Below are 72,089 nucleotides of genomic sequence, written 5' to 3'. Positions count from 1 at the left end.
TGCTGCAGTCTGCTAAACATTCACAACTCACTTGTTCCACAAAAGTTCTTATAAGGACTGGTAACTTGGTATAGGGTGCTACGGTACATAGGCTTGAGTGCGGTACAGTCTGCTGTTCTGTAAGGACCGCTATCGGTCCACAATAGATAGGGTTGACGTGCACCACTGCTGACCGCTGCCCTATACTGCAGCAGTCCTTCAGCGGTATAGGGACTGACGTACAGTCTGCTAATCACTAACACACAACCTGCTTGTTCCACAAAAGTTCTTATAAGGACTGGTAACTTGGTATAGGGTGCTACGGTACATAGGCTTGAGTGCGGTACAGTCTGCTGTTCTGTAAGGACCGCTATCGGTCCACAATAGATAGGGTTGACGTGCACCACTGCTGACCGCTGCCCTATACTGCAGCAGTCCTTCAGCGGTATAGGGACTGACGTACAGTCTGCTAAACACTAATACACAACCTGCTTGGTCCACAAAAGTTCTTATAAGGACTGGTAACTTGGTATAGGGTGCTACGGTACATAGGCTTGAGTGCGGTACAGTCTGCTGTTCTGTAAGGACCGCTATCGGTCCACAATAGATAGGGTTGACGTGCACCACTGCTGACCGCTGCCCTATACTGCAGCAGTCCTTCAGCGGTATAGGGACTGACGTACAGTCTGCTAAACACTAATACACAACCTGCTTGGTCCACAAAAGTTCTTATAAGGACTGGTAACTTGGTATAGGGTGCTACGGTACATAGGCTTGAGTGCGGTACAGTCTGCTGTTCTGTAAGGACCGCTATCGGTCCACAATAGATAGGGTTGACGTGCACCACTGCTGACCGCTGCCCTATACTGCAGCAGTCCTTCAGCGGTATAGGGACTGACGTACAGTCTGCTAATCACTAACACACAACCTGCTTGTTCCACAAAAGTTCTTATAAGGACTGGTAACTTGGTATAGGGTGCTACGGTACATAGGCTTGAGTGCGGTACAGTCTGCTGTTCTGTAAGGACCGCTATCGGTCCACAATAGATAGGGTTGACGTGCACCACTGCTGACCGCTGCCCTATACTGCAGCAGTCCTTCAGCGGTATAGGGACTGACGTACAGTCTGCTAAACACTAATACACAACCTGCTTGGTCCACAAAAGTTCTTATAAGGACTGGTAACTTGGTATAGGGTGCTACGGTACATAGGCTTGAGTGCGGTACAGTCTGCTGTTCTGTAAGGACCGCTATCGGTCCACAATAGATAGGGTTGACGTGCACCACTGCTGACCGCTGCCCTATACTGCAGCAGTCCTTCAGCGGTATAGGGACTGACGTACAGTCTGCTAAACACTAATACACAACCTGCTTGGTCCACAAAAGTTCTTATAAGGACTGGTAACTTGGTATAGGGTGCTACGGTACATAGGCTTGAGTGCGGTACAGTCTGCTGTTCTGTAAGGACCGCTATCGGTCCACAATAGATAGGGTTGACGTGCACCACTGCTGACCGCTGCCCTATACTGCAGCAGTCCTTCAGCGGTATAGGGACTGACGTACAGTCTGCTCACTTCCTTGACCCAAAAAAGCACACCGTACTATATGCCCCTACCCTCCTCTTTGAAGAGGTTGAGCGGTGTCATATTTCTACTGGGGCTGCTTATGATATCCCTGTGCTGTGCTGACTTCCTCCTGGGGGTTCTTATTATGAAGGGATCACACTATCCCTGTGCTGTGCTGACTTCCTCCTGGGGGTTCTTATTATGAGGGGATCACACCATCCCTGTGCTGTGCTGACTTCCTCCTGGGGCTGCTTACGGTGCTGCTGTCAGTGCTGTATGTCACGGTGCTGCTGTCAGCGCTGTATGTCACGGTGCTGCTGTCAGCGCTGTATGTCACGGTGCTGCTGTCAGCGCTGTATGTCACGGTGCTGCTGTCAGCGCTGTATGTCACGGTGCTGCTGTCAGCGCTGTATGTCACGGTGCTGCTGTCAGCGCTGTATGTCACGGTGCTGCTGTCAGCGCTGTATGTCACGGTGCTGCTGTCAGCGCTGTATGTCACGGTGCTGCTGTCAGCGCTGTATGTCACGGTGCTGCTGTCAGCGCTGTATGTCACGGTGCTGCTGTCAGCGCTGTATGTCACGGTGCTGCTGTCAGTGCTGTATGTCACGGTGCTGCTGTCAGTGCTCTGTATTACGGTGCTGCTGTCAGCGCTGTATGTCACGGTGCTGCTGTCAGCGCTGTATGTCACGGTGCTGCTGTCAGCGCTGTATGTCACGGTGCTGCTGTCAGTGCTCTGTATTACGGTGCTGCTGTCAGATGCCTCTATCACGGTGCATGTGTCATTCCGGTATGTCACGCTGCTGGTGATCATCTCCTGCACCCTCTTCTTTGCCTACCCTGGTCCCTGACCTTCCCTCTCCTCCATTGCCTTCATTAGCTCCATAGTCCTGAATTGTTAGAACAATTTCCCAAATAAAATAAAAATGCTTGTAGTTATCGATCCCAAATTCACCTCATACATGTATTATGTCATTGTCCAGATGGTGGGACTACGTTTTACCCCCTAATAATTACCACGTGGCCGCAAATTCGACATGAAGGTTTGCAAAGTTCGCCTCCCATTGAAGTCAATGGGGCCCGCGGCGAACGTTCGGTTTCGCGAACGTTTGGGTCCGTTCGCATTTCGCTTTCGCGAAACGTCCCGTCGGAAGTTCGTCCATCACTACTCAGGATGCCACTTGCCGGTCCTCCTCCGCAGAGTCCTCCCCCGATCACTTCCACGAGCTGTGGTGCCCCCCCAAGCCGAGAGTACACCCGGACAGCCGGACACCTTGAATCCTCCCTCAGTTACTGCGCCTTGGACCAGCCGGTTCCGAGACTCGGGAACAGACGGATCCCTACCCCAGACCAGCCGTTTCTGAGACTCGGGAACAGACGGATCCCTACCCCAGACCAGCCGGTTCTGAGACTCGGGAACAGACGGATCCCTACCCCAGACCAGCCGGTTCCCAGACTCGGCAACAGACGGATCCCTACCCCAGACCAGCCGGTTCCCAGACTCGGCAACAGACGGATCCCTACCCCAGACCAGCCGGTTCCCAGACTTGGCAACAGACGGATCCCTACCCCAGACCAGCCGGTTCCCAGACTCGGCAACAGACGGATCCCTACCCCAGACCAGCCGGTTCCCAGATTCGGCAACAGACGGATCCCTACCCCAGACCAGCCGGTTCCCAGACTCGGCAACAGACGGATCCCTACCCCAGACCAGCCGGTTCTGAGACTCGGGAACAGACGGATCCCTACCCCAGACCAGCCGGTTCTGAGACTCGGGAACAGACGGATCCCTACTCCAGACCAGCCGGTTCTGAGACTCGGGAACAGACGGATCCCTACTCCAGACCAGGCGGGTCTATTGGGGGTAACTGACAGAAGCATGTTGCGGGATGTCGAACACCCCGTGACCGGGACCCCTCGCGGGACTACCCCGGTCCTGGAACCAGACCAGACCACACGGGTCTCACGAACTCCTACTGAACATGTGACCTCAACATCTTAAGTACCCTTCCCAGACCCGGCACACCCACCGATTGGTTCCGAGAAGGCCGATACCCAAAACGTCCAACCAGGCCTGGTTCTGGCCCGTCATGTACCCCTCACCGCTCACATGACCAGGCAGAGCTCTAACACAGCCCGGCCAGACTGATGTCAAGGCCCAACCTACATAATTAACCCTCAGAACCCCACTACTGTTCTGAAGCAAAAAATAAATTTACACATAAATGACACTTTGTCCAAAATGTCATCCGCTACATTCATTATTTTCAACTTTATTCCAGCGTTTTGCCGCGTGACGTCTCTTGGGATATATCGCATCTCCAAACTAAAATCCCAAACTAGTGAGCATCAAGCAGCCAGTGTTTGGCAGCAAATTTCTATTTCGTTTTAATGTCACGTACACGCGACCGGAATTCCGGCCAGAAAAAGACCGGCGGAAAATGCGACCGTGTGTACGCTCCAGAATTCAGCTGTCCGAATTCCCGCCAGCCAAAAATTGAGAGCATGTTCTCAATTTTCCCAACGGGAAAAACGTTCTATCAGTAATTCCGATCGTGTGCACGCAATTCCGACACGCCAAAAAATCACGCATTGCTCAGATTCAACTACGAGACGGAAGCTATTGGCTACTGGCTATTGAACTTCCTTTATCTAGTCCCGTCGTACGTGTTGTACGTCACCGCGTTCTAAACGATCGGAATTTGGTGTGACCCGTGTGTAGGCAAGACAGCTTGAGCCGAATTCCGTCAGGAAAACCATCAGAGCTTTTTCCGATGAGAATTCCGATCGTGTGTACGTGGCATAAGTCTTAGGACTAAAATTGCATTTTCGTTTTAGTCCCATTTTAGTCTTCTGCAATCGTTTTAGATTTAGTCAACTAAATTTCCAGTACATTTTAGACGACTAAAATCATTTTAATCGACAAAAACTAATTTTAGTCGACTAAAATGCATTTTAGTTATCAAAAATCGAATGGGCGTTGTTAAATTATAATTATTTAAGCATTTCTCTACAATTTCCAAACTACTGGAGTGAAAAATGAAATATGTTATTTATGGTGTTGAGGTATGAACATACACTACAGGCCAGTGTAAATTTTGACATCAAATTTTAAGTTAGTTTTAGTCTTAGCCTTTTGACTAAAATGTCATTTTAGTTTTAGTTGTATTTTAGTCCTCTCAATTGTTTTAGATTTAGTCGTATTTTAGTCGACTAAAATGGTAATAAGTTAGTCAACTAAAATGTTTTAGTCGGTTTTAGTCTACGAAATTAACACTGCAAGCAGCCCATACACGGAGCCCGAGTTCATTGTCACATGACCCTGCTAGTGCCTCTTCAGGAGTGAACCATTGCAGTCCAGGAGATACGGTGCCTGGAAAAAGTATTCATACCCCATTTTTGTCATGTTACAACCAAAAACGTAAATGTATTTTATTGGGATTTTCTGTTGTCTAAGAATATAGTACAGTGCCTTGAAAAAGTATTCATACCCCTTAAAAGTTTCCACATTTTGTTACAAACAAAAACGTAAATGTATCTTATTGGGATTTTATGTGATGGACCAACACAAAGTGTCACATAATTGTGAAGTGGAAGGAAAATGATAAATGATACAAATAAATATGTGAAAAGTGTGGGGGGGAGGGGCATTTGTATGGCGCCCCCCGGAGTCAATACTTTGTAGACCCCCCTTTCTCTACAAGTCTTTTTGGGGGTGTCTCTACCAGCTTTGCACATCTAGAGAGGACATTTCTGCCCATTCTTCTTCTTTGTAAAATATCTCAAGCTCTGTCAGATTGGATGGAGAGCGTCTGTGATCAGCAATTTTCAAGTCTTGCCACAGATTCTCAATGGGATTTAGGTCTGGACTGTGACTGGGCCATTCTAACACATGGATATGCTTTGCACCAGAACCATGGCTGGAACCAGACAGGCTGCACTATAGAAGGAAGGATTTCATGGTAGACATTGGCCATTATAACTGCTATAGGGGAATCTTCTTTATTTTCAGCAGAACATCTGTCGGGTCCTTCTTATAAAGGAATACTTTTATTTTGGAGTGCAGTCAGTAATCTGGCGATGAGTCAGCGGTTTTCTTGGTTTGTAGTCTCTATATGTCTAGAAGCTCGTGTGCTGCAGGCGGAATTGCTGGAGATGATAAAGCTATTAGTCTTCCTCCGGATTGTAAAGCGTGTGTAGGCAGATATTGTAAATAACCTGAGAAGAAACATGTCCGATGGCCTCCTCTTCATTGACTCATCTCCCCTTTTATATGTGAAATACAATCCGCTTTTCCTTTGTTCAGGTTGCTGGAGGTGCCTCTCTCTGTGTCAGTTCATCTCTCCAACTGTCAACCGACATCCGGGAGAACTTCAGGAACAATGTGAAGGTTGGTGGACGGCCTTCCCCTCACCCCCTGACTCACCACCAGCCATTGTCCATCGGGATCTGTGCAAATCATCAGCCGTCTGTATGTGGCTGGCGGAAGAGGAGAAGAGAATTGCATCATCTCCCCTCCATGTGAACCTGTAATTACAAGTGAGAGGTGGTGAAGGTATCGGGTCCAGGTGATGGATTGGTGGTCGGGTCCAGGTGATGGATTGGTGGTCGGGTCCAGGTGATGGATTGGTGGTCGGGTCCAGGTGATGGATTGGTGGTCGGGTCCAGGTGATGGATTGGTGGATGGGTCCAGGTGATGGATTGGTGGTCGGGTCCAGGTGATGGATTGGTGGTCGGGTCCAGGTGATGGATTGGTGGATGGGTCCAGGTGATGGATTGGTGGTCGGGTCCAGGTGATGGATTGGTGGATGGGTCCAGGTGATGGATTGGTGGATGGGTCCAGGTGATGGATTGGTGGTCGGGTCCAGGTGATGGATTGGTGGTCGGGTCCAGGTGATGGATTGGTGGATGGGTCCAGGTGATGGATTGGTGGATGGGTCCAGGTGATGGATTGGTGGTCGGGTCCAGGTGATGGATTGGTGGTCGGGTCCAGGTGATGGATTGGTGGTCGGGTCCAGGTGATGGATTGGTGGTCGGGTCCAGGTGATGGATTGGTGGTCGGGTCCAGGTGATGGATTGGTGGATGGGTCCAGGTGATGGATTGGTGGATGGGTCCAGGTGATGGATTGGTGGTCGGGTCCAGGTGATGGATTGGTGGTCGGGTCCAGGTGATGGATTGGTGGTCGGGTCCAGGTGATGGATTGGTGGATGGGTCCAGGTGATGGATTAGTGGATGGGTCCAGGTGATGGATTGGTGGTCGGGTCCAGGTGATGGATTGGTGGTCGGGTCCAGGTGATGGATTGGTGGATGGGTCCAGGTGATGGATTAGTGGATGGGTCCAGGTGATGGATTGGTGGATGGGTCCAGGTGATGGATTGGTGGTCGGGTCCAGGTGATGGATTGGTGGTCGGGTCCAGGTGATGGATTGGTGGATGGGTCCAGGTGATGGATTGGTGGTCAGGTCCAGGTGATGGATTGGTGGTCGGGTCCAGGTGATGGATTGGTGGTCGGGTCCAGGTGATGGATTGGTGGTCGGGTCCAGGTGATGGATTGGTGGTCGGGTCCAGGTGATGGATTGGTGGATGGGTCCAGGTGATGGATTGGTGGATGGGTCCAGGTGATGGATTGGTGGTCGGGTCCAGGTGATGGATTGGTGGTCGGGTCCAGGTGATGGATTGGTGGTCGGGTCCAGGTGATGGATTGGTGGATGGGTCCAGGTGATGGATTAGTGGATGGGTCCAGGTGATGGATTGGTGGTCGGGTCCAGGTGATGGATTGGTGGTCGGGTCCAGGTGATGGATTGGTGGATGGGTCCAGGTGATGGATTGGTGGATGGGTCCAGGTGATGGATTGGTGGTCGGGTCCAGGTGATGGATTGGTGGATGGGTCCAGGTGATGGATTGGTGGATGGGTCCAGGTGATGGATTGGTGGTCGGGTCCAGGTGATGGATTGGTGATCGGGTCCAGGTGATGGATTGGTGGTCGGGTCCAGGTGATGGATTGGTGGTCGGGTCCAGGTGATGGATTGCTGGACGGGTCCAGGTGATGGATTGGTGGTCGGGTCCAGGTGATGGATTGGTGGTCGGGTCCAGGTGATGGATTGGTGGTCGGGTCCAGGTGATGGATTGGTGGTCGGGTCCAGGTGATGGATTGGTGGTCGGGTCCAGGTGATGGATTGGTGGATGCGTCCAGGTGATGGATTGGTGGATGGGTCCAGGTGATGGATTGGTGGTCGGGTCCAGGTGATGGATTGGTGGTCGGGTCCAGGTGATGGATTGGTGGTCGGGTCCAGGTGATGGATTGGTGGTCGGGTCCAGGTGATGGATTGGTGGATGGGTCCAGGTGATGGATTAGTGGATGCGTCCAGGTGATGGATTGGTGGATGGGTCCAGGTGATGGATTGGTGGTCGGGTCCAGGTGATGGATTGGTGGATGGGTCCAGGTGATGGATTGGTGGATGGGTCCAGGTGATGGATTGGTGGTCGGGTCCAGGTGATGGATTGGTGGTCGGGTCCAGGTGATGGATTGGTGGTCGGGTCCAGGTGATGGATTGGTGGTCGGGTCCAGGTGATGGATTGGTGGATGGGTCCAGGTGATGGATTAGTGGATGCGTCCAGGTGATGGATTGGTGGATGGGTCCAGGTGATGGATTGGTGGTCGGGTCCAGGTGATGGATTGGTGGTCGGGTCCAGGTGATGGATTGGTGGTCGGGTCCAGGTGATGGATTGGTGGTCGGGTCCAGGTGATGGATTGGTGGTCGGGTCCAGGTGATGGATTGGTGGATGCGTCCAGGTGATGGATTGGTGGATGGGTCCAGGTGATGGATTGGTGGTCGGGTCCAGGTGATGGATTGGTGGTCGGGTCCAGGTGATGGATTGGTGGTCGGGTCCAGGTGATGGATTGGTGGTCGGGTCCAGGTGATGGATTGGTGGTCGGGTCCAGGTGATGGATTGGTGGATGGGTCCAGGTGATGGATTAGTGGATGGGTCCAGGTGATGGATTGGTGGTCGGGTCCAGGTGATGGATTGGTGGTCGGGTCCAGGTGATGGATTGGTGGATGGGTCCAGGTGATGGATTGGTGGATGGGTCCAGGTGATGGATTGGTGGTCGGGTCCAGGTGATGGATTGGTGGTCGGGTCCAGGTGATGGATTGGTGGTCGGGTTCAGGTGATGGATTGGTGGTCGGGTCCAGGTGATGGATTGCTGGATGGGTCCAGGTGATGGATTGGTGATCGGGTCCAGGTGATGGATTGGTGGTCGGGTCCACTTCATGGGAAGTCTACTGCCTACAACCTCTGTTTCATCGTCTACAGTCACCGGCCTCTTTATTAAAAGAAAACCTGTTAGAGTCGGCAGAAGACTTGAGACCGGGGCGGAGGTTCCCCTTCCAGCAGGACAACGACCCGAAACATCCAGCCAGAGCTACAATGGAATGGTTTACATCAAAGCATATTCATGTGTTAGAATGGCCCAGTCACAGTCCAGACCTAAATCCCATTGAGAATCTGTGGCAAGACTTGAAAATTGCTGATCACAGACGCTCTCCATCCAATCTGACAGAGCGCGAGAGATTTTACAAAGAAGAAGAATGGGCAGAAATGTCCTCTCTAGATGGGCAAAGCTGGTAGAGACACCCCCAAAAAGACTTGTAGAGAAAGGGGGTTCTACAAAGTATTGACTCCGGGGGGCGCCATACAAATGCCCCTCCCCCCATACTTTTCACATATTTATTTGTATCATTTATCATTTTCCTTCCACTTCACAATTATGTGACACTTTGTGTTGGTCCATCACATAAAATCCCAATAAAATACATTTATGGTTTTTGTTTGTAACAAAATGTGGAAACTTTTAAGGGGTATGAATACTTTTTCAAGGCACTGTACTTTATTCTTAGACAACAGAAAATCACACGGGACTGGGTGGACCTGTGTGTGTTTTTCCAACCTTCCTGACTATGTAACAATGGCTTCCGCCATGAATTTTACTCAACAATCTGCAGGTCCATCGAACAAATATTCGGACCCTTAATCAACGTTGGACTCCATCCAATAGGGTTGTATCTCTGGGAAGAGGCGGTGACAGGCAGTTCTCGGACTCCTCGGTTACACATTCACTCACTTTCATGGAATCGGTCAGACGGACTAAACATTGGAACTGTCTGGTCTGCTTTGTGTCAACCACCAGATTTCCAGTTAAAACTCAGCCCGTCATCTAATCTATTAATCTATTAATCAGCCTGAAGCAAGTTATGAAATCTTCTACAATACGGAGGCAGGGACGTTTTTAAGGCAGGGCAAAAGGGGCAGCTGCCCTGGGCCCTGCCATTGTTGTGGGGCCCAAAGCAGATGCCTCATACTTGCCAACTATCCTAGTTTAAATTCCCTCGGCCATTGAGGTTTTCGTCCTGTGCTGTGTCCCAATATCTCAGTATGAAGTGCTGCTACTAATGCTGGCCAGCTCTGCCCTATTGTTGTGTAAAGATGACTCACCTGCAGACCCTGTGTTTACATGTAAATTACTGGCATTAATATGTAAATAGGGGCAGCCGGCGGTATTGATATGTATATCATGCCCCCCTGATGTCATATCCACAGTAATCTCTAGCAACCAATCAACAAGCAGAAATCATGTGCTGTAACCTCTAGCAACTAATCAGTGAGCGGTAATGTGTGCTGTAACCTCTAGCAACCAGTCAGTGAGTGGTAATGATGCACTGTAATCTCTGGCAACCAATCGCAATAGCTGCCTGATCTGATTTTGGGTCTAGCCGCTAATTATTGTATGTCTCAGAGCAGGTGGAGGGTGGAATTGCATGGGGGGGGGCCCCAAGAAAAGTTTTGCCCAGGGTCCAATCAATATTAAAGACGGCCCTGTACGGGGGTTGGGAGGACACCTCTATTCACCTGTCTATAGAGCCCACCGATCTGACGCTCAGCTGAGGATCTCGCCCAAAATGTCCCTTTTTTAGGACACCCCCTCCCCCATTATTATATACCATTCTTCCCTTTACTTTACCAGTCCTTCCTACAAAAAGAATCTTTTCCCTGCCGAAAATGTTAAAGTTCCGCTTCTGCTCTTAGTAATGGGTTCTGCTCCTCGGGGTAAGAAGCGGGGCTTTTTTTTTCAGCGGGCCCCTCCACCCTCCACGACTGTCCGACAACCCAGCCACCATGGAGACGCCTGCTTTGACTGACTGCACTTTCCTTATACAGACTTTACTGGTGCTAAATGTATACAACACGCCAACTTCATCAATGAAACGTGTTCTTTGTATGTCATACATGTTGTATGTAATACGTGTTCTTTGTATGTAATTGTCATCTAATAAGTTGTGCTTTCATATCTAGCCATGACCATCATCTCCTTACCTGATCCTCAGATGGTCCCGAAGAAGATTTCTGAGAAACGCATTGACCTCAGAGGATTCATCATCACACATTTCCTGATATACAGTATCTGACAAAAGTAAGTACACCCCTTCATTTCTTCTCTCTTCTCATGTGACAACACTGAAGAAATGACACTTGTCTACAATGTAAAGTAGTGAGTGTACAGCTTGTATAACAGTGTAAATTTCCTGTCCCCTCAAAATAACTCAACACACAGCCATTGATGTCTAAACCGCTGGCAACAAAAGTCAGTACACCCCTAAGTGAAAATGTCCAAATTGGGCCCAAAGTGTCAATATTTTGTGTGGCCGCCATTATTTTCCAGCACGGCCTTCACCCTCTTGGGCATGGAGGTCACCAGAGCTTCACAGGTCACCACTGGAGTCCTCTTCCCCTCCCCCATGATGACATCACGGAGCTGGTGGATGTTGGAGACCTTCCCCTCCTCCACCTTCCCTCTGAGGATGTCCCACAGATGATCAATAGGGTTTAGGTCTGGAGACATGCTTGGCCAGTCCATCACCTTTACCCTCAGCTTCTTTAGCAAGGCAGTGGTGGTGTTGGAGGTGTGTTTGGGGTGGTTATCATGTTGGAATACTGCCCTGCGGTCCAGTCTCTGAAGGGAGGGGATCATGCTCTGCTTCAGTATGTCACAGTACATGTTGGCATTCATGGTCCCCTCAATGATCTGTAGCCCCCCAGTGCCGGCAGCACTCATGTAGCCCCAGACCATGACACCCCCACCACCATGCCTGACTGTAGACAAGACACACTTGTCTTTGCCTCCTCACCTGGTTGCCCCCACACACGCCTGACACCATCTGACACCAAATACCTTTATCTTGGTCTCATCAGAGCACAGGACATGGTTCCAGTAATCCATCTCCTTAGTCTGCTTGTCTTCAGCAAACTGTTTGTGGTCTTTCTTATGCATCATCTTTAGAAGAGGCTTCCTTCTGGGAGGACAGCCATGCAGACCAATTTGATGCAGTGTGCAGCGTATGGTCTGAGCAATGACAGGCATTATCCCCTCCCTTCAGAGACTGGGGGGCGCAGGGCAGTATTCCAACATGATAACCACCCCAAACACACCACCAAGACCACCACTGCCTTGCTAAAGAAGCTGAGGGTAAAGGTGATGGACTGGCCAAGCATGTCTCCAGACCTAAACCCTATTGATCATCTGTGGGACATCCTCAGAGGGAAGGTGGAGTAGCGCAAGGTCTCCAACACCCACCAGCTCCGTGATGTCATCATGGGGGAGGGGAAGAGGACTCCAGTGACAACCTGTGAAGCTCTGCTGACCTCCATGCCCAAGAGGGTGAAGGCAGTGCTAGAAAATAATGGCGGCCACACAAAATATTGACACTTTGGGCCCAATTTGGAGATTTTCACTTAGGGGTGTACTGACTTTTGTTGCCAGCGGTTTAGACATTAATGGCTGTGTGTTGAGTTATTTTGAGGGGACAGGAAATTTACACTGTTATATATTAAGTATTGAATCGACTGCTAGAGGAATGAGAATTAGGATTTGGATGAAGGGTTAACACTTGAAATGCGTTGTGAAATAAGACAGACAATGAAGCACAAGGCGATTATTAGACGTATTCATTGGGGCAGAAAGAGATAACGAGGAGCCGGTGTCCTCAGGAAACCTCCAGGTTGGTCTCCTCCTCGGGAAATCTTCATGCCGCTCATTTCTGTGAATTGAAATGTAATATAAAGTTACATAGAAGCGTCCTCAGCCCCCGTCCACAGGATCTACACATTGTCATTAATGGAATTAGAATATAAAGCAATCATGTGACCCGATGTCCCAATATTATATAAAAGCTGGGTGGACGTGGGTGACGCTGGGACCCATCAAGGCACGGTTCAATACATACCAGGATCTGCTAATGAAAATATGGTACAGCAAGAATATAAAGCTGTAAAAGTCACAATACGTTATAAAATTAGATACAAATGTGTAACGCAATGACAAGGAAAATGACATCTGATTACAATGTATCTTAAAAACATTTTGTAGCTTTGCATAGATTGGGGAGGGGTTAGACACTTTCTCAGGTTTTTATTGTCCTCCCCATTTAGTGGACCCCCCACTTGTCCCCTCCTCTACTTAATCTCCCAAAGAAAGAATGTGAGGGGTAATCCAAGACTTTAAGAGTTGTCCCCGGGAGGGGAAATCTTTCACTGGGGGCAATTGTCTAGGAAGAGAATTTCCTCTAACTTCCTGGTGTGTCTCTGGGACAGGAAGTCAAAGGAAAATTCCAGACAGGAAATACACTGTCAGGGGTCTTATTGCTTTCCTACTCTAAAAATAACTAAATCAATTCTAAAAAATGTAATAGACGGCTTTAGAATGTAATAAATCTGAATTATTTTAGAACAGCGGTCTCCAAACTGTGGCCCAGGGGCCATATGCGGCCCTTTGCTTTATATGGCCCTTTATTTTATCCACTAATACCAATTCCTCCCACTGACACCAGTGAAGAAGGCACATTTCCTCCCACTGACACAATCAAGGGGCCTGATAACATCAACGATAGGGCCCAATAACATCAGTGATGGGGCACAATTCCTCCAAATGACATCAACGATGGGGCCCAATGACATCAGTGATGGGGCACAATTCCTTTCAATTACATTAACGATGGGGCCCAACAGGGGCGGACTGATAACTCATGGGACCCCCGGGCAATAGGAGATTATGGGGCCCCTGGGCAATAGGAGATTATGGGGCCCCTGGGCAATAGGAGATTATGGGTCCCCTGGGCAATAGAAGATTATGGGGCCCCCGGGCAATAGGAGATTATGGGGCCCCCAGGCAATCTGAGATTATGGGGCCACACAGTATACACACACAGTATACAATCACACAGTATACACTGACATGTTTCTATTGGCTGAGAAGGTACCGGAGAGGCGGGGCAGCTATAATCTCTGGATTTTTAGAACAAAAGGATGTCGGGACATTTCAGAGACAGATGTGAAAAAAAACACAGATTTTTACATCCTGTCCCTGGTTTTACTGAGGCTGGCAACCCTGATGGGGCCCCCTAGTGGCATGGGGCCCTCGGGCAGTGCCCGAGGGGCCCAATGGTCAGTCCGCCCCTGGGGCCCAATAACATCAGTGGTGGGGCACAATTCCTCCCAGTTAGACCAATAATGGGGCGCAATTACTCTCACTGAAATAAACAATGGGGCATTATTTTTCCCACTGATGTCGGGACCTTTTCTTCCCACAGGCCACAGTCCGGCCCTCTTAAAGAGGAAGTAAACCCTGATGAGTTTACTTCCTCTTTCATTCCCTGCAAAGGCAAAGCATAATGGACTACTATGCATCGCATCGCATCGCATCGCATCGCATAGTAGTCCATTATGTGTCACTTACCTGACACAGGAGCCAGCGAAGTCACCGCTGTCCCCTGCAGTCCGCCGCATCCATCTTCTCGGTGGGTCTCGCAGCTCCACCGCTGTCATTCGGCGAAGCCGCGATGACGTCACTCCCGCGCATGCGCACAGGAGCTGACACGCGCGGCAGCTCCGTTGTTGGAAATGCCGCGCTCAGTGTGCCTGCGTGCCGCTGTCTATGGCGCATGCGCCGTAGACAGTGGTGCCTGTCTTCGGGCAAATATCTCCTAAACCGTGTAGGTTTAGGAGATATTTCTTGGACCTACAGGTAAGCCTTAATCTAGGCCTTAATCTAGGCTCACCTGTTGGTCAAAGTGGTTTGTAAGGGTTTACAACCACTTTAAAGTCTGAAGGACAGTAAACGGGCCCTTTGTTTAGAAAGTTTGGAGACCCCTGTTTTAGAAAATCTTCCATATACATGTAATTCTGCTGAGCACTCAGAACACTCCCAATGAAGAATAAAGAGGACCTGTGATGTCACGTGACCGTAGATATCAGACTATAAGGGCATGTATACACAATTTAAAAAAATGGTGGGGGTGGGCTTCAAGGAGGAGGTAGGTACCCAGGCTATTGGGGGAAAAGGGGGTGAATGTGGAAAAGTGGCCTGGTGATCTACCGAAATTAGGTTGAGCCCCTTGTACACACGGTCAGACATTCCGACAACCAAATCCGTCGGGTTTTGTCCGTCGGATTTTGTCCGACAGATTTTGTCCGAAACTGTTGCATACACACGGGTCGGACAAAGTTGTCGGAAAATCTGATTGTGCAGAACGTGATGAAGTTATTTCGTTACGATGGGACTACATTCAGGCTAGTAGCCAATAGCTTTGGTCTAGGAATTTGATCTGAGCATGCGTGGCACTTTGCCCGATCGGAATTCTCTACACATTATCGGAGTATGTCCGATCGGAGCATTTTGTCGGAAAATTTTACTAACAAGTTGGAAAACTTGGTCTGTCGGATACTCCGAAGGAAACAGTCCGATGCAGACCACACACAGTCGGAATATCCGACAAAACGCTCCGATCGGACACATTCCGTCGGAATCTCCGACCGTGTGTACAAGGGCTTAAGTGATGAGAATGTGTGGAGGAAGGGAAGGGAAGGGGGGAAGGGAGGAAGGGAAGGGAAGGAAGGAAGGGAAGGGAAGGGGGGAGGGAGGAAGGGAAGGGAAGGGGGGAAGAGAGGAAGGGAAGGGGGGAAGGGAAGGGAAGGGGGGAGGGAGGAAGGGAAGGGGGGAAGGGGGGAAGGGAGGAAGGGAGGAAGGGAAGGGGGGAAGGGGGGAAGGGAGGAAGGGAGGAAGGGAAGGGGGGAAGGGAGGAAGGGATGAAGGGAAGAGAAGGGGGAGGGAGGAAGGGAAGGGGGGAAGGGGGAAGGGGGAAGGGAGGAAGGGAGGAAGGGAAGGGGGGAAGGGGGGAAGGGAGGAAGGGAAGGGAGGAAGGGAGGAAGGGAAGGGAGGAAGGGAAGGGAGGAAGGGAAGGGAAGGGGGGAAGGGAGGAAGGGAAGGGAGGAAGGGAAGGGAAGGGGGGAAGGGAGGAAGGGAAGGGAAGGGGGGTAGGGGGGAAGGGAGGAAGGGAAGGAAAGGGGGGAAGGGGGGAAAGGAGGAAGGGAAGGGAGGAAGGGAGGAAGGGAGGAAGGGAGGAAGGGAAGGGAGGAAGGGAAGGGGGGAAGGGGGGAAGGGAGGAAGGGAAGGGAAGGGGGGTAGGGAGCGATCAGAGGTCCTCGAAATCCTGGAGCGGTTTCTGCGTAGAATGTCCTTGTAGCCGGATTTATCTGTCGGAATATTTCCTCTCTTCCAGGTTCTGCCGATGAAAGTTCTTCAGTCCTTCCTGTTAGTTTTCGGATCCCGTCTGATCTATTTATATCCTCAGATATGGACTGCAGACCTCAGCAGACTCCAGACATCTGCCTTATGTTTTGCTGAGCCCTTATCTCCTATTTACATATCTTCTGACCTTCCACCGTCCATTTCACAGGAATTTTTCTCAGAGGGCGGAATATTGCAATCGGGTTATTCCTGGGCCTTGGGATTTCTGGTCTCCACTTCTAAAGCAGAACTCCGGGATGAACAATACGTCTCGTTCCCCAAAACCGTCTTCCATTGTGATTGTTACAACCGTGACTATAAAACTTCCACAGTCCTAGGACCCTGTGTGTGTGAGTGATCCCTCCTGGGTGGGTACCTTGTGCGAGGCCCCGCCTACAGGATGATTGTATATACCCTGTTTCCCCCGAAAATAAGACCTAGCCTGATTGTCAGTGATGGCTGCAATATAAGCCTTACCCCCCATATATGCCCTACCATGTTTCCCCCGAAAATAAGCCCTACCCTGAAAATAAAACCTAAAGGACTTTAACTAGGGCTTATTTGGGGGATAGGGCTTATATTGCAGCCATCGCCAACAATCACGCTAGGTCTTATTTTTGGGGAAACAGGGTATCACTACTTCACAAAGTGGGCAATATGGCCCCCCAAGGGGACGGGGAAGGGGGGCGCTGGAACGATCCAGGGGGTGGCAGTAGCCTTGGTTATAATAGGCGTTAAATAAAAAAAAGGGGGCGGTGACAGCATTAATAAAGAAGCCCATCCATTTGAATGGGTTGACCTAATTTGTGTTTGTCGTGCCGAAGAAGCTCAGGGACCAGATTTTGGTGCTCTTTTATACATGAATTTAGCCAAGTGTGTGAATTTTATGGCATTTACGCTTCAATGATCAGAACCAAAACGTAATTCTGAGATGTATAAAGAAAGCAGAGCCCGGCCCATCCCCCGGCCTCTGTCAGTGATCCTGGAACACATCTGCTGGTGACTCTGGAACAGAAATTATTATCTATTTAAAGCGGTAGTAAACCCGCTGAGGTTTTTTTTTTCTGACCTGCAAGGGAAAAGGCATAATGAGCTAGTATGCGCCGCATACTAGCTCATTATGAAATACTTACCTTAGAACGACGTCCCGACATCTCGCCCGATCCACGCAGAGGGAGCTGACATGTTCCCTCGGCTTGTCTTCCTGGTATCGCGGTTCCGGCTCTGTGAGTGGCCGGAGCCGCGATATCGTCACTCCCGCGCATGCGCATGGGAGATTTCTTTCCGGCAGTGTCCGGCGTCTGCCGGACTTTCAGCCGAGAATCCCCTGTGCGCATGCGCCGCTGCAGTCAGCGGTGCGTTGCGAGGGGAATATCTCCTAAATCGTACAGGTTTAGGAGATATTTTTTTTTACCTACAGGTAAGACTTATTATAGGCCTTATTATAGGCTTTCCTGTAGGTAAAAGTTGTAAAAAAGACTTTACAACCACTTTAAGTAAGTTTCTCACAGCTACCAATCAGATTCCACCCTGCCGCGGCACTCTAAATGTGATACAGGGAACAGAGAGGAAGGAAGTTCCACGGCGCAGGCCACAGGAAATACCATCCTACTAACCGTTAGTCAATGACTCTGATGCCATTGGATCAACTTCTTCCCCGTACACACGGGTCGGACATTCCGACGACAAAATCCGTCAGATTTTTTCAGACGGTTTTTTGGCCCAAACTTGTCTTGCGTACACACGGTCACACAAAGTTGTCGGAAAAAAATCTGATCGTTCAGAACGCGGTGACGTACAAAACACGCACGACGGGACTATAAAGAGGGCAGTAGGCAATAGCTTTCGTCTCGTAATTTATTCTGAGCATACGTGGCACTTTGTCCGTCGGAATTGTCTACAGACAATTTAAACGATCGGATTTTGTTGTCAGGAATTCCAATGGAAAAAGTCCGATGGAGCCCACACATGATCAGATTTTCCGACAACAAGATCCGATCGCACATTTTTCCATTGGAAAGTCCTTCGGTGTGTACGGGGCATAACACTTTCAGGAGCACCAATTACTTCCTGCATATTTCCCTCAGTACAGTGTAACACTATGCATTGTTACTGAGAATGCAGAACTTTATTTATCCTGAAGATGGCAGCGTTCAGCCCTTTTACTTGCCATAGCCTCAATACAGGAGTCCAGAGACTTCTGGGAGTTGTAGGCTGAAAGCAGAACTTTCTTCCAAAGTAAGGCTGAAGTTGAACTACAAAGCCCACGCGGGCAATTTATCGGGAAAATGGCTGGCGTTGTCGCTTCAATCATCGCGGCGCCATGGTTGATATGGTGTCAGGATGATTGAAGTGCATTATTTATATTATTACATTGTAATATAAAATGAAATGGTTCAACTCACCATAATCCAGAATCAGTGGGAGCCCTGAGGGTGTCACTTGCCACCGTCGCCTGCCACCAGATATGGCTTGTCACTTGCGACGTCACCTGCTACACCTTGCGGATTGTCACTTGCCACGTCACCTGCCACACCTTGCGGATTGTCACTTGCCACGTCACCTGGCCTTTCCTTCAGACATGCAAACTCCATCCAAAGCGTGCAAACTCCATCCAAAGCCCTTTGCGCCACCGCCCCTCCCCTCACACACTGCTCAGAGGGCGGAGGGGACCCGGAAATTACTCACTGCTTTGTGCTGCGTGGTGTTATAGGTCCAGCGTCGCATGCCTCGTTATCACGTCGGCTCCGTGACTGACTCCAAGACGTCACTCGTTGCTAGACACCAGGCGGCCCAGGCGCTAGCAACGAATGCAGGGTTGCCATGCCAGCACCCCAGCTCCACCCACCTCCAGGCTCCACCTGGTCCCAGCGCCGCATAATTAATCTCTAGAGTCTCTCTCTCTGTGCCGCTGATCGGATGATGAGAGAGAGACTCGGTCAGTGCTGCAGCCTGCAAATGACTGTGACAATCATGTCGGTGTGATATTTTCGGGGGGGGGGCAATTGCCCTGTTGCCTCCCCCCCCCCTGGATCCGCCCCTGGTTCCAGACCGGGTTTATCCGGAGTATGCAGACTAGCCGGGGAAGCTGAGAAGGAGACTTAAGCTGGACACCGTGTGGAGAGGGCCACTCCAGGAGAACGTTCAGCTGCAGGAGTGTGTGAGTCGCAGCCGCCACAGTCACAGACAAATGTACCATTGCCATTTATTGCTGCAAGCCGCCATTCCTTGTCGCCCACCGTGGTCACTGAACTGAGTCAACCCTTTGCTTTCTGCTAGGCGGAACCTTTTCCCTGTAGCTGCATCTACTCCATCCAGCCCAGGCCATTTAAAGAGCTGTCGCCGCTGAAGTTCAAACTCACCTCTTAAAGTAAACCACTCCTAAAATTCCACCCCCTTAAAGTGCCAATAACTGTGAATCTTAAAGTGACTCTTGCCAACAACTCGGTCTCTTGAAGGGAACTATGCTGTTCTTTCCACGTCTTAAAGAGGCAGCACCTTGCGTTGCGCGCCAACATAAGGGCCCCAACTAAGCTGGCAGCAGAACCAACGTTCAGATTCATACTCGGGGTCTATCCATTTAGCAATACTGGTGCACAAGGGCTAAGAGATATTTTTAGGCTTAAACCTAAACTCTCCTGACTGAGGGCCTACATGTGAGCCAGCTAGTTTGACCCCTTTACTATTACACATCTCACTTGGGGGGCAATCTCCCAGTCAGAGAGCGATTGTTTATACCTTTAATCCTGCAGGACATAGGTGGCCACCCTTTAAAGGGCATTTGACTGCACTGTATTGTTATTGTGTTGATTCACTGTGTCTGTCTGTTAACCTCGAAACTGTTGCATTGCTTTACCATTTTCTTGCTACCAATACAACCTGAACATTTCTGTCACAGCTGGTGGGATAGACCTTTCTTGTGTGACCGCTAGGAGACCCCACCGGCCAATGGGTTCTGGTGGTGTCAGCAGGGGCGGAGCTTGGATTAGGATCAAGGAAAGAGCAGAGAACCCAAATCTATCAGCGGCTCCTTTGGGGGTAGCGCTACAACTGGCTTCATTTGTACCCAAGAAATGTAAAACGACTTCCCTCTCCATTTGCCAAGGCGATTTGTTACAGGAAAAACTTCCCCTAAAAAGGGAATTCCTGCTGATTCGCTGCCTCCAACCGCCCTGCAACGGGTTTTTTTTCTGGGGAGGAAGGAGGAGCGAGACATTATTTTTATTGGCACCTGCCAGTGGCGGCTGGTGGTTTTTATTGGGGGGGAGGCAAACACCCACCCCCGGTGCTATTTGCCGGTCGGTCTGGGACTTACCCCATTGGCGGGGGCAGGTGGCATGCAGTGTGGTTCAGTGGCTCCGTGTTCTCTCCTCCATGGCAGCTTCCAGCTCCTCCCCTCCTCCTCCTAGGTGTCCAAAAGGATCGCCTGTCCTTTCGGCCAATTGGGTGATCAAAACTGGCTGGGAGGAGGATCGGTATTACAACAGCTCCCAATAGACATGTGTATGATGAAAAAAATGTGTTTTGTTTCGTTTCGTTTAGATTAGTTATTCCAGTTATTTCGTTTCACTAAATTCGGTTGATACGTTCAGTTCATATTCGGCATTTGTACCGGAATTCATATTCAGAATCCATTTTATGTATTTTTTGAACTTTCTTCAAAAGATTATATCACCTTTGGCAAATCAGCCTTATTTTAGAAATGGTCCTCTAATAACACAGTCTTTGATTTCAGAAATATGTTTACAGTTGGAATTCGATGTAAAATTATTTGAATTTCAATTTGAAAATTTGGACGAATTTTGTTTCGTAATTCAGGGCATTCTGTAAACTTTTATACTATAATTCTCTAAATAACGAAAAATTATGTAAGGAGGAGGCTCTCTGGGGACCCTGATGTAAGGGAGCTCTCTGGGGACCCTGATGTAAGGGGGGCTCTCTGGGGACCCTGATGTAAGAGGGGGCTCTCTGGGGACTCTGATGTAAGGGGGGCTCTCTGGGGACCCTGATGTAAGGGGGGGGGCTCTCTGGGGACTCTGATGTAAGGGGGGCTCTCTGGGGACCCTGATGTAAGGGAGCTCTCTGGGGACCCTGATGTAAGGGGGGCTCTCTGGGGACCCTGATGTAAGAGGGGGCTCTCTGGGGACTCTGATGAAAGGGGGGCTCTCTGGGGACCCTGATGTAAGGGGGGGGCTCTCTGGGGACTCTGATGTAAGGGGGGCTCTCTGGGGACCCTGATGTAAGGGGTGGCTCTCTGGGGACCCTGATGTAAGGGGGGGCTCTCTGAGGACCCTGATGAAAGGGAGGCTCTCTGGGAATCCTTATGTAAGTGGGGGGCTCTCTGGGGACCCTGATGTAAGGGGGGGCTCTCTGGGGACCCCGATGTAAGGGGGCTCTCTGGGGACCCTGACGTAAGGGGGGGGCTCTCTGGGGACCCTGATGTAAGGAGGGGGCTCTCTGGGGACCGTGATGTAAGGGGGGGGCTCTCTGGTTACCCTGATGTAAGGGGGCTCTCTGGGGACCCTGATGTAAGAGGGGGCTCTCTGGAAACCCTGATGTAAGGGGGGCTCCCTGGGGACCTTGATGTAAGGGGGGGCTCTCTGGGAACCCTGATGTACGGGAGGCTCTCTGGGGACCCTGATGTAAGGGGGGCTCTCTGGAAACCCTGATGTAAGGGAGGCTCTCTGGGGACTCTGATGTAAGGGGGGCTCTCTGGAAACCCTGATGTAAGGGGGGCTCTCTGGGGACTCTGATGTAAGGGGGGGCTCTCTGGGGACTCTGATGTAAGAGGGGACTCTCTGGGAACCCTGATGTAAGTGGGGGGCTCTCTGGGGACCCTGATGTAAGTGGGGGGCTCTTTGGGAACACTGATGAAAGTGGGGGGCTCTCTGGGGACCCTGATGTAAGTGGGAGACTCTCTGGTGTTATATACACACATACACGTATATTACTGTATATACATGTGTATGCCCACCCAAGCATATGACTTTCTTTACTACGCTGCTATGGGCTGTAGCCCCAGATCTTTTGTAGACCCAGCAACACCCCTGGTTCCAATTGAACATGCTGGACCTTGTTGTCCCACAGGAGCCTTTGGGGAAGTGTGGGGGAGGGGAGGAGGGGTTGCAGGATGCCAACATGTGATTTACAGTGTGGTGGAGAGGAGAACATCAGCTACATACGTCTGACCACAAGACTTAACACATCTTTAATTACACATCTTTTTATAAACCGCTCGGCTTTCCAGACTACAAATACACGACACGCGGCCTCCGCTTAAAGGGGACACGCCTTCTTTTGTACAGATTGGATTCCAGTTATACGCCTGCCCAGATCCCTTTTATTATATCAGCCCCTCCCCCCCCCATAGAGCTACAACTGTAATAATAACAAAGAAATATATTTTATGTTTCTGATATTTTCTCAAGACTTACATAATAATAACCACAGGACGTCCTCGGGTTTCCGTGGTTATACCCGCGGGCATCATCCCGGTATTATGATTTTCAGCCGGCGATTGGCTGTAATGCAGAAGTGATTGGAGAAGCTGAACAGGGCTCCGCCCCCCTTCCGCCGCCGTCATCTTCCACGGCTGCACAGAACAGAGAGAGAGAGAGGAACTGACGTTCTTCCTCCCTCTCTGTGACCCTCGGAAACCGGGAGCAGCGGGTAATGTCGCCACTTCCGGTTCCGCCTCCTTGTTTACCTGGCCGTCAGCAGCCAATCAAAACGATCTGTGTCTGATCTGCGGCATTGGAGAGATTTGGGGGTCTAATAGACCCCCCAGATCTCTCCATAAAGAGGACCTGTCACCAGTGTTTATTTTGGCATCAAATTTTGATTTAGTTTTAGTCTTAGTCTTTTGACTAAAATGCCATTTTAGTTTTAGGCCATTTTAGTCATCTGCAATTGCTCTCGTTTTAGCTGTATTTTAGTGAACTACAATCTCCAGTACATTTTAGTAGAATAAAATTATTTTAGTCAACTAAAATTGAATGTGTTTAGTTAACCACTTCAATACCGGCACGACCCACCACCAACCCCACCCCCCCCACCGCCCTGAACGCACTTATAGGCAGCACGGGTGAGCACCGATAAATGACACTGATGGGCACTGATCAATGGCAGCACTGGCAGGCATTACTGATGGGCACTGATTGGCTCCTCTAATGGGCACTGATTAGCTACCCTGGTGGTCCTGGGTAAGCCTCCCTAGCGGGCATCCCTGGTGGACACGGGTGGGCATCCTCAGGGAGGCTGCACTGATAATCAACCCCCCCCCCCCCATTCATGAGAGCAACCGATTGGCTCTCCTCTACTCTCGTCTGCGTGTGAGTGGAGGAAAAGCCGATAAGCAGCTCTTCCTGTTCACTCTGTGATTGGCTGTGATTGGACACAGCAGATCACATGGTAAAGAGCCTATGTCAGAGAGGCTCTTTTCCGAGATCGGTGATGTGGTGTGTCAGACATTAATGGCTGTGTGTTGAGTTATTTTGAGGGGACAGCAAATTTACACTGTTAGACCCCTTTCACACTGGGGTGCTTTGCAGGCGTTACAGCGCTAAAAATAGCGCCTACAAAGCGCCCTGAAAGAGCCGCTCCATTCGCCCCAGTGTGATACCCCGAGGGCTTTCACACTGGAGCGGTGTGCTGACAGGACAGTAAAAAAAGTCCTGCCAGCCACATCTTTGGAGTGGTGAAGGAGTGGTGTGTATACCCCTCCCCCACCACTCTTGCCCATTGAAATCAATGGGCAGTGTGACTATACCACCAGCAAAGTGCTGCTGCAGGTGGTTTTAACCCTTTCTCAGCCGGGGGTAAAAGCTCCCCGCTAGCGGCTGAGCAGCTAGCCGTGAAATCGACAGTAAAAATACTGGCACTTTACTACCGACACCCCCACCGCCCCCGTGTGAAAGGGGCCTTATACAAGCTGTACACTCACTACTTTACATTGTAGACAAGTGTCATTTCTTCAGTGTTGTCACATGAAAAACTAGAAGAAAAGATTCAGCCCCCATTCACACCTATGCGAATTAAATGTGTGTTTCCCCCGCATTTCTTATTCGCATAGTAGGAGAATGTGACTGGCTCCCTATGGAGCCGGTTCATATATCTCCGGGGGGCGGCTGCGGAACGCACTGCAGATAAAACGCGTTGGGCCGAATTCAGGCATAGAATAGGCCCTGATTCGTCCCTGAAATGGGGAACAGGGACGCACAGCGCTCCTGTGCTTTCCGCAGCATGTTATAGTGTGAACCCGGGCTTACACAAATGTGACTGAGGGGTGTACTTACTTTGGTCAGATACTGTATTTATTGCCGGATTTTTTACAAAACACATACAGTGGGGCACGCCATTTATTATAACAGAGAGGATTGTAGCAACAACACTGACTTATGATACCGGGGGGGAGGGGGGGGGGTCACTGGTACGTTTAGGTGCGTGGCTACGCTGGAGGTAAGTATCGATACTCTTTGCAGGTAAGTACTTTCCTGGGGAAATTCAGTACAGTGAGAGGATCACTTTAAAGTGGTTGTAAACTCAATTTTTTAACTTTTACCTACAGGAAAGCCTATAATAAGACTTACCTGTAGGTAAAAAAAATATCTCCTAAACCTGTACGGTTTAGGAGATATTCCCCTCGGTATGCACCGCTGACTGCAGCGGCGCATGCGCACAAGGGGGTTCTCAGCCTGAAAATCCGGCAGTGGCCGACCGGCCGGTGTTCTGCCATGAAATAGTGTCCGCCCCGTACTGAGCAGACGAAGCGTCGGAAAATTTCCGAAGCTGAGTGGCGCCTGCGCCGTGAGTGGAGGTGGTAGCCCCACCATCCAAGCGGACATAGGGTTGTGAGTATTAAAGGGCCCCTCATGGGCGAGCTTCACTCGCCACGATTCGGGCTCGGCCTCGCTGTACTCGGCTCTTTTTTATTCCTACTCTATGTCCACTTGGATAGTGGGGATAGAACCTGGACTCACAGCGCAGGCGCCGTTCATCCTCGGCAATTTTCGGAATCTGTGTTGCTGTGTACTGCGCATTCGCAGTACACAGCAGACACTATCCGATGAAGGACGTTATTAGACAAGACACCGGAATGAAATCTCCCGCGCGCATGCGCGGGAGTGATGATATCGCGCCTCCGGCCACTCACAGCGCCGGAGCCGCGATACCCGGAAGAAACGCCGAGGGAGCATGTCGGCTCCCTCGGCGTGGATCGGGCCTGATGTCGGGGCCTCGTTCTAAGGTAAGTATTTCATAATGAGCTAGTATGCGGTGCATACTAGCTCATTATGCCTTTTGCTTTGCAGGTTTAAAAAAAAATAAAAAGTTTGTGGGTTTACTACCGCTTTAATTTCCGGAAAAGAATGGAGAGCCTGAGAAGAGCCCTGGGGGGGCACCCAGCCGTCTCCATCAGGCCAAGAGCTCCCGAGATGTTTTCCATTTGCAGTTATTCAAATCAGGAACCAATTTGAGCAGACGAAAGCGCTGTGCGTTGGCAGACGACGTTTCCCTCTAATTAACGGAATGCAAAGCAGCATCCAGCTTTCTGGAATCTCCGGTGAGTGAGCCGCACTTTATTCACCGCGCTCGTCGCTCGCCAGTAATGACTCGCCGGGAGATAAGCCACCTGCTCCGCGCAGCACTTGCCCCGCTCACTTCGGAATATCACTCATCTTACTCACCACTTTGTGGTTTCCACCACCGTGCCAGCGTTATTTTTACTGGAACGTCTTTGGTGGCCCCGAACCTTTCCGTCCTCTGTGTCATCTGTTTGTGTTCCCTGAGCACAGAGACTAATTATGTTACAATGTATTACTATGTTTTACTTTACTGCTTTGTATTACAAGAGGACCATGTATTACAATGTTACCATGTATTGCTAGGTTGCTACATTTACCATTTACGGCTCTTTATGCTAATTAAATGGAAATTTCATCTCATGCCATATTTGTTTTAAAAGACATAAAAAGGGCAAAACAACAACATAATAATATATTTGTTGATGTGGCACCCTGATGTTTAGGCAGGGTTGCTCTTAAAGAGGGATTCCACCTAAAAAAAAATATTAAAAGTCAGCAGCTATAAATACTGCAGCTGCTGACTTTTAATAAATGGACACTCACCTGTCCCGGGTTCCAGCGATGCCGGCAGCCGAGGCCGATCGATCGCTCGGCCCTCGGCTGCTGCCGCCACCATTCTAGGTGAGGGAATCAGGAAGTGAAGCGAATCGGCTTCACTTCCCGGTTCCCTACTGCGCATGCGCGAGTCGCGCACCGCAATAGGAATTGTCCACGCTGTCTCTGGGACCCGTGTGTGTCCCAGCAGACAGCGCGGCAGGGCAGGAAATGACATAGACTCCCATGGGAGTCTATGCCCAGAAGTGGGTGTAAATACCTGTCTTTGACAGGTATCTCCACCCCCCCTCCCCCCTGAAAGGTGCCAATTGTGACACCGGAGGGGGGGAGGGTTCCGATCAGCGGAAGTTCCACTTTAGGGTGGAACCAAGCTTTAAGTGTATTTGTCAGGTGATAGTTGCCTTGGCTGATTGTTAGGAAGTCAATTGATTTTGCCCTAATTCTGGAGTTGCTTCTCTCTTCTGCCACTAGATGGCGGGGTATCTGGTGACATTAGATAAGACAAGGTCATTGCAAGCATAGATTAGGAATAGATGGAGTGTCTCAGCCAATGGGCAAGGATTTTTTTGGGGTCCCTTTGGCCTGCTGGGAAAGCCTATTTATTTGGGTGAGGTCAGGTGATCGGGGGTTCTCTGCCACCTGGACGGCTGTCTGGGTTGGACATCCAGAAGCAAGAGAGCAGCACAAGGTTGGGATTGCGGCTTGTAGTCCAACCAAAATTAACAGTTTTTCCAGCCGGAGAGCCTGTCATGGTCGGAGGTGGAGAGGGAAGCTGTCACCACTAAGAAACCATCCACCTTATTACTGGGGACCACAGTGAGTAGCTGAAACAAGTACCGGAGCAGAATTCTCACCAACCAGGGACGGCGAAGAATTGCCAACATTTCAGTAAGTGTCCAGCCAGGGACCCAACCAGTGGAGGTGACGCTTGAGGAGTATCTGTGAGTGCCAAGCCAGGGACCGAGCAGAGAAGGGGAGGTGACGCTTGCAGAGCGGCCTTGTGTGCCAAGCCAGGGACCGAGCAGGCCAGCGGGGGTGACGCTTGCAGAGCGGCCTTGTGTGCCAAGCCAGGGACCGAGCAGAGAAGTGGAGGTGGCGCTTGCAGAGCGGCCTTGTGTGCCAAGTCAGGGACCGAGCAGAGAAGGGGAGGTGACGCTTGCAGAGCGGCCTTGTGTGCCAAGTCAGGGACCGAGCAGAGAAGTGGAGGTGACGCTTGCAGAGCGGCCTTGTGTGCCAAGCCAGGGACCGAGCAGGCCAGCGGGGGTGACGCTTGCAGAGCGGCCTTGTGTGCCAAGCCAGGGACCGAGCAGGCCAGCGGGGGTGACGCTTGCAGAGCGGCCTTGTGTGCCAAGCCAGGGACCGAGCAGAGAAGTGGAGGTGGCGCTTGCAGAGCGGCCTTGTGTGCCAAGTCAGGGACCGAGCAGAGAAGGGGAGGTGACGCTTGCAGAGCGGCCTTGTGTGCCAAGTCAGGGACCGAGCAGAGAAGTGGAGGTGACGCTTGCAGAGCAGCCTTGTGTGCCAAGCCAGGGACCCAGCAGAGAAGTGGAGGTGACGCTTGCAGAGCGGCCTTGTGTGCCAAGTCAGGGACCGAGCAGAGAAGGGGAGGTGACGCTTGCAGAGCGGCCTTGTGTGCCAAGTCAGGGACCGAGCAGAGAAGTGGAGGTGACGCTTGCAGAGCAGCCTTGTGTGCCAAGCCAGGGACCCAGCAGAGAAGTGGAGGTGACGCTTGCAGAGCGGCCTTGTGTGCCAAGTCAGGGACCGAGCAGAGAAGTGGAGGTGACGCTTGCAGAGCAGCCTTGTGTGCCAAGCCAGGGACCGAGCAGGCCAGCGGGGATGACGCTTGCAGAGCGGCCTTGTGTGCCAAGCCAGGGACCGAGCAGGCCAGTGGGGGTGACGCTTGCAGAGCGGCCTTGTGTGCCAAGCCAGGGACCGAGCAGGCCAGTGGGGGTGACGCTTGCAGAGCGGCCTTGTGTGCCAAGTCAGGGACCGAGCAGGCCAGTGGGGGTGACGCTTGCAGAGCGGCCTTGTGTGCTAAGTCAGGGACCGAGCAGGCCAGCGGGGGTGACGCTTGCAGAGCGGCCTTGTGTGCCAAGTCAGGGACCGAGCAGGCCAGCGGGGGTGACGCTTGCAGAGCGGCCTTGTGTGCTAAGTCAGGGACCGAGCAGGCCAGCGGGGGTGACGCTTGCAGAGTGGCCTTGTGTGCCAAGTCAGGGACCGAGCAGAGAAGTGGAGGTGATGCTTGAGGAAGATACTGAGTGAGAAGATTGGAGCTCAGGGGATCCAGTGGCAAGTGGATCATGAAGTCTAGTGAGAGAGAGACTGGGAGGTCGGTGGAGTGAAGATCTACAACAGGAGATTGTAGAAGAAGTGAAATGCCGCGCACACACGATCGGACATTCCGACGACAAAATCCATGTTTTTCTTCCGACGGATGTCGGCTCAAACTTGTCCTGCATACACGCGGTCACACAAATCTTGTTGGAAATTCCGAACGTCGAGAATGCGGTGACGTACAACGCGCACGACGAGCCGGGGAAAATGAAGTACAATAGCCAGTGCAGCTCTTCTGCTTGATTCCGAGCTTGCGTGGAACTCTGTGCGTCGGAATTGTGTACACACGATCGGAATTTACGATTCTTGGATGATTTTCTGACGGGATTCCGCTCAAGCTTGGCTTGCATACACGCGGGTCACACAAAAGTCCTCTGAACTTTCCAACCGTCAAGAACGCGGTGACCCACAACACTACGACGAGCTGAGAAAATGAAGTTCAATGCTTCCGAGCATGCGTTAAATTGTTTCCGAGCATGCGTAGGAATTTTGCGCGTCGGAATTTCTACAGATGATCGGAATTTCCCATCTGAACTTTTTCCGACCGAAAAATAGAGAAGCTGCTCTCAATCTTTTGCTGGCGGGAATTCTGCCAGCAAAAGTCCGATGGAGCAATACACACGGGCGCATTTTCCAACCAAAATCTCTCATCGGCCTTTTGCTGGCTGAATTTTCGATCGTGTGTATGGGGCATTAGATGTCTAACTCTTGGGGAGCATCAGACCAAAAATAAAATTCCTATTGCAGGTGATGCCTAAAATCTGACTTGTATCTTCCGGGAAAATCAGTGAGCCAATCACAATCAGGGAAATACATTTCTGGGGGCATTCTGTATACCATCTGTGTACAGAACTCCTCCAGGTCGGCCATATTGCATTCTACAATAAGACTCGTGCAGCAATTGAATGTGGTATTATTATTATTATTATTATTATTATAATTTTTTTTTATTTTAAATTTATTATTTTTATTTTTATTTAATTTTGGTTCTATATTTTTTAATAAAGTGGAGTTGCCCTTTAAGGATATGAGGTTATTTAGGAAGCTTTATGATCTTTACACAGAATCTCAATATCCGAATAATCTACAGTGGGGTTTATATTCTTCTTTATATAGAAACAACAAAACAAGATGCTGAGACAATCCGGATCATCTGCAAAGTGTCCCGGGAAGGATGGAGATGCCGGAGGAGACATATGGTTTTATGTAAACATATTGGGATCTATTCAGATCCAAACACAATTCCCCGGAGAGCCATTGGTGGGCGCTCTTGTTTCCGGCATGACGCTGAGTTGCATGTATTGTACTTCCACCTCCTACATAACCTTATCCCACATGAATCCAGGCTGCAGCTGCTAATGCTTATATCATGGACTGACCTAATTAGACAAAAGCTGCAATCCTCATCAGAAGTAGGAAATGCTAATTAGTAAAGCAGAGCGGCTGATACATTGTTGTCTCTTTGGCTGCCAGATTTCTTAGTAGAGCAAATTCATCCCGATGGAATGAGAAAACTTCTTCATGTAATAACATCCACTGCAAAGGACCGTTGTGTGCGCTGGTCAACCAATCACAGGTCATTATTCAGTGGATTACAGAAGGCCTTGGACAGGGCTGGTGCAAGGATTTTTGACACCCTAGGCAAAACCTAATTTTGCCACCCCCTGGCTCCACCCCTGACTCCACCCTCGATTCCCTGCCCACAAATACCCCACTTTTCTAATGAAACGCCCATCAAATGCAGCCTCACCAGTGTCCGTCAAATGAGGCCTCACCAGCGTCCATCAAATGAGGCCTCACCAGCGTCCATCAAATGAGGCCTCACCAGTGTCCATCAAATGAGGCCTCACCAGTGTCCATCAAATGAGGCCTCACCAGTGTCCATCAAATGAGGCCTCACCAGCGTCCATCAAATGAGGCCTCACCAGCGTCCATCAAATGAGGCCTCACCAGCGTCCATCAAATGAGGCCTCACCAGTGTCCATCAAATGAGGCCTCACCAGCGTCCATCAAATGAGGCCTCACCAGCGTCAATCAAATGAGGCCTCACCAGCGTCCGTCAATTGAGGCCTCGCCAGCATCCATCAAATGTGGCCTCACCAGCATCCATCAAATGAGGCCTCACCAGGTTCCATCAAATGAGGCCTCACCAGCGTCCATCAAATGAGGCCTCACCAGTGTCCATCAAATGAGGCCTCACCAGTGTCCATCAAATGAGGCCTCACCAGCGTCCATCAAATGAGGCCTCACCAGCGTCCATCAAATGAGGCCTCACCAGCGTCCATCAAATGCAGCCATACCACCGTCCATCAAATGCAGCCTCACCTGCACCCATCAAATGAGGCCTCACCTGCATCCATCAAATGAGGCCTCACCTGCATCCATCAAATGAGGCCTCACCAGCATTCATCAAATGAGGCCTCACCAGCGTCCATCAAATGCAACCATACCAGTGTCCATCAAATGCAGCCTCACCAGCGGCCATTAAATTAGGCCTCACCTGCATCCATCAAATGAGGCCTCACCAGCGTCCATCAAATGAGGCCTCACCAGCGTCCATCAAATGAGGCCTCAGCAGCGCCCAATGCTTACTTGCAATCACGAGCTTTCCGATCATGTGACCATGGGGACAGCCAATCACAGCGGTCACATGATCAGAATGCCCGCCCCTGCCCCCTTCATTAAGGCTTATAGAAAAATGAAATCAAATTTTACGGACTCGGACTGTGATTTTTAATATTGAATATTTGAACGGCACCTAAACCAACTTCTAAACATTACCGTACCGTGAAAGCCTATTTTAGATTTCCAGATTATACATGACAGTCCGAGTCCATACTACCTGATTTGATATTTCATAAGCCCTGATGAAGGGGGTGATGTGTGGCCCATGAAATGCATTGGGTGATGCATCTATTCAATGTTCAGAATCAAACCTTACTTTGAACTCTTCAATGTGGCGCTTCAATCTATAGATTCAAATAATAAAAATCTGACGGCGTCCTAACCCACCGACTGCTGTCCTGCTACAATGTCTAAGTCAATGAAGAGCTGAAGTCTCAGGCCTGTAGAACAAGTCAAATGACATTTTATATCCGTAACTCGAATTATTGCACCAAGACATGGAAGGAATTTTCTCACGCTGGCAAAGTCATCGATCCTCTGTGACTTTCTCACTACTATATTGATCCTCATTGTCTTAACCACATTTGCCCTCTTAGGCAAATGAGAACATTCCAAAGTGTAACATAATCATTGAAACGTAATTTCCACAGGACAACAATATCTCTTCAAAGTGTCAGTTCCCCATTATAATTAAAAACAATTAACACTTATTATCATTGAAAATTCATTGAAAATTGTTATTACTAAAAAATCTCCTCCTTCTTCTCTTTTTCCTCCTTCTCCTTCTTCTTCTCCCTCTCCTTTTCCTCTATCCCCTCCTTCTCCTCCATCTACTCATTCTTCTTCCCCTTTTCCTCCATCTCCTCATCCTTCTTCTTCTTTTCCTCCTTTTCCTCCATCTCCTCCTTCTCCTTCTCCTTTTCCTCCATCTCCTCCTTCTCCTTCTCCTTTTCCTCCATCTCCTCCATCTCCTCCTTCTTCTTCTCCTTCTCCTTTTCCTCTATCCCCTCCTTCTCCTCCATCTCCTCCATCTCCTCCTTTTCCTCCATCCCCTCCTTCTCCTTCTCCTTTTCCTCCATCTCCTCCTTCTTCTTCTCCTTTTCCTCCATCTCCTCCTTCTCCTTCTCCTTTTCCTCTATCCCCTCCTTCTCCTCCATCTCCTCCATCTCCTCCTTTTCCTCCATCTCCTCCTTCTCCTTCTCCTTTTCCTCCATCTCCTCCTTCTTCTTCTCCTTTTCCTCCATCTCCTCCTTCTCCTTCTCCTTTTCCTCTATCCCCTCCTTCTCCTCCATCTCCTCCTTCTTCTTTCCCTTTTCCTCCATCTCCTCCTCCTTCTTCTCCTTTTCCTCCTTCTCCTCCTTCTTCTTCTTCTTATTTTCCTCCATCTCCTCCTTTTTCTTCTCCTTCTTTTCCTCCATCTCCTCCTCCTTCTCCTTTTCCTCCATCTCCTTCTTCTTCTCCTCCTTTGCCTTCTACTGCTCTTTCTCATTCGCCTCATTCTCATTCTTCTACTCCTTTTTCCCCTTTCTTCTACTTCTCCTTCTTCAAAATTAAATGAAGTCTTTCAAATGAAATGGAATTTTTTTTTAAATAATAAAAAAAATCCTATAATGAAATGGGATATGGTCACGCACCATAGACAATATTCTTTCATTTCATTTTTCGTCTGGGCTTAGTGGAAAGCTGCCTTTCATTCCTAAAGGCCTAACACCTTTGTGACCAGAGATTATGAACTTCAGATGGCAAGACCAAGTATATCAGCATTGATAGGCTTCAGTCTACTTTGAAAATAACTCTTTGGGGTGAAGTGAAGGTCTCAGCATTCACTTAGTGGTTGCAAATAATCCCCATTATGTGTCTAATTTGTTTGTTTCCTATGAACGTCAGCTCCATCTAGTGGTCATAATGCAATATTTTCCAACATTTTTTGGGCCTGCCTCAGCTTCAGTTCTCTCATATATCATACAAACTCAATGGGTTAATATAACAACAATAATTAATGACTGTGGGAGCAAAGACATTATTTTGGGTCATTAGGCACAATGGTCTTCCAGTGTATAAACATGAGCCCAGCTTGTGGAAGAAGTAATAAAGCACGCTTAAGGTTCAAGGAAAATTATATATATATCTTTATTCTAAAGAAAACAAGTATATAAATGTTTGAACTCTCAAAATGGTTGCCTCTCCTCTCCTTTACAACAGATTCTTTACAAAGAGTTTTGCAGTAAAAACTTCAGAGATAACTGCCCAATGGAGGGGTTCAGTGTGTCTTCTGCACCCATCTCCTCGCTTTATCTCTTCTCCACCTCTCCTCTCCCCATCTCTCCTCCCCCCTCTCCATCACTCCCCTTCCTTCCCTCTCCTCACCTCATCTCTCCTCCCCTTCCCTTCCCTTGCCTCTTCTCCTTTACCCCTCTCCTCTTCTTCTTTCACCTCTGCACTCCTCTCCTCACCTCACCTCACCTTATCTCTCCTCTTCTTCTTTCACATCTTCTCGTGTGTCCTCTCCTCAGCTCCTTTGCAGTATTCCTGAGTGTGTACAGTGCCTTGAAAAAGTATTCACACCCCTTGAAATTTCCCACATTTTGTCATGTGACAACCATAAACATAAATGTATTTTATTGGGATTTTATGTGATGGACCAACACAAAGTGTCACATAATTGTGAAGTGGAAGGAAAATGATACAAATAAATATGTGAAAAGTGTGGGGGAGGGGCATTTGTATGGCGCCCCCCGGAGTCAATACTTTGTAGAACCCCCTTTCTCTACAAGTCTTTTTGGGGGTGTCTCTACCAGCTTTGCCCATCTAGAGAGGACATTTCTGCCCATTCTTCTTCTTTGTAAAATATCTCAAGCTCTGTCAGATTGGATGGAGAGCGTCTGTGATCAGCAATTTTCAAGTCTTGCCACAGATTCTCAATGGGATTTAGGTCTGGACTGTGACTGGGCCATTCTAACACATGAATGTGCTTTGATGTAAACCATTCCATTGTAGCTCTGGCTGGATGTTTCGGGTCGTTGTCCTGCTGGAAGGGGAACCTCCGCCCCGGTCTCAAGTCTTTTGCCGACTCTAACAGGTTTTCTTCTAAGATTGTCCTGTATTTGTCTCCATCCATCTTCCCATCAACTCTGACCAGCTTCCCTGTCCCTGCTGAAGAAAACCATCCCCACCACATGATGCTGCCACCACCATGTCTCACGGTGGGGATGGTGTGTTCGGGGGATGGGCGGTGTTAGTTTTCCCCACACATAGCGTTTTGCTTTTAGGCCATAAAGTAGAATTTTGGTCTCCTCTGACCAGATCACCTTCTTCCACATGTTTGCTGCCCCCTCCCCCACATGGCTTCTCACAAACTACAAACAGGACTTCTTATGACTTTCTTTCTCCAATGTCTTTCTTCTTGTCACTCTTCCATAAAGGGCAGATTTGTGGAGAGACGACTAATAGTTGTCCTGTGGACAGATTCTCCCCCCTGAGCTGTGGATCTCTGCAGCTCCTCCAGAGTTACCATGGACCTCTTGGCTCTTCTCTGATGAATGCTCTCCTTGCCCGGCCCGGTCAGTTTAGGTGGACGTTCATGTCTCAGTAGGTTTGCGGTTGTGCCCATACTCTTTCCATTTTCCGATGATGGATTGAACAGAGCTCCGTGAGATGGTCAAAGCTTGGGAGATTTTATTATAACCCAACCCTGCTTTATACTTCTCCACAACTTTATCCCTGACCGGTCTGGTGTGTTCCTTGGCCTTCATGATGCTGTTTGTTCACTAAGGTTCTCTAACAAACCTCTGAGGACTTCACAGAACAGCTGTATTTATACTGAGATGAAATGACACACAGGTGGACTCTATTTACTAATTAGGTGACTTCTGAAGGCAATTGGTTCCTCTAGATTTTAGTTAGGGGTATCAGAGTAAAGGGGGCGCCATACAAATGCCCCTCCCCCACACTTTTCACATATTTATTTGTATCATTTATAATTTTCCTTCCACTTCACAATTATGTGACACTTTGTGTTGGTCCATCACATAAAATCCCAATAAAATACATTTATGGTTGTAACATGACACAATGTGGGAAATTTCAAAGGGTATGAATACTTTTTCAAGGTGCTGTATCTGTAGGAGGAATTCAGATTGTATTGCCGGTATGCACAGCGCTACGTTTGTAAAGTGTTGCAGAGTGGGGGGGGGGGGGGGCGCTTCTGTTCTAAGGGATGTGAGATTTATGTTCCTTTAACAATTCATTGATAGAAAATATTTATTAATATTGTAATTGTATTGTAATTAATATTGTAATTGTATTGTAATTGTGTTTTCGGTGAAAGCCGGTAATAAAATATAAATGTGTATTTATAAAGCCTCCATATCCTGTACATACACATACTGCTCATTACCCCTGCTGACCCCCCCTCCCCCCCTCCACTATTGCTGCATGTGAGTAGGCAGACAGCTCCAGTTGAATGGACTTTTCAGCTTTAGTTCTGACAGAGTTTCTGTAAAAAGACAGTTCTAGTCCTGAGACCGGCCAGACACATAAGAGGTGTGTGTTGTGAAATGCGGCTCAACACCTACATGACATTTCTTGGCTCGGTGTGATGATAATTCCCCATAAATAATGAAGGGCGGTAATATAAGCGGTTTATAAGGCAGTAAATGGACCCCCATTAATAAATGTAATTCTACCGACTGCGAGATTTTAATATCGGGAGCTGCAGAAAACCTCGACTTTCCGTAATGGGAACCTCATGGGGGAAATCTGGGCTGATGGGGAAAACACAGCCGTGTGTAGAAGGTCGGGCCGCAGGAAGTTCTCTAGAATTGCCGATGGTGGAATACGGGAAACCACACACAGTATATAATCCCTCCGCACATGGAGGAGACGCTCCGTGATTGGCTGATAATTCTAGACCTTCCATGGGAGGAAATAAAAACGTTTACATTCCAAGCTATGTATTGGGAAAACTTTGCTTCAAAGGGGACCAATCACCGTAGGTGCTAATGGTGGACCAATCACTTTACAGGTCTGCTTTATTAACTTACTGATCTACACTCACCGACCCTGAGGACTGCGCGGTATAACCCGCAGAAGGCAGGGTCACCTTATATCTGAGGACGGCGCGGTATAACCCGCAGAAGGCGGGGTCACCTTATATCTGAGGACGGCGTGGTATAACCCGCAGAAGGCGGGGTCACCTTATATCTGAGGACGGCGCAGTATAACCTGCAGAAGGCGGGGTCACCTTATATCTGAGGACGGCGCGGTATAACCCGCAGAAGGCGGGGTCACCTTATATCTGAGGACGGCGCGGTATAACCCGCAGAAGGCGGGGTCACCTTATATCTGAGGATGGAGCGGTATAACCCGCAGAAGGCGGGGTCACCTTATATCTGAGGACTGCGCGGTATAACCTGCAGAAGGCGGGGTCACCTTATATCTGAGGACGGCGCGGTATAACCCGCAGAAGGCGGGGTCACCTTATATCTGAGGACGGCGCGGTATAACCCGCAGAAGGCGGGGTCACCTTATATCTGAGGACGGCGCGGTATAACCCGCAGAAGGCGGGGTCACCTTATATCTGAGGATGGCGCGGTATAACCCGCAGAAGGCGGGGTCACCTTATATCTGAGGATGGCGCGGTATAACCCGCAGAAGGCGGGGTCACCTTATATCTGAGGGCGGCGCGGTATAACCTGCAGAAGGCGGAGTCACCTTATATCTGAGGACGGCGCGGTATAACCCACAGAAGACGGGGTCACCTTATATCTGAGGACGGCGCGGTATAACCCGCAGAAGGCGGGGTCACCTTATATCCGAGGACAGCGCGGTATAACCCGCAGAAGGCGAGGTCACCTTATATCTGAGGACAGCGCGATATAACCCGCAGAAGGCAGGGTCACCTTATATCTGAGGACGGCGCGGTATAACCCGCAGAAGGCGGGGTCACCTTATATCTGAGGACAGCGCAATATAACCCGCAGAAGGCAGGGTCACCTTATATCTGAGGACGGCGCGGTATAACCCGCAGAAGGCGGGTCGCCTTATATCTGAGGATGGCGTGGTATAACTCGCAGAAGGCGGGGTCACCTTATACCTGAGGACGGCGCGGTATAACTCGCAGAAGGCGGGGTCACCTTATATCTGAGGATGGCGCGGTATAACCCGCAGAAGGCAGGGTCACCTTATATCTGAGGATGGCACGGTATAACTCGCAGAAGGCGGGGTCACCTTATATCTGAGGACGGCACGGTATAACTCGCAGAAGGCGGGGTCACCTTATATCTGAGGACGGCGCGGTATAACTCGCAGAAGGCGGGGTCACCTTATATCTGAGGACGGCACGGTATAACTCGCAGAAGGCAGGGTCACCTTATACCTGAGGATGGCGCGGTATAACCCACAGAAGGCGGGGTCACCTTATATCTGAGGACGGCGCGGTATAACCCGCAGAAGGAGGGGCCACCTTATATCTGAGGACGGCGCGGTATAACCCGCAGAAGGAGGGGCCACCTTATATCTGAGGACGGCGCGGTATAACCCGCAGAAGGCGGGGTCACCTAATATCTGAGGACGGCACGGTATAACCTGCAGAAGGCGGGGTCACCTAATATCTGAGGACGGCACGGTATAACCCGCAGAAGGAGGGGTCACCTTATATCCGAGGATGGCGCGGTATAACTCGCAGAAGGCGGGGTCACCTCATATCTCAGGACGGCGCGCTATAACTCACAGAAGGCGGGGTCACCTTATATCTGAGAATGGTGCGGTATAACCCGCAGAAGGCGGGGTCACCTTATATCTGAGGACGGCGCGGTATAACCCGCAGAAGGAGGGGTTACCTTATATCTGAGGATGGTGCGCTATAACTCACAGAAGGCGGGGTCACCTTATATCTGAGGACGGCGCGGTATAACCTGCAGAAGGTGGGGTCACCTTATATCTGAGGACGGTGCGGTATAACCCGCAGAAGGCGGGGTCACCTTATATCTGAGGACGGCGCGGTATAACCCGCAGAAGGTGGGGTCACCTTATATCTGAGGACGGCGCGGTATAACCTGCAGAAGGTGGGGTCACCTTATATCTGAGGACGGCGCGGTATAACCCGCAGAAGGCGGGTCACCTTATATCTGAGGATGGCGCGGTATAACCCGCAGAAGGCGGGTCACCTTATATCTGAGGACGGCGCGGTATAACCTGCAGAAGGCGGGGTCATCTTATATCTGAGGACGGCGCGGTATAACCTGCAGAAGGCGGGGTCATCTTATATCTGAGGACGGCGCGGTATAACCCGCAGAAGGCGGGGTCACCTTATATCTGAGGACGGTGCGGTATAACCTGCAGAAGGCGGGGTCATCTTATATCTGAGGACGGCGCGGTATAACCTGCAGAAGGCGGGGTCATCTTATATCTGAGGGCGGCGCGGTATAACCCGCAGAAGGCAGGGTCACCTTATATCTGAGGACGGTGCGGTATAACCTGCAGAAGGCGGGGTCATCTTATATCTGAGGACGGCGCGGTATAACCTGCAGAAGGCGGGGTCATCTTATATCTGAGGGCGGCGCAGTATAACCCGCAGAAGGCGGGGTCACCTTATATCTGAGGGTGGCGCGGTATAACCCGCAGAAGGCGGGGTCAGTTTATATCTGAGGAAGGCGCGGTATAACCCGCAGAAGGCGGGGTCACCTTATATCTGAGGACGGCGCGGTATAACCCGCAGAAGGCGGGGTAACCTTATATCTGAGGACGGCGCGGTATAACCCACAGAAGGCGGGGTCATCTTATATCTGAGGACGGTGCGGTATAACCCACAGAAGGAGGGGTCACCTTATATCTGAGGACGGCGTGGTATAACCCACAGAAGGCGGGGTCACCTTATATCTGAGGACGGCGCGGTATAACCCGCAGAAGGCGGGGTCACCTTATATCTGAGGACGGCGCGGTATAAGTCGCAGAAGGCGGGGTCATCTTATATCTGAGGACGGCGCGGTATAACCTGCAGAAGGCGGGGTCATCTTATATCTGAGGGCGGCGCAGTATAACCCGCAGAAGGCGGGGTCACCTTATATCTGAGGGTGGCGCGGTATAACCCGCAGAAGGCGGGGTCATCTTATATCTGAGGACGGCGCGGTATAACCTGCAGAAGGCGGGGTCATCTTATATCTGAGGGCGGCGCAGTATAACCCGCAGAAGGCGGGGTCACCTTATATCTGAGGGTGGCGCGGTATAACCCGCAGAAGGCGGGGTCAGCTTATATCTGAGGACGGCGCGGTATAACCCGCAGAAGGCGGGGTCACCTTATATCTGAGGACGGCGCGGTATAACCCGCAGAAGGCGGGGTAACCTTATATCTGAGGACGGCGCGGTATAACCCACAGAAGGCGGGGTCATCTTATATCTGAGGACGGTGCGGTATAACCCACAGAAGGAGGGGTCACCTTATATCTGAGGACGGCGCGGTATAACCCGCAGAAGGCGGGGTCACCTTATATCTGAGGACGGCGCGGTATAAGTCGCAGAAGGCGGGGTCACCTTATATCTGAGGACGGCGCGGTATAACCCACAGAAGGCGGGGTCACCTTATATCTGAGGACGGCGCGGTATAACCCGCAGAAGGCGGGGTCACCTTATATCTGAGGACGGCGCGGTATAAGTCGCAGAAGGCGGGGTCACCTTATATCTGAGGACGGCGCGGTATAACCCACAGAAGGCGGGGTCACCTTATATCTGAGGACGGCGTGGTATAACCCACAGAAGGCGGGGTCACCTTATATCTGAGGACGGCGCGGTATAACCCGCAGAAGGCGGGGTCACCTTATATCTGAGGACGGCGCGGTATAAGTCGCAGAAGGCGGGGTCATCTTATATCTGAGGACGGCGCGGTATAACCCACAGAAGGCGGGGTCACCTTATATCTGAGGACGGCGCGGTATAACCCGCAGAAGGCGGGGTCACCTTATATCTGAGGACGGCGCGGTATAAGTCGCAGAAGGCGGGGTCACCTTATATCTGAGGACGGCACGGTATAACCCACAGAAGGCGGGGTCACCTTATATCTGAGGACGGCGCAGTATAACCCGCAGAAGGCGGGGTCACCTTATATCTGAGGACGGCGCAGTATAACCCGCAGAAGGCGGGGTCACCTTATATATGAGGGTGGCGCGGTATAACCTGCAGAAGGTGGGGTCATCTTATATCTGAGGACGGCACAGTATAACCCGCAGAAGGCGGGGTCACCTTATATCTGAGGACGGCGCAGTATAACCCGCAGAAGGCGGGTCATCTTATATCTGAGGACGGTGCGGTATAACCCGCAGAAGGCGGGTCATCTTATATCTGAGGGCGGCGCGGTATAACCCGCAGAAGGAGGGGTCACCTTATATCTGAGGACGGCGCGGTATAACCCGCAGAAGGCGGGGTCACCTTATATCTGAGGGCGGCGCGGTATAACCCGCAGAAGGCGGGGTCACCTTATATCTGAGGGCGGCGCGGTATAACGCGCAGAAGGCGGGGTCACCTTATATCTGAGGACGGCACGGTATAACCCGCAGAAGGCGGGGTCACCTTATATCTGAGGACGGCACGGTATAACCCGCAGAAGGTGGGGTCATCTTATATCTGAGGGCGGCGCGGTATAACGCGCAGAAGGCGGGGTCACCTTATATCTGAGGACGGCACGGTATAACCCGCAGAAGGCGGGGTCATCTTATATCTGAAGACAGCACGGTATAACCCGCAGAAGATGGGGTCACCTTATATCTGAGGACGGCGCGGTATAACCCACAGAAGGCGGGGTCACCTTATATCTGAGGACGGTGCGGTATAACCCGCAGAAGGCGGGGTCACCTTATATCTGAGGACGGCGCAGTATAACCCACAGAAGGCGGGGTCACCTTATATCTGAGGACGGCGCGGTATAACCTGCAGAAGGCGGGGTCACCTTATATCTGAGGAGGGCGCGGTATAACCCGCAGAAGGCAGGGTCATCTTATATCTGAGGACGGCGCGGTATAACCCGCAGAAGGCAGGGTCATCTTATATCTGAGGACGGCGCGGTATAACCCGCAGAAGGCGGGGTCACCTTATATCTGAGGACGGCGCGGTATAACCTGCAGAAGGAGGGGTCACCTTATATCTGAGGACGGCGCGGTATAACCTGCAGAAGGCGGGGTCACCTTATATCTGAGGAGGGCGCGGTATAACCTGCAGAAGGCGGGGTCACCTTATATCTGAGGATGGCGCGGTATAACCCGCAGAAGGCGGGGTCATCTTATATCTGAGGACGGCGCGGTATAACCCGCAGAAGGAGGGGTCACCTTATATCTGAGGAGGGCGCGGTATAACCCGCAGAAGGAGGGGTCACCTTATATCTGAGGACGGCGCGGTATAACCCGCAGAAGGAGGGGTCACCTTATATCTGAGGAGGGCGCGGTATAACCCGCAGAAGGAGGGGTCACCTTATATCTGAGGATGGTGCGGTATAACTCGCAGAAGGCGGGGTCACCTTATATCTGAGGATGGTGCGGTATAACTCGCAGAAGGCGGGGTCACCTTATATCTGAGGACAGCGCGGTATAACCAGCAGAAGGCGGGGTCATCTTATATCTGAGGACAGCGCGGTATAACCTGCAGAAGGCGGGGTCACCTTATATCTGAGGAGGGCGCGGTATAACCTGCAGAAGGCGGGGTCACCTTATATCTGAGGATGGCGCGGTATAACCCGCAGAAGGCGGGGTCATCTTATATCTGAGGACGGCGCGGTATAACCCGCAGAAGGAGGGGTCACCTTATATCTGAGGAGGGCGCGGTATAACCCGCAGAAGGAGGGGTCACCTTATATCTGAGGACGGCGCGGTATAACCCGCAGAAGGAGGGGTCACCTTATATCTGAGGAGGGCGCGGTATAACCCGCAGAAGGAGGGGTCACCTTATATCTGAGGATGGTGCGGTATAACTCGCAGAAGGCGGGGTCACCTTATATCTGAGGATGGTGCGGTATAACTCGCAGAAGGCGGGGTCACCTTATATCTGAGGACAGCGCGGTATAACCAGCAGAAGGCGGGTCCATCAGGTAAACATCGACTTTATCAGGGCGTTATCACACAGGGATGACCCCCGACACTCTCCACACTTTTCATCCTCTTTCTTTATTGCATTTCAGACTTTCTACTAAATAAAAAAGAAGAGATGTGACATTATAGAGAGTCAGCGCGGGACGAGGTCACTTCCTTCCAGTTAATAATGAAGATTACCTCCAGGGAGAAGGATGATGACACGACTCCCACACCAACTCATTAGAGTCGGAGAACCGCAGTCCTGTGAATATAAACCCACATCCTGTTTGGCAGTCAAAATACATTTATAGAGTTTAATTAAAGATGATTGGCTTGTGGCCGACATACCTACCCATTAACCACCAACCACATGACAAACGCTGCCCACGTCTCAATCACCCTTCATTCTCTGCCACTCAGATGTGAGGAACCCAAATCATTGCTGCCTGATGATAGGCTGGCCGGGTCTGATGGGTGGAAACGCCTCCTATATAAGGCTGCAGCCGCCTATATACTGGATGTCATACGATTTTATATACTGGATGTCATACGACTTTATATACTGGTCCTATGTAATAAGAGTTTATATACTGATGTAATAAGACTGTATATACTTGTCCTATACAATAAGACTGTATATACTGGACTATATAATAAGTATTTATATTCTGGATGTAATACAACCTTATATACTGGTCCTATGTAATAAGAGTTTATATACTGATGTAATAAGACTTTATACTGGACTCTGTATACAGGACCTATATAATAAGACTGTATATACTGGTCCTATATAATAAGAGTTTATATACCGGGTGTAATAAGACTTTATATACTAGTCCTATGTAATAAGAGTTTATATACTGATGTAATAAGACTCTGTATACTGGACCTATGTAATAAGACTGTATATACTTGTCCTATACAATAAGACTGTATATACTGGACTATATAATAAGAGTCTATATACTGGATGTAATACAACCTTATATACTGGTCCTATGTAATAAGAGTTTATATACTGATGTAATAAGACTGTATACTGGACTCTGTATACTGGACTCTGTATACTGGACCTATATAATAAGACTCTGTATAATGGACCTATTTAATAAGACTCTATATATTGGACCTACATAATAAGACTCTATATAATGGACCTATGTAATAAGACTGTATATACCGGTTCTATATAATAAGAGTTTATATACCGGGTCTAATACGACTTTATATACTGGTCCTATGTAATAAGAGTTTATATACTGATGTAATAAGACTTTGTATACTGGACTCTGTATACTGGACCTATATAATAAGACTCTATATACTAGACCTATGTAATAAGGCTCTATACACTAGACCTATATGATAAGAATTTGAATGCTCTACCTATGTAATAAGACACTATATACTGGATGTAATAACCATCTATATACTTGTCCTATATAATAAGACTCTCACCGGGATGTGCAGTCAGGGCAGAGCTTCACCTGCCATGAACATAAAAAACCCAAAAACACGAGTGACCTTGGAGGGTCGTAGCTCGGGGCATCCTGGGGTCACAGAGACCCCACCACTGGTCAGAATTTGGGTCTCACTTACATCTATGGTTCTGGAGATACGGGACTCCTTGTACAGCCTGTCAGAAGCTGCACACAGAGCGGGCTGTATAAAGACAAGCCGGTGTTCTGCCGTATAGTGTCCGGCCATCAAATAGTGTTCCGCCCCGTACTGTGCATGCGCAGTGCGGAGCAGACGAAGCTCTGGAAAATCTCCGAAGCTGAACGGCGCCTGCGCCGTGAGTGGAGGTGGTGGCCCCACCATCCAAGCGGACATAGGGTTGTGAATATTAGAGGGCCCCTCGCTTCGCTCGCCACGCTTCGGGCTCGGCCTCGCTGCGCTCGGCTCTTTTTTATTCCTACTCTATGTCCACTTGGATAGTGGGGATAGAACCTGGACTCACGGCGCAGGCTCCGTTCATCCTCAGCAATTTTTGGAATCTGTGTTGCTGTGTACTGCGCATGCGCACTACACAGAGGACACTATCCGATGGAGGACAGTATATGACAAGACACCGGCACACTCTGCAGCAGACGGAGAGGAGATCACGGAGCCTCTCCTCACTTCTTCTCACTGAGCTCCATGGACAGCTCGGAGTCTTGGACCATCTAGAAAATTGAGGACAATAATTTAAAAGTGGATTTGCTGTGGACTCTTTTATGTGAAAATGGGGGGGGGGGATGGATTTTAGGGCCGGCGTTGAAGGGGGTCTGATATGTTTTTCAAAGGGGGAACTAATGTGATAGGGGAAAGTAACTCTCTGAAGTTAAGAGGAAATTAAACGGGGGGGGGGTGGGTGTCTTAGGACTCTGGTGTGAAGGGGGGGTCTTAGGACTCTGGTGTGAAGGGGGGGTCTTAGGACTCTGGTGTGAAGGGGGGGGTCTTAGGACTCTGGTGTGAAGGGGGGGGTCTTAGGACTCTGGTGTGAAGGGGGGTGTCTTAGGACTCTGGTGTGAAGGGGGGGGGGGGGTCTTAGGACTCTGGTGTGAAGGGGGGGGTCTTAGGACTCTGGTGTGAAGGGGGGGGTCTTAGGACTCTGGTGTGAAGGGGGGTGTCTTAGGACTCTGGTGTGAAGGGGGGGGGTCTTAGGACTCTGGTGTGAAGGGGGGGGGGGTCTTAGGACTCTGGTGTGAAGGGGGGTCTTAGGACTTTGGTGTGAAGGGGGGGTCTGTGTCTTAGGACTCTGGTGTGAAGGGGGGGTCTTAGGACTCTGGTGTGAAGGGGGGGGTCTTAGGACTCTGGTGTGAAGGGGGGGGGGTGTCTGAGGAGTCTGATATGAAGGGAAGAGATAGGGGCTCCAAGGACTATGATGATTCGGGTTGCCAACTTTTCTTCAAGCCAAACCCGAACACGGCGGCGCACAGCAATTTTATTTTGAAGGGAGAGCACTGCGGACTCTGGTGTAAAGGGGAACTCTAATGTAACTGAGTTACTTCTCACCAGTGGCGGTGCATCCATAGCGGGCACAGGAGCGCCCCCCCCCCCCATCACCCCCACCGCTCTATCACTAATAGATAGATTGATGCATTGCATAAATCTATCTATTGTCGCCGCTGCCGGGGGGTGTTTTCGGAAGTGTCTGATTAGAGATGTCGGCTCTAATAGGCATCCAAATTGGTAAACAGCGGGGGCGACACACTGCCAGCATTTGATAGGGAACAGTAGCAGCAATTGATGGGTCACACTGGCGTCAATTGATGGGGCACACTGATGGCAATTGATGGGGCACACCTGCAGCAATTGATGGGCACACTGGCAGCAATTGATGGGGCACACTGATGGCAATTGATGGGGCACACTGGCAGAAATTGATGGGGCACACTGGCAGCAATTGATGGGGCACACTGGCGTCAATTGATGGGCACACTGGCAGCAATTGATGGGGCACACTGACGGCAATTGATGGATGGGCACACTGATGGCAATTGATGGGGCACACTGGCAGCAATTGATGGGGCACACTGACGGCAATTGATGGGGCACACCTGCGTCAATTGATGGGCACACTGGTGACAATTGATGGGGCACACTGACGGCAATTGATGGATGGGCACACTGATGGCAATTGATGGGGCACACTGGCAGCAATTGATGGGGCACACTGGTGGCAATTGATGGGGCACACTGACAGCAATTGATGGATGGGCACACTGATGGCAATTGATGGGGCACACTGGCAGCAATTGATGGGGCACACTGACAGCAATTGATGGGGCACACCTGTGGCAATTGATGGGCACACTGACGGCAATTGATGGATGGGCACACTGATGGCAATTGATGGGGCACACTGGCAGCAATTGATGGGGCACACTGACGGCAATTGATGGGCACACTGGCAGCAATTGATGGGGCACACTGACGGTAATTGATGGGGCACACCTGCGTCAATTGATGGGCACACTGGTGGCAATTGATGGGGCACACTGGCAGCAATTGATTGGGCACACTGGCAGCAATTGATTGGGCATAGTGGTGGCAATTGATTGGGCACACTGGCAGCAATTGATGGGGCACACTGGCAGCATTTGATGGGGCACACTGGCGGCAATTGATGGGGCACACTGGCAGCATTTGATGGGGCACACTGGCAGCATTTGATGGGGCACACTGGCAGCATTTGATGGGGCACACTGGCGGCAATTGATTGGGCACACTGGCAGCAATTGATGGGGCACACTGGCAGCAATTGATGGGGCACACTGGCATCAATTGATTGGGCATAGTGGTGGCAATTGATGGGTACAGTGGCTGCACTTGATGGGGTTTTTTTTCAGCTCACTCACTCAAGGATGGAGGCTCAGGCATCCACACATACCATGTACCATTTATCCAAGCTGAGTTTCCGAGCTTCAAACTTGCAGCCCACACATCCCTTTCCTGACACTGGGGATTGGAAAGTGGAGAGTGGGTGGGCAGACAGAGGGGTAGGGGTGGGAAGGGTTAGGAGCAGATCAAGCCCTCTCTCCTGTCCTTGTATGGGGGTGGGGCCCGTGTGCACACCTGTGCACTTGGTATTTGTGGTACTTGATTACTTCGGGAGCCACAGTCCATTCTGCGTATTGTGTCCGGGTTTCAGATAGTCTGAAACCTGGACACACAATTCAAAACCCGAACTGTCCAGGTAAATCCTGGACAGGTGGCAACCCTAATGATGATGGTAAAAGGGGGGGGGACGACTGTGGACTCTAGTGAGAAAAAAGGAGGACAATGGCGCCGTGCACATAAATGAAACGTATAGACATCACGCCTCAGTGTGTGTGCGCCCGTGTAGGCGTCGGGGACTTCTATGACTGCTTACCAGCAGAGATTTCACACAAAGTCTGGCAACCGAAATACGAGGAACAAAGACACATCTGGAAAAGAGACTTGAAAGGCGCAGTATGGATCGTCTCTAAGAAGACCAATAAAGTTTTATATTTCATGTCGGGGAGTCATAAACTCCGGTTACATTACAGCATTTGTACCAGATTCGATTAGGACGACCGTATAAAATGTGAAAAGCTCTGCGATTTCCCAAGGTTTAGGTTACATCTCAGAGCCTGGACAGCCATTCATAAAATGTAATCCGTCTATAATATGATGCACATATGTAAACGCAGTATATTATGGAGGATGTATCACTATAGGGAACCTATAGTCCTATATCATAGAGAATATATCAATAAAGGGAGTCTATAGTCCTATATTATAGGGAATGTATCAATAAAAGTAACCTATAGTCCTATATTATGGAGAATGTATCAATAAAGGGAGTCTATAGTCCTATATTATAGAGAATGTATCAATAAAGGGAACCTATAGTCCTATATTATAGGGAATGTAAAGGGAACCTATGGTCCTATATTATAGGGAATGTATCAATAAAGGGAACCTATAGTCCTATATTATAGGGAATGTAAAGGGAACCTATAGTCCTATATTATAGGGAATGTAAAGGGAACCTATGGTCCTATATTATAGGGAATGTCAAGGGAACCTATGGTCCTATATTAGTAGCTCTATATGTACATATAGGCCTGCCTTTCCAGACACATCAGCTGCTGTCCGGATAGCAAATCAGTTCAAGCAAGTTTGGAAATATTACTTTTTACCTTTTGCTTGCTGTCCTCTGAGAGTTCTGCGGGGGACCTTACCTAAGTGTATACCTGGTGTCTGATGACGTCACAGGACCGGTATACACATTCACTTACATATTTCAAAGAAGACACGCCTCTCATTAAAGTGTATCTATAGCAAAAATGAAAAATCTGGTCTTCACCCGCACCCCATCCTCCAATCATCTCCAGACTCCTCCTATCACTTGGAACCATCCGTCAATTTGTAAACTTCCTGTCAGGTCACCTGAGGCCAGGTGACAGGTGCACACCGCTGGGGTTAGGAGCAGTGGCGTATCCAGGGTATGGCACATCTGGCAGGTGCCATGGGCGCACAATGAAGGGGGCACTCATAAGTGGATCTTCTTCCCAGGGCCGGATTATAGATTCTACACACAATTGACGGCCGAGGTCAGTCCTCGGGCAGGGGGCTTCATTTCCTCTGTTTAGTGAGTTTGCCCCGTGCTATCCCACCGCAGCATGCAGAGGGGGTGGTGGACTGGCTTACTAAACCTTCCTCCTCATCCTCCTCATTCTCCATCACACAAGTAGAGACAAGTGTGCCGTCCCCTGCAGCTTCCAGAGTGGATACACTTGCCTCCTTGCCCACATCTATTCCTGCCATACCCCCAACATCAGCCATGGAGGAGTCAGCTGAGTTATTTGACCACAGCGTCAGCCACTCGCCCCTTGGTGATGCCCGGCTATTACTGGATCCAGATATTCAAAAACCACAAACGCTGGCGCTCAGAGCACTGGTATGATGGCTCACAATAATTGTAAGGAAATAATAAGAATCGGGTAATAAATGTCAACATAGATTTATAATCAGAAATGTCCAATAAATGGTCCCGGTTGGTGAGTCTGGAGGGATGGAGGGAGGGATGGAGGGAGGGATGGATCCGGATAATAGAAACATTCTCACAAAGGGCGGCTCTTCTCCAAAGTCGAGGCAACTCGAGATCAATATAGAAGAGCAAAATCAGAAAAGCTCCTCTGAGTGAAATGTTTACTGAATAAGGCAGAAAGTTAATAAGAACTTACATTATAATAAGTTCCGGAATAATCGTCAGGAAGGGCAATGTCCCGAGGACCTGACCAGATCTTTAGGACATTGCCCTTCCTCAGGAGAATTCCTCAACTTATTATAATGTCAGTTCTTATTAACTTTCTGCCTTATTCAGTAAACATTTCACTCAGAGGAGCTTCTCTGTTTTTTGCTTTTGAAATCAGATGTGGGTTCTGAGGTTGAGGATGAGAGGAACACGAGCCTAGAGAGAGGGAGGAACCCTGGTAGACAAATTGGCATTCATGTCCCCCCAGCCACAGCGTATTGCCAGGTTGTCTCCAGTGGTGATGAGGATGATGAGGTCACTGATGCGACTCGGGTTCCAGATACAGCAGAGGAGGAAACTGAAGGTGAGGCGGCACAACGCCAAGGAGGCCGACATCAAGAAAATGTGGAGAGCAGCCACCCCATTCCATCACATTCTGCAGCTGGTATCTCCCGGCCCCCCTCCCCACAGCTCAGCTGTCTGGGCCTTTTTCAGCCTTTTTCAGCCCATCAGCAGATCGCACTGTTGTTATCTGCAAACTGTGTCTCAGGCACATCAAACGTGGCAAAAACACCAACCATATGCAAATCATTTATAAATAGGTGCAAACAAAAATAATAGTAAATTTCCAAAAAACTAATTAGTTGCACGTGGCGCTATAACCTGTGTACCTTTCAGTGCACAAATCCTCACCTCCTCAGTGATCTTATCTCAAATCATAAATTGTCTAATCAATAACAAAATATATAACTATTAATCACTCAGTGAATACCCAAATATACATTTAGATTACACATATAGTGAAAACTACATATAAATGAATGTGAATATAGTCCATCCACCACACAATATTCAAGAAAGCATCCAGATTACAGAAAGTCTTTCTATAAATGCATAAGAAGAATATCCGGTGTTCAGATTCCTTTCTACAAGTGACTCCTTCACCAGTGAAGGAGTCACTTGTAGAAAGGAATCTGAACACCGGATATTCTTCTTATGCATTTATAGAAAGACTTTCTGTAATCTGGATGCTTTCTTGAATATTGTGTGGTGGATGGACTATATTCACATTCATTTATATGTAGTTTTCACTATATGTGTAATCTAAATGTATATTTGGGTATTCACTGAGTGATTAATAGTTATATATTTTGTTATTGATTAGACAATTTATGATTTGAGATAAGATCACTGAGGAGGTGAGGATTTGTGCACTGAAAGGTACACAGGTTATAGCGCCACGTGCAACTAATTAGTTTTTTGGAAATTTACTATTATTTTTGTTTGCACCTATTTATATGTGACATTGTATGGTAAGTGGCAGCTAAGATATAAAATATTGAGTTATTCACAGCGCTGTGATGATACACTAGGGAAAGGGTTTGTGGAGTGTGTATCTTTAAATTAACATATGCAAATCATTGCAATTTATTTTGCCTTCATCAAGGGCACCTCTGTAGGGTTACGGTGGGAAGGCGCCTCCAACATCCAAAGAGTAAACTTTCTGCGCCTGCCTGACAGCTGCATATCAATTCAATTTTTTTACAGCAAGGCCAATTCTTCCTTTCATTAACCACTTCCCACCCGGCCAATGCATATATACGGCCGGGTGGGAGCCGTCTACTCCTGATAGGACGTTCAGGAACGTCCTTCAGGAGTAGCGGGATCGCGCGCGCGCGTGCCCGCGCAGCGGCGCGATCCCGATGTGCTCGTGTCACCCGGACACGAGCACATCTCAGATCGGCAGGAGGGCTCTGTGATTGGCCCTCCTGATCACATGACGGCCGTGTCCAATCACGGCCGTCATGTGATGTAAACAAACAGCCGGTTGCTAGGCAATCGGCTCTCCTCTCCTCACACGGAAGTCACCGCTGAGGAGAGGAGAGCAGATCGCTGCAGCCGGCTGATGATCAGTGAGTATGAGCTGCTTTTTACAGCTTTTTACTCACTGATCATCAGTGTAGTGTAAACACACATCACACCACACAGTACAAACACAGTCCCCACATATGTCCCCAAAACACACATGTCCCCAAAACATACATGTCCCCAAATAATAAAAACACATGTCCCTAATAATAAAAACATGTCCCCCACATATGTCCCACTAAAATCACATGTCCCAATGATTATCTGCACACATATGTACGTGATCACCTGCACACATCTGTACATGATCATTTGCGTACATATGTCCGTGATCACACAAACCAATTATTATACACTTAACGGAATTTTTTTTACCAAAAACATGTAGCAGAATACATTTTGGCTTAAATTTATGACAAAATTTGATTTTATTGGATTTCTTTTCAAATAGAAAAAAGAAAATATTGTTTTTTTTCCAAATTTCCGCTATTTTTGCGCTTATATCGCAAAAAAAAAAAACCGGAGTCGTGAATAAATAACACCAAAATAAAGCTCTATTTGTGCGAACAAAATGATAACAATTTCATTTGGGTACAGTGTAGCATGACCGCGCAATTGTCACTGAAAGTGCTAGAGCGATGAAAGCTGAAAATTGGGCTGGGAAGGAAGGGGGTGAAAGTGCCCGGTATTGTAGTGGTTAAGATTATCTCTATACATGGGCGTCCGCAGAGATTTTTTAAAATGAAAGCCTAAAAATGAAAAATTCCTTCCAATATTGTGCCTGTGGGGGTCCCCTTAGTCTGCCAGTAAAGTGGCGCATCTGTACTATGTCTAGAATCTGCTGCAGCAATAACGGCATTTATTAAAAAAATGACATTTTCCCTGCAAGCTGCCTTTATTTTGCTCAGCAACATCTGGGGAGTCAGTGTGTGTGATGAGGCCACAATGTAGTGCACTGGGAACAAGATTAGAGAATTTTTGGGCACATTCTGGTGTCTCTTTGACTTTGGATAGAAGTAACGGGTGCGTAAAAATTGGTCTTTGGGTTGGGTGTCGGTGTCGGTGGCACCTTCCCACCATAACCCTATAGAGGCATGGGTGTCCGCAGATAGGGGCAAGGGGTGTCAACTGCCCCCCCCCCCCCCCCGGAATCAGGGATCGGATCAGCACTGTTAAATTTAGCACAGTGGCATCGCTATATGGGTCTGGGCAGCCCGCACCCGGTCAGAGGTTTCCTCCGCTCACCCCCCTTTCTCCAGTTAAGGAGAAGAGACAGCGGCTCTCACTAGGTTCCCCGCCCAGCTTCCTGCCCCCTCCGTTCCTTCCCCATTGGCCATAACTGAGGGCCAATCAAAGGAGACTAGGAGAGGAGAGCATCATGGGACATGTAATCCCAAAGATTTGTGGCCCCATTTTCCACAGAGAGGAGGCTACCGCTTGATCAAGAGAGCGATTGAGAGATTGTCTGGAAAAAAGCTGAGGGAGAGAGTGCTACAGGACAAAGAACGAGGAGTGTGCTGGACGGAAGCCAGAGAGAGAGAGCCACACTGCCCAGCACCACCAGAGAGAGAGACACACTGTTCAGTGCCATCAGAGAGAGAGCCACGCTGCCCAGCACCACCAGAGAGAGAGACACACTGTTCAGTGCCACCAGAGAGAGAGACACACACTGTTCAGTGCCATCAGAGAGAGAGCCACGCTGCCCAGCACCACCAGAGAGAGAACCACACTGTCCAGCACCACCAGAGAGAGAGAGACACACTGTTCAGTGCCATCAGAGAGAGAGCCACGCTGCCCAGCACCACCAGAGAGAGAGACACACACTGTTCAGTGCCATCAGAGAGAGAGATTTACGCTGCCCAGCACCACCAGAGAGAGAGAGACACACACTGTTCAGTGCCATCAGAGAGAGAGCCACGCTGCCCAGCACCACCAGAGAGAGAGACACACTGTTCAGTGCCATCAGAGAGAGAGCCACGCTGTTCAGTGCCACCAGAGAGAGAGACGTGCTGTCCAGTGCCACCAGAGAGAGAGACACGCTGTCCAGCACCACCAGAGAGAGAGACACACACTGTTCAGTGCCATCAGAGAGAGAGCCACGCTGTCCAGCACCACCAGAGAGAGAGAGACACACTGTTCAGTGCCATCAGAGAGAGCCACGCTGCCCAGCACCACCAGAGAGAGAGACACACTGTTCAGTGCCATCAGAGAGAGAGCCACGCTGTCCAGCGCCACCAGAGAGAGAGAGACACACTGTTCAGTGCCATCAGAGAGAGAGCCACACTGTCCAGCACCACCAGAGAGAGAGAGACACACTGTTCAGTGCCATCAGAGAGAGAGCCACGCTGCCCAGCACCACCAGAGAGAGACACACACTGTTCAGTGCCATCAGAGAGAGAGCCACGCTGCCCAGCACCACCAGAGAGAGAGCCACACTGTCCAGCACCACCAGAGAGAGAGAGACACACTGTTCAGTGCCATCAGAGAGAGAGCCACGCTGCCCAGCACCACCAGAGAGAGAGACACACACTGTTCAGTGCCATCAGAGAGAGAGCCACGCTGCCCAGCACCACCAGAGAGAGAGCCACACTGTCCAGCACCACCAGAGAGAGAGAGACACACTGTTCAGTGCCATCAGAGAGAGAGCCACGCTGCCCAGGACCACCAGAGAGAGAGACACACACTGTTCAGTGCCATCAGAGAGAGAGCCACGCTGCCCAGCACCACCAGAGAGAGAGACACACTGTTCAGTGCCATCAGAGAGAGGGCCACGCTGTTCAGTGCCACCAGAGAGAGAGACGTGCTGTCCAGTGCCACCAGAGAGAGAGACACGCTGTCCAGCACCACCAGAGAGAGAGACACACACTGTTCAGTGCCATCAGAGAGAGAGCCACGCTGTCCAGCACCACCAGAGAGAGAGAGACACACTGTTCAGTGCCATCAGAGAGAGCCACGCTGCCCAGCACCACCAGAGAGAGAGACACACTGTTCAGTGCCATCAGAGAGAGAGCCACGCTGTCCAGCGCCACCAGAGAGAGAGAGACACACTGTTCAGTGCCATCAGAGAGAGAGCCACACTGTCCAGCACCACCAGAGAGAGAGAGACACACTGTTCAGTGCCATCAGAGAGAGAGCCACGCTGCCCAGCACCACCAGAGAGAGACACACACTGTTCAGTGCCATCAGAGAGAGAGCCACGCTGCCCAGCACCACCAGAGAGAGAGCCACACTGTCCAGCACCACCAGAGAGAGAGAGACACACTGTTCAGTGCCATCAGAGAGAGAGCCACGCTGCCCAGCACCACCAGAGAGAGAGACACACACTGTTCAGTGCCATCAGAGAGAGAGCCACGCTGCCCAGCACCACCAGAGAGAGAGCCACACTGTCCAGCACCACCAGAGAGAGAGAGACACACTGTTCAGTGCCATCAGAGAGAGAGCCACGCTGCCCAGGACCACCAGAGAGAGAGACACACACTGTTCAGTGCCATCAGAGAGAGAGCCACGCTGCCCAGCACCACCAGAGAGAGAACCACACTGTCCAGCACCACCAGAGAGAGAGAGACACACTGTTCAGTGCCATCAGAGAGAGAGCCACGCTGCCCAGCACCACCAGAGAGAGAGACACACACTGTTCAGTGCCATCAGAGAGAGAGCCACACTGCCCAGCACCACCAGAGAGAGAGACACACTGTTCAGTGCCACCCGAGAGAGAGAGACGCGCTGTCCAGCGCCACCAGAGAGAGAGACACGCTGTCCAGCACCACCAGAGAGAGAGAGACACACTGTTCAGTGCCATCAGAGAGAGAGCCACGCTGTCCAGCACCACCAGAGAGAGAGACACACTGTTCAGTGCCATCAGAGAGAGAGCCACGCTGTCCAGCACCACCAGAGAGAGAGAGACACGCTGTTTAGTGCCATCAGAGAGAGAGCCACGCTGTCCAGCACCACCAGAGAGAGAGAGACACACTGTTCAGTGCCATCAGAGAGAGAGCCACGCTGTCCAGCACCACCAGAGAGAGAGAGACACACTGTTCAGTGCCATCAGAGAGAGAGCCACGCTGCCCAGCACCACCAGAGAGAGAGACACACTGTCCAGCACCACCAGAGAGAGAGACACACTGTTCAGTGCCATCAGAGAGAGAGCCACGCTGCCCAGCACCACCAGAGAGAGAGACACACTGTTCAGTGCCATCAGAGAGAGAGCCACGCTGCCCAGCACCACCAGAGAGAGAGAGACACACTGTTCAGTGCCACCAGAGAGAGAGACACGCTGTCCAGCGCCACCAGAGAGAGAGACACACTGTCCAGCACCACCAGAGAGAGAGAGAGAGACACACTGTTCAGTGCCATCAGAGAGAGAGCCACGCTGTCCAGCACCACCAGAGAGAGAGAGACACACTGTTCAGTGCCATCAGAGAGAGAGCCACGCTGTCCAGCGCCACCAGAGAGAGAGACACACTGTTCAGTGCCATCAGAGAGAGAGCCACACTGTCCAGCACCACCAGAGAGAGAGAGACACACTGTTCAGTGCCATCAGAGAGAGAGCCACGCTGCCCAGCACCACCAGAGAGAGACACACACTGTTCAGTGCCATCAGAGAGAGAGCCACGCTGCCCAGCACCACCAGAGAGAGAGCCACACTGTCCAGCACCACCAGAGAGAGAGAGACACACTGTTCAGTGCCATCAGAGAGAGAGCCACGCTGCCCAGCACCACCAGAGAGAGAGACACACACTGTTCAGTGCCATCAGAGAGAGAGCCACGCTGCCCAGCACCACCAGAGAGAGAGCCACACTGTCCAGCACCACCAGAGAGAGAGAGACACACTGTTCAGTGCCATCAGAGAGAGAGCCACGCTGCCCAGCACCACCAGAGAGAGAGACACACACTGTTCAGTAGTGATGGACGAACGTTTCGCCCGGCGGTCGTTTCGCGGCGAATTTCCGACATTCGCGGTCCGCACGTTCGAACGCCTTTTTCCGTCGTTCGCCGCGGCGGACTTACGTGTTTAATGTATACAAGAACTTTAACCTTTGGTGACACGTTTATCATGTGATACAGGACAGCCAATTGAGACATGACAGCACATGGACACTTGGACATTCCCCCTAACCTATAAATACACCCGATCCGGTGGCCATTTTACATTCTTTCTTCTGTTACGATAGGGACAGGTTCCTGTGTGGAGTAGGGAGAGATAAACCACTAGCTATTTGGTACACAAAAGTTCTTTTCAGGACTGGTATAGGTGTTAGGTGTTGATAGGTTTGCTGTGCTGCTGATTCTTGCAGCAGCCTGAGTGTCTTTTGTTAGTTTAGAGAAAGGGAAAGGACGGTGTATGCTACAGGGACAGCCAGATTAGTCTTTCATCATCATCATCATCATCATCATCATTAGCTGTTACTATCAAGGTCCACAAAAGAGCTGTTCCAGTAACCACTAATCGTTCTCTTTTTTTGCCAATTTGTATAGGGACAGGAAGGAAGCAGTGTTGTCAGGCAGTGAGGGTAATTTTAAAGACTTGCTGTTATTATTAGTTCCACAAAGGTTCTTTTCAGGACTGGTATCAGTGGTACAGTAATAGGCTTGTACATGTATAATATTCTTTCTTCCAAATATAGAAAGGATATTATACTTGACTGCTGCCCTTCTGCTGCAGTCTGCTAAACATTCACAACTCACTTGTTCCACAAAAGTTCTTATAAGGACTGGTAACTTGGTATAGGGTGCTACGGTACATAGGCTTGAGTGCGGTACAGTCTGCTGTTCTGTAAGGACCGCTATCGGTCCACAATAGATAGGGTTGACGTGCACCACTGCTGACCGCTGCCCTATACTGCAGCAGTCCTTCAGCGGTATAGGGACTGACGTACAGTCTGCTAATCACTAACACACAACCTGCTTGTTCCACAAAAGTTCTTATAAGGACTGGTAACTTGGTATAGGGTGCTACGGTACATAGGCTTGAGTGCGGTACAGTCTGCTGTTCTGTAAGGACCGCTATCGGTCCACAATAGATAGGGTTGACGTGCACCACTGCTGACCGCTGCCCTATACTGCAGCAGTCCTTCAGCGGTATAGGGACTGACGTACAGTCTGCTAAACACTAATACACAACCTGCTTGGTCCACAAAAGTTCTTAAAAGGACTGGTAACTTGGTATAGGGTGCTACGGTACATAGGCTTGAGTGCGGTACAGTCTGCTGTTCTGTAAGGACCGCTATCGGTCCACAATAGATAGGGTTGACGTGCACCACTGCTGACCGCTGCCCTATACTGCAGCAGTCCTTCAGCGGTATAGGGACTGACGTACAGTCTGCTAAACACTAATACACAACCTGCTTGGTCCACAAAAGTTCTTATAAGGACTGGTAACTTGGTATAGGGTGCTACGGTACATAGGCTTGAGTGCGGTACAGTCTGCTGTTCTGTAAGGACCGCTATCGGTCCACAATAGATAGGGTTGACGTGCACCACTGCTGACCGCTGCCCTATACTGCAGCAGTCCTTCAGCGGTATAGGGACTGACGTACAGTCTGCTAAACACTAATACACAACCTGCTTGGTCCACAAAAGTTCTTATAAGGACTGGTAACTTGGTATAGGGTGCTACGGTACATAGGCTTGAGTGCGGTACAGTCTGCTGTTCTGTAAGGACCGCTATAGGTCCACAATAGATAGGGTTGACGTGCACCACTGCTGACCGCTGCCCTATACTGCAGCAGTCCTTCAGCGGTATAGGGACTGACGTACAGTCTGCTCACTTCCTTGACCCAAAAAAGCACACCGTACTATATGCCCCTACCCTCCTCTTTGAAGAGGTTGAGCGGTGTCATATTTCTACTGGGGCTGCTTATGATATCCCTGTGCTGTGCTGACTTCCTCCTGGGGGTTCTTATTATGAAGGGATCACACTATCCCTGTGCTGTGCTGACTTCCTCCTGGGGGTTCTTATTATGAGGGGATCACACCATCCCTGTGCTGTGCTGACTTCCTCCTGGGGCTGCTTACGGTGCTGCTGTCAGTGCTGTATGTCACGGTGCTGCTGTCAGCGCTGTATGTCACGGTGCTGCTGTCAGCGCTGTATGTCACGGTGCTGCTGTCAGCGCTGTATGTCACGGTGCTGCTGTCAGCGCTGTATGTCACGGTGCTGCTGTCAGCGCTGTATGTCACGGTGCTGCTGTCAGCGCTGTATGTCACGGTGCTGCTGTCAGCGCTGTATGTCACGGTGCTGCTGTCAGTGCTCTGTATTACGGTGCTGCTGTCAGATGCCTCTATCACGGTGCATGTGTCATTCCGGTATGTCACGCTGCTGGTGATCATCTCCTGCACCCTCTTCTTTGCCTACCCTGGTCCCTGACCTTCCCTCTCCTCCATTGCCTTCATTAGCTCCATAGTCCTGAATTGTTAGAACAATTTCCCAAATAAAATAAAAATGCTTGTAGTTATCGATCCCAAATTCACCTCATACATGTATTATGTCATTGTCCAGATGGTGGGACTACGTTTTACCCCCTAATAATTACCACGTGGCCGCAAATTCGACATGAAGGTTTGCAAAGTTCGCCTCCCATTGAAGTCAATGGGGCCCGCGGCGAACGTTCGGTTTCGTGAACGTTTGGGTCCGTTCGCATTTCGCTTTCGCGAAACGTCCCGTCGGAAGTTCGTCCATCACTACTGTTCAGTGCCATCAGAGAGAGAGCCACGCTGCCCAGCACCACCAGAGAGAGAGACACACTGTTCAGTGCCACCAGAGAGAGAGAGACGCTGTCCAGCACCACCAGAGAGAGAGAGACACACTGTTCAGTGCCATCAGAGAGAGAGCCACGCTGTCCAGCACCACCAGAGAGAGAGACACACTGTTCAGTGCCATCAGAGAGAGAGCCACGCTGTCCAGCACCACCAGAGAGAGAGAGAGAGACACAATGTTTAGTGCCATCAGAGAGAGAGCCACGCTGTCCAGCACCACCAGAGAGAGAGAGAGACACACTGTTCAGTGCCATCAGAGAGAGAGCCACGCTGTCCAGCACCAACAGAGAGAGAGACACACTGTTCAGTGCCATCAGAGAGAGAGCCACGATGCCCAGCACCACCAGAGAGAGAGACACACTGTTCAGTGCCATTAGAGAGAGAGCCACGCTGCCCAGCACCACCAGAGAGAGAGAGACACACTGTTCAGTGCCACCAGAGAGAGAGACACGCTGTCCAGCGCCACCAGAGAGAGAGACACACTGTCCAGCACCACCAGAGAGAGAGAGAGAGACACACTGTTCAGTGCCATCAGATAGAGAGACACGCTGTCCAGCACCACCAGAGAGAGAGAGACACACTGTTCAGTGCCATCAGAGAGAGAGCCACGCTGTCCAGCACCACCAGAGAGAGAGAGAGACACACTGTTCAGTGCCATCAGAGAGAGAGCCACGCTGCCCAGCACCACCAGAGAGAGAGAGACACACTGTTCAGTGCCACCAGAGAGAGAGACACGCTGTCCAGCGCCACCAGAGAGAGAGACACACTGTTCAGTGCCACCAGAGAGAGAGACACACTGTTCAGTGCCACCAAAAAGAGAGACACACTGTTCAGTGCCATCAGAGAGAGAGAGACACACTGTTCAGTGCCATCAGAGAGAGAGCCACGCTGCCCAGCACCACCAGAGAGAGAGACACACTGTTCAGTGCCATCAGAGAGAGAGAGACACACTGTTCAGTGCCATCAGAGAGAGAGCCACGCTGTCCAGCACCACCAGAGAGAGAGACACACTGTTCAGTGCCATCAGAGAGAGAGCCACGCTGTCCAGCACCACCAGAGAGAGAGAGAGAGACACACTGTTCAGTGCCATCAGAGAGAGAGAGACACACTGTTCAGTGCCATCATAGAGAGAGCCACGCTGTCCAGCACCACCAGAGAGAGAGAGACACACTGTTCAGTGCCATCAGAGAGAGAGCCACGCTGCCCAGCACCACCAGAGAGAGAACCACACTGTCCAGCACCACCAGAGAGAGAGAGACACACTGTTCAGTGCCATCAGAGAGAGAGCCACGCTGCCCAGCACCACCAGAGAGAGAGACACACACTGTTCAGTGCCATCAGAGAGAGAGCCACACTGCCCAGCACCACCAGAGAGAGAGACACACTGTTCAGTGCCACCCGAGAGAGAGAGACGCGCTGTCCAGCGCCACCAGAGAGAGAGACACGCTGTCCAGCACCACCAGAGAGAGAGAGACACACTGTTCAGTGCCATCAGAGAGAGAGCCACGCTGTCCAGCACCACCAGAGAGAGAGACACACTGTTCAGTGCCATCAGAGAGAGAGCCACGCTGTCCAGCACCACCAGAGAGAGAGAGACACGCTGTTTAGTGCCATCAGAGAGAGAGCCACGCTGTCCAGCACCACCAGAGAGAGAGAGACACACTGTTCAGTGCCATCAGAGAGAGAGCCACGCTGTCCAGCACCACCAGAGAGAGAGAGACACACTGTTCAGTGCCATCAGAGAGAGAGCCACGCTGCCCAGCACCACCAGAGAGAGAGACACACTGTCCAGCACCACCAGAGAGAGAGACACACTGTTCAGTGCCATCAGAGAGAGAGCCACGCTGCCCAGCACCACCAGAGAGAGAGACACACTGTTCAGTGCCATCAGAGAGAGAGCCACGCTGCCCAGCACCACCAGAGAGAGAGAGACACACTGTTCAGTGCCACCAGAGAGAGAGACACGCTGTCCAGCGCCACCAGAGAGAGAGACACACTGTCCAGCACCACCAGAGAGAGAGAGAGAGACACACTGTTCAGTGCCATCAGAGAGAGAGCCACGCTGTCCAGCACCACCAGAGAGAGAGAGACACACTGTTCAGTGCCATCAGAGAGAGAGCCACGCTGTCCAGCGCCACCAGAGAGAGAGACACACTGTTCAGTGCCATCAGAGAGAGAGCCACACTGTCCAGCACCACCAGAGAGAGAGAGACACACTGTTCAGTGCCATCAGAGAGAGAGCCACGCTGCCCAGCACCACCAGAGAGAGACACACACTGTTCAGTGCCATCAGAGAGAGAGCCACGCTGCCCAGCACCACCAGAGAGAGAGCCACACTGTCCAGCACCACCAGAGAGAGAGAGACACACTGTTCAGTGCCATCAGAGAGAGAGCCACGCTGCCCAGCACCACCAGAGAGAGAGACACACACTGTTCAGTAGTGATGGCCGAACGGTTCGCCCGGCGGTCGTTTCGCGGCGAATTTCCGACTTTCGCCGTCCGCGGGTTCGAACGCCTTTTTCCGTCGTTCGCCCCGGCGGACTTACGTGTTTAATGTATACAAGAACTTTAACCTTTCGTGACACGTTTATCATGTGTTACAGGACAACCAATTGAGACATGACAGCTCATGGACACTTGGACATTCCCCCTAACCTATAAATACACCCGATCCGGTGGCCATTTTACATTCTTTCTTCTGTCACTGTAGGGAAAGGATCCTGTGTGGAGTAGGGACAGAGAAAACGCTAGCTATTTGGTACACAAAAGTTCTTTTCAGGACTGGTATAGGTGTTAGGTCAGCAGCCTGAGTTTCTTTTGTCAGTTTAGATAAAGGGACAGAGCGCTGTATGCTGCTATTTTAGGGACAGCTCAGCCAGATTAGTCTTTCTTCATCATCATCATCATCATCATCATTAGCTGTTACTATCAGGTCCACAAAAGAGCTGTTCCAGCTAATCGTTCCAGCCTACTCTTTTTTGCCAATTTGTATAGGGACAGGCAGGAAGCAGTGTGTCAGGCAGTGAGGATAATTTTAAAGACTTGCTGTTACTATTAGTTCCACAAAGGTTCTTTTCAGGACTGGTATCAGTGGTACGGTAATAGGCTTGTACACGTATAATATTCTTTCTTCCAAATATAGAAAGAATATTATACTTGACTGCTGCCCTTCTGCTGCAGTCTGCTAATCATTCACAACTCACTTGTTCCACAAAAGTTCTTATAAGGACTGGTAACTTGGTCTGTCTAGGGTGCTACGGTACATAGGCTTGGGTGCGGTACAGTCTGCTGTTCTGTAAGGACCGCTATCGGTCCACAATAGATAGGGTTGCCGTGCACTACTGCTGACCGCTGCCCTATACTGCAGCAGTCCTTCAGCGGTATAGGGACTGACGCACAGTCTGCTAAACACTAATACACAACCTGCTTGGTCCACAAAAGTTCTTATAAGGACTGGTAACTTGGTATAGGGTGCTACGGTACATAGGCCTGAGTGCGTTACAGTCTGCTGTTCTGTAAGGACCGCTATCGGTCCACAATACATAGGGTTGACGTGCACTACTGCTGACCGCTGCCCTATACTGCAGCAGTCCTTCAGCGGTATAGGGACTGACGCACAGTCTGCTAAACACTAACACACAACCTGCTTGGTCCACAAAAGTTCTTATAAGGACTGGTAACTTGGTATAGGGTGCTACGGTACATAGGCCTGAGTGCAGTACAGTCTGCTGTTCTGTAAGGACCGCTATCGGTCCACAATACATAGGGTTGCCGTGCACTACTGCTGACCGCTGCCCTATACTGCAGCAGTCCTTCAGCGGTATAGGGACTGACGCACAGTCTGCTAAACACTAACACACAACCTGCTTGGTCCACAAAAGTTCTTATAAGGACTGGTAACTTGGTATAGGGTGCTACGGTACATAGGCCTGAGTGCAGTACAGTCTGCTGTTCTGTAAGGACCGCTATCGGTCCACAATACATAGGGTTGCCGTGCACTACTGCTGACCGCTGCCCTATACTGCAGCAGTCCTTCAGCGGTATAGGGACTGACGCACAGTCTGCTAAACACTAACACACAACCTGCTTGGTCCACAAAAGTTCTTATAAGGACTGGTAACTTGGTATAGGGTGCTACGGTACATAGGCCTGAGTGCAGTACAGTCTGCTGTTCTGTAAGGACCGCTATCGGTCCACAATACATAGGGTTGACGTGCACTACTGCTGACCGCTGCCCTATACTGCAGCAGTCCTTCATTGGTATAGGGACTGACGTACAGTCTGCTAATCACTAACACACAACCTGCTTGGTCCACAAAAGTTCTTATAAGGACTGGTAACTTGGTATAGGGTGCTACGGTACATAGGCCTGAGTGCAGTACAGTCTGCTGTTCTGTAAGGACCGCTATCGGTCCACAATACATAGGGTTGACGTGCACTACTGCTGACCGCTGCCCTATACTGCAGCAGTCCTTCATTGGTATAGGGACTGACGTACAGTCTGCTAATCACTAACACACAACCTGCTTGGTCCACAAAAGTTCTTATAAGGACTGGTAACTTGGTATAGGGTGCTACGGTACATAGGCCTGAGTGCAGTACAGTCTGCTGTTCTGTAAGGACCGCTATCGGTCCACAATACATAGGGTTGCCGTGCACTACTGCTGACCGCTGCCCTATACTGCAGCAGTCCTTCATTGGTATAGGGACTGACGTACAGTCTGCTAATCACTAACACACAACCTGCTTGGTCCACAAAAGTTTTTATAAGGACTGGTAACTTGGTATAGGGTGCTACGGTACATAGGCCTGAGTGCAGTACAGTCTGCTGTTCTGTAAGGACCGCTATCGGTCCACAATACATAGGGTTGACGTGCACTACTGCTGACCGCTGCCCTATACTGCAGCAGTCCTTCAGCGGTATAGGGACTGACGCACAGTCTGCTAATCACTAACACACAACCTGCTTGGTCCACAAAAGTTCTTATAAGGACTGGTAACTTGGTATAGGGTGCTACGGTACATAGGCCTGAGTGCGTTACAGTCTGCTGTTCTGTAAGGACCGCTATCGGTCCACAATACATAGGGTTGCCGTGCACTACTGCTGACCGCTGCCCTATACTGCAGCAGTCCTTCAGCGGTATAGGGACTGACGCACAGTCTGCTAAACACTAACACACAACCTGCTTGGTCCACAAAAGTTTTTATAAGGACTGGTAACTTGGTATAGGGTGCTACGGTACATAGGCCTGAGTGCAGTACAGTCTGCTGTTCTGTAAGGACCGCTATCGGTCCACAATACATAGGGTTGCCGTGCACTACTGCTGACCGCTGCCCTATACTGCAGCAGTCCTTCATTGGTATAGGGACTGACGTACAGTCTGCTAATCACTAACACACAACCTGCTTGGTCCACAAAAGTTCTTATAAGGACTGGTAACTTGGTATAGGGTGCTACGGTACATAGGCCTGAGTGCGTTACAGTCTGCTGTTCTGTAAGGACCGCTATCGGTCCACAATACATAGGGTTGCCGTGCACTACTGCTGACCGCTGCCCTATACTGCAGCAGTCCTTCATTGGTATAGGGACTGACGTACAGTCTGCTAATCACTAACACACAACCTGCTTGGTCCACAAAAGTTCTTATAAGGACTGGTAACTTGGTATAGGGTGCTACGGTACATAGGCCTGAGTGCGTTACAGTCTGCTGTTCTGTAAGGACCGCTATCGGTCCACAATACATAGGGTTGCCGTGCACTACTGCTGACCGCTGCCCTATACTGCAGCAGTCCTTCATTGGTATAGGGACTGACGTACAGTCTGCTAATCACTAACACACAACCTGCTTGGTCCACAAAAGTTCTTATAAGGACTGGTAACTTGGTATAGGGTGCTACGGTACATAGGCCTGAGTGCGTTACAGTCTGCTGTTCTGTAAGGACCGCTATCGGTCCACAATACATAGGGTTGCCGTGCACTACTGCTGACCGCTGCCCTATACTGCAGCAGTCCTTCATTGGTATAGGGACTGACGTACAGTCTGCTAATCACTAACACACAACCTGCTTGGTCCACAAAAGTTCTTATAAGGACTGGTAACTTGGTATAGGGTGCTACGGTACATAGGCCTGAGTGCGTTACAGTCTGCTGTTCTGTAAGGACCGCTATCGGTCCACAATACATAGGGTTGCCGTGCACTACTGCTGACCGCTGCCCTATACTGCAGCAGTCCTTCATTGGTATAGGGACTGACGTACAGTCTGCTAATCACTAACACACAACCTGCTTGTTCCACAAAAGTTCTTATAAGGACTGGTAACTTGGTATAGGGTGCTACGGTACATAGGCTTGAGTGCGGTACAGTCTGCTGTTCTGTAAGGACCGCTATCGGTCCACAATAGATAGGGTTGACGTGCACCACTGCTGACCGCTGCCCTATACTGCAGCAGTCCTTCAGCGGTATAGGGACTGACGTACAGTCTGCTAAACACTAATACACAACCTGCTTGGTCCACAAAAGTTCTTATAAGGACTGGTAACTTGGTATAGGGTGCTACGGTACATAGGCTTGAGTGCGGTACAGTCTGCTGTTCTGTAAGGACCGCTATAGGTCCACAATAGATAGGGTTGACGTGCACCACTGCTGACCGCTCACCTATACTGCAGCAGTCCTTCAGCGGTATAGGGACTAAGAGTTTTGTCACAGGGTCATTTAAAAAATGACATGCAGAGGAAGAGGCAGGCCCTTCCGCAGGGGTGGTAGGGGTAGGGCAGGAGCAACAGGCTTGAGCCAAAGTGGGAAGTTGCAGAAGGTGCGTTCAATTACTTTAAAGGATGCACCAGACTTGGTTGAGTGGCTCGCTCAGCCTTACTCTTCTGCACCCTCCTCATCCTCTCGATCTGCACCCTCTTCTTCACTCTCTGCTATGTGCACCCCCAAAGACACTACCACCAACAACACGACCACCACCACCACCACCACATACCTTCCGCTTGAGTCACTGGAATTATTTTCCGATCCATATCAAGAGGACATTTCTGATGCGCAGCCACTCTTGGTATTGGATCAGGAAGAGGAGGTAGCAACAAGCGCTACTCAGCAGTCTGACGCCAGTACCCAGATCAGCCCAAGGAGGAGGTTGGTCCCCGGTGTTGCTGCCTACTCCGAGATCTCTACTTATAGCGGTGGGGAAGGTGACGTTGATGATGACGTGTCTAGTGATGTCACGTGGGTGCCCACAAGAGAGGAAGAGGAGGGGAGTTCAGAGGGAGATATGGACCAGCAGATAGGGAGGAGAAGCAGCAATGACTTACATTGCACAGCAGGGACAAAGCAGACTGCAAATGTATCAGGAGCGAGTCATCGACCATGTACGGTCACATCTGGCGCTCCCAGGACACCGGCACATGGCTCCGCAGTGTGGGCTTTTTTTAACGTGTCCGCTGCTGACAATAGCGTTGCCATCTGCAATCTTTGCAGTCAACGCGTTAGTCGCGGTAAGCCCAATACTCACCTAGGGACGACCGCCTTAAGAAGGCACATGAGCAGCCATCACCGAGCCCAGTGGGAGCAACGGAACACACAAAGCCACACTGCAGGCTCTCACCGTCCAGCCTCGTCTTCTACTTCTCCTTCTCCTCTCTCCTCACAATTGTCCTCCACTCCACCTTCCATCACGCCAAGCTCACATTTTTCTGCAAAAAGGCAGGCTTCCGTGGGCCTAATGTTTGAGCGTAAAAAAATGATGACGCCGGATAACCCTCTTGCCCAACGGTTGGCGGCTGGCTTGTCAGAACTCATAGCCCGCCAACTACTGCCATATAAACTGGTGGACTCGGAGGCCTTTCGCAAATTTGTGGCCATTGGAACACCACAATGGAAGGTCCCAGGAAGGAAGTATTTCTCAGAGAAGGGCATCCCAGAGCTATATGGCCATGTTCAGCGGCAAGTGAATGTATCTCTGGCACACAGTGTCGGTGCCAAGATACATCTGACCACAGACACGTGGTCTAGCAAACACGGGCAGGGAAGGTATATCAGTTTTACTGCCCACTGGGTGAACCTTCTGACGGCCGTCAAGCATGTAACCCGTGGCACCCGTGTAGATTTGGTTTTACCGCCACGGATTGCATGCAGGCCTGACTCTTCTTCTCCTCCTCCTACTCCATCCTCCTCCCTCTCCTCCTCAGCTGCCTCCTCCTTTTCCGCTGCTAGCGTCTCTTCCACTGCACCGCCCAAGCTCCCCAGAACCTATTCCACATGCCAGGTGAGACGTTGCCATGCCGTGCTGCGTCTGTTGTGCCTGGAAGCAAAGAGCCACACTGGCCCGGCACTCCTTTCAGCTTTGCGTTCACAGGCAGATGAGTGGCTAACACCGCTCAATTTGACAGTTGGTAAAGTGGTGTGTGACAACGGTGCCAATCTGCTTAGCGCATTGAAACAGGGCAAAATCACGCACGTGCCGTGCATGGCACACGTCTTAAACTTGGTCGTGCAGCGATTCCTTGTCAAATACCCTGGGGTCCAGGACATCTTGCGGCAGGCAAGGAAAATCTCGGCCCATTTCAGAAGATCTTACACGGCCATGGCTCGCCTTGCTGACATTCAGCGGCGACACCATCTGCCGGTCAGACGTCTTATTTGCGATTGCCCGACGCGATGGAACTCAACCTTCTATATGCTTGATAGGCTGCTCCAGCAGAAACGTGCAGTTAACGTCTACCTGTATGAACTCTGCGAAAGAAACGGTTCTGGGGAGCTGGGTTTTTTTTCACCGCGCCAGTGGCTGCTCATGCGCGACACATGCAGACTTCTGCGGCCATTTGAGGAGATCACCAAACTGGTCAGTCGCAGCCATGGCGCCATCAGTGACATGGTACCTTATGCCTTCTTTCTGGAGCGTGCATTGCGTCGTGTCATTGATCAGGCTGTGGAGGAGCAGGAGCGGGAAGATGAGGAAGTCGCAATGCTGGATGAATTCCCAGGGGGGGCTACTCTATCTGAGACAAGTCAACAACAGGAGTCTGATGAGGAGTCAGAGGAGGATGGTGCCGGGGCGGATGAGCAGGAGCAAGAAGAGCATGCTTTAAACCTTTCTGGGATCCCTGTTGTGCGAGGATGGGGAGAGGAGAATGAAGAGGACGACATTATCCTGGATGATGAGCAGGAGCCAGGCCACCACACCGCTTCCACTTTAGTGCAAATGGGGGCCTTCATGCTCCAGTGTTTTAATAGGGACCCCCGTATAAAAAGCATGAGGGTCAAGGACCAGTACTGGGTGGCAACGTACTTAGACCCCCGGTACAAACACAAAATGGCGGAAATGTTACCGCCGTCGCAGAGGGCTGTCAGAATGCAGCACTTCCAGGCCTTGCTTCGAGAAATGCTGCATTCTGCTTTTGCGTGCGCTGGCAGAGGAGCAATTCCCACTCCCAGAGAAGGATTTGCGGGTACCAATCCAACAGCGCCTGCAAGAAGAGGCCGGTTTGAAGATGTGTTGGTGACTTCGGATATGAGGTCATTCTTTCAGCCGACCCATCGACAGGTGTCATCCGGATCCAGCATCAGGGAACGCCTAGACCGTCAGGTGTCCGACTACATTGGGTTAACGGCCGATGTGGACGCTCTGAGGAGTGATGAACCCCTAGACTACTGGGTGGGCAGGCTTGACCTCTGGCCAGAGCTTGCCCAATTTGCAATCGAACTGTTGGCTTGCCCCTCATCCAGTGTCCTGTCCGAAAGGACGTTCAGCGCAGCAGGGGGGATTGTGACCGATAAGCGTACTCGCCTAGCTCACCACAGTGTTAACTACCTCACATTTCTAAAAATGAATGAGGCATGGATCTCGGAGGAATTCAACACATGTGATCAGTAGACCATGTATATGTCTATAAACAATTTTTGGAATCAAGCACACAGACCTTCTTAATTCATTTGGCTCACTTCCCTGACCCAAAAAAGCACACCGTACTATATGCCCCTACCCTCCTCTTTGAAGAGGTTGAGCGGTGTCATATTTCTACTGGGGCTGCTTATTATGAGGGGTTCCCACCATCCCTGTGCTGTGCTGACTTCCTCCTGGGTGTTCTTATTATGAGGGGCTCCCACCATCCCTGTGCTGTGCTGACTTCCTCCTGGGGGTTCTTATTATGAAGGGATCACACTATCCCTGTGCTGTGCTGACTTCCTCCTGGGGGTTCTTATTATGAGGGGATCACACCATCCCTGTGCTGTGCTGACTTCCTCCTGGGGCTGCTTACGGTGCTGCTGTCAGCGCTGTATGTCACGGAGCTGCTGTCAGCGCTGTATGTCACGGAGCTGCTGTCAGCGCTGTATGTCACGGAGCTGCTGTCAGCGCTGTATGTCACGGAGCTGCTGTCAGCGCTGTATGTCACGGAGCTGCTGTCAGCGCTGTATGTCACGGAGCTGCTGTCAGCGCTGTATGTCACGGAGCTGCTGTCAGCGCTGTATGTCACGGTGCTGCTGTCAGCGCTGTATGTCACGGAGCTGCTGTCAGCGCTGTATGTCACGGAGCTGCTGTCAGTGCTGTATGTCACGGAGCTGCTGTCAGCGCTGTATGTCACGGAGCTGCTGTCAGCGCTGTATGTCACGGAGCTGCTGTCAGCGCTGTATGTCACGGTGCTGCTGTCAGCGCTGTATGTCACGGAGCTGCTGTCAGCGCTGTATGTCACGGAGCTGCTGTCAGTGCTGTATGTCACAGAGCTGCTGTCAGCGCTGTATGTCACGGAGCTGCTGTCAGCGCTGTATGTCACGGAGCTGCTGTCAGCGCTGTATGTCACGGTGCTGCTGTCAGCGCTGTATGTCACGGAGCTGCTGTCAGCGCTGTATGTCACGGAGCTGCTGTCAGCGCTGTATGTCACGGAGCTGCTGTCAGCGCTGTATGTCACGGAGCTGCTGTCAGCGCTGTATGTCACGGAGCTGCTGTCAGCGCTGTATGTCACGGTGCTGATGTCAGTGCTCTGTATTACGGTGCTGCTGTCAGTGCTCTGTATCTCCTGCACCCTCTTGTTTGCCTACCCTGGTCCCTGACCTTCCCTCTCCTCCATTGCCTTCATTAGCTCCATAGTCCTGAATTGTCAGAACAATTTCCCAAATAAAAAAAAAATGCTTGTAGTTATCGATCCCAAATTCACCTCATACATGTATTATGCTATTGTCCAGGTGGTGGGACTACGTGCTACCCCCTAATAATTACCCCGTGGCCGCAAATTCGACCTAAAGGTTTGCGAAATTCGCCTCCCATTGAAGTCAATGGAGCCCGCGGCGAACGGTCGTTTTCGCGAACGTTTGTGCCCGTTCGCGTTTCGCGTTCGCGAAACGTCCCGTCGGAAGTTCGTCCATCACTACTGTTCAGTGCCATCAGAGAGAGAGCCACGCTGCCCAGCACCACCAGAGAGAGAGCCACACTGTCCAGCACCACCAGAGAGAGAGAGACACACTGTTCAGTGCCATCAGAGAGAGAGCCACGCTGCCCAGCACCACCAGAGAGAGAGACACACACTGTTCAGTGCCATCAGAGAGAGAGCCACGCTGCCCAGCACCACCAGAGAGAGAGACACACTGTTCAGTGCCACCAGAGAGAGAGAGACGCTGTCCAGCACCACCAGAGAGAGAGAGACACACTGTTCAGTGCCATCAGAGAGAGAGCCACGCTGTCCAGCACCACCAGAGAGAGAGACACACTGTTCAGTGCCATCAGAGAGAGAGCCACGCTGTCCAGCACCACCAGAGAGAGAGAGAGAGACACACTGTTTAGTGCCATCAGAGAGAGAGCCACGCTGTCCAGCACCACCAGAGAGAGAGAGAGACACACTGTTCAGTGCCATCAGAGAGAGAGCCACGCTGTCCAGCACCAACAGAGAGAGAGACACACTGTTCAGTGCCATCAGAGAGAGAGCCACGATGCCCAGCACCACCAGAGAGAGAGACACACTGTTCAGTGCCATCAGAGAGAGAGCCACGCTGCCCAGCACCACCAGAGAGAGAGAGACACACTGTTCAGTGCCACCAGAGAGAGAGACACGCTGTCCAGCGCCACCAGAGAGAGAGACACACTGTCCAGCACCACCAGAGAGAGAGAGAGAGACACACTGTTCAGTGCCATCAGATAGAGAGACACGCTGTCCAGCACCACCAGAGAGAGAGAGACACACTGTTCAGTGCCATCAGAGAGAGAGCCACGCTGTCCAGCACCACCAGAGAGAGAGAGAGACACACTGTTCAGTGCCATCAGAGAGAGAGCCACGCTGCCCAGCACCACCAGAGAGAGAGAGACACACTGTTCAGTGCCACCAGAGAGAGAGACACGCTGTCCAGCGCCACCAGAGAGAGAGACACACTGTTCAGTGCCACCAGAGAGAGAGACACACTGTTCAGTGCCACCAAAAAGAGAGACACACTGTTCAGTGCCATCAGAGAGAGAGAGACACACTGTTCAGTGCCATCAGAGAGAGAGCCACGCTGCCCAGCACCACCAGAGAGAGAGACACACTGTTCAGTGCCATCAGAGAGAGAGAGACACACTGTTCAGTGCCATCAGAGAGAGAGCCACGCTGTCCAGCACCACCAGAGAGAGAGACACACTGTTCAGTGCCATCAGAGAGAGAGCCACGCTGTCCAGCACCACCAGAGAGAGAGAGAGAGACACACTGTTCAGTGCCATCAGAGAGAGAGAGACACACTGTTCAGTGCCATCATAGAGAGAGCCACGCTGTCCAGCACCACCAGAGAGAGAGAGACACACTGTTCAGTGCCATCAGAGAGAGAGCCACGCTGTCCAGCACCAACAGAGAGAGAGACACACTGTTCAGTGCCATCAGAGAGAGAGCCACGATGCCCAGCACCACCAGAGAGAGAGACACACTGTTCAGTGCCATCAGAGAGAGAGCCACGCTGCCCAGCACCACCAGAGAGAGAGAGACACACTGTTCAGTGCCACCAGAGAGAGAGACACGCTGTCCAGCGCCACCAGAGAGAGAGACACACTGTCCAGCACCACCAGAGAGAGAGAGAGAGACACACTGTTCAGTGCCATCAGAGAGAGAGACACGCTGTCCAGCACCACCAGAGAGAGAGAGACACACTGTTCAGTGCCATCAGAGAGAGAGCCACGCTGTCCAGCACCACCAGAGAGAGAGAGACACACACTGTTCAGTGCCATCAGAGAGAGAGCCACGCTGCCCAGCACCACCAGAGAGAGAGAGACACACTGTTCAGTGCCACCAGAGAGAGAGACACGCTGTCCAGCGCCACCAGAGAGAGAGACACACTGTTCAGTGCCACCAGAGAGAGAGACACACTGTTCAGTGCCACCAAAAAGAGAGACACACTGTTCAGCACTACCAGAGAGAGAGAGAGAGACACACTGTTCAGTGCCATCAGAGAGAGAGACACGCTGTCCAGCACCACCAGAGAGAGAGAGACACACTGTTCA

The sequence above is a fragment of the Lithobates pipiens genome, unplaced genomic scaffold (genome assembly GCF_037356315.1).
Source record: "Lithobates pipiens isolate NorthernLeopardFrog02 unplaced genomic scaffold, aLitPip1_a1.2 Scaffold_27, whole genome shotgun sequence".
NCBI classification, from domain to species: Eukaryota; Metazoa; Chordata; class Amphibia; order Anura; family Ranidae; genus Lithobates; species Lithobates pipiens.
The sequence above is the reverse complement of the archived record's forward strand: the minus strand, read 5'-3'. Positions refer to the sequence as shown.